The sequence below is a fragment of the Ranitomeya variabilis genome, chromosome 2 (genome assembly GCF_051348905.1).
Source record: "Ranitomeya variabilis isolate aRanVar5 chromosome 2, aRanVar5.hap1, whole genome shotgun sequence".
Lineage (NCBI taxonomy): Eukaryota > Metazoa > Chordata > Amphibia > Anura > Dendrobatidae > Ranitomeya > Ranitomeya variabilis.
In genome coordinates, this window is record NC_135233.1 from 704,055,777 (window position 1) to 704,127,865 (window position 72,089).

Consider the following 72,089-nt stretch of genomic DNA (forward strand, 5'->3'; position numbering starts at 1 on the left):
CTATAGGGCATTTGTATTATCAACTTTGGGCATGTGTATACATAACTGTATGCGAGGGTGCGGTGCATAGGCCTTATTATAGGCTTTGTTGTTACAGGGATATTTTGTTATCCCCTTGTTTTTAATGGTTTTAAATGTTCTGTCTTTTGTAATTGTGTGCAATAAAGCTGTTTATTCATATTATATATTATCGTAGTGGTGACTCCCGTTTTTCAGGCCTACCTTTTTTCTTTTTCTTTTTATATACTATTTCAAAAATCCCAGAACCACACAGAGGGACCTAGTGGATGACCTGCATAGAGCTTGGACCACCGTAACAAAGGCTACCATCAGTAACACACTACTCCACCAGGGACTCATCCTGCAGTGCCAGACGTCTCCCCCTGCTTAAGCCAGTACATATCCAGGCCCGTCTGAAGTTTGCTAGAGAGCATTTGGATTATCCAGAAGAGCATTGGGAGAATGTCATATGGTCTGGTGAAACCAAAGTAGAATTGTTTGGATTCAACTCTGCATTGTCTTCTCCAAACACAATGAGTTTTGTTTCTACCAAAGAACACCATACCTACTGTGAAGCATGGGGGTGACAACATCATGCTTTGGGGCTGTTTCTCTGCAAATGGACCAGGATGACTGATCCGTGTACATGAAAGAATGAATGGGGCCATGTATTGTGAGATTTTGAGTGCAAACCTCCTTCCATCAGCAAGGGCATTGAAGATGAAATGTGGATGGGTCTTTCAGCATGATAATGATCACAAGCACACCACCAGGGCAACGAAGGAGTGGCTTTATAAGAAGCATATGAAGGTCCTGGAGTGGCCTAGCCAGTCTCCTAATCTCAACCCCATATAAAACTTTTGGAGGGTGTTGAAAGTCCATGTTGCCTAGCGACAGGCCCAAACATACCATCAACTGTGTGTCAACCTTGTGAAGACTTACAGAAACCGTTTGACCTCTGTCATTGCCAACAAAGGATATATAACAAAGTATTGAGATGAACTTTCATTAAAGGGAACCTGTCACCCCCCCCCCTCAGGCATTTGTAACTAAAAGAGCCACCTTGTGCAGCACTAATGCTGCATCCTGACAAGGTGGCTTTTAGTTATGCTCCCTGCACACGCTGAAATAAACGCTTATAAAATGTGCCCCCTCATACCGTGAAATCGTCTCAGGGCGGGTCTTTCCCCTTAATCATATAACAATATAGTGCACGTCACTCTGTAATCAGGTGGTGCTCGGAGAGGGATACCACCCCCTTAAACATATAATCAAAAACTCCGGCACTCAAAAAATCGTCGGCAATTAAGATTTATTCAGATGCAATCCAAAATTCATTCATATGACGTTTTGGTCAATAACTTAGACCTTCCTCAGACGGATTGCTGTGAAGGAAAAGGTATCAGCTTACATAGCGCGTGGTGTAGGATAAGCTCCTGTGAGTAATGGCGCCATTACTCACAGGAGCTTATTCTACACCACGCGCTATGTAAGCTGATACTATTTCCCCTTAATCAGACGCAGCACAGCCGTCACTCCGGGCCTGTGTGCGCCGGCTCCTCTTGCTTCATTAGCATTGCCGGCGCCTGCGCTGTATTTTTTTCCGGGCATGTGCAGTTGTGCTGCCCTTTGAACTTACAGCGCAGGCGCCAGGAACGCTGATGAAGCAAGAGGTGGCGGCGCCCGGCACGCACAGGCCCCGAGTGACGGCTGTGCTGCGTCTGATTAAGGGGGAAAGACCCGCCCCCGGGACGATTTCACAGTATGAGGGGGAACATTTTATAAGCGTTTATTTCAGTGTGTGCAGGGAGCATAACTAAAAAAGAGCCACCTTGTCAGAATGCAGCATTAGTTCTGCACAAGGAGGCTCTTTTAGTTACAAACGCCTGAGGGGGGTGACAGGTTCCCTTTAATGACCAAATACTTATTTTCCACCATAATTTGCAAAATAAATCTTGTCAAATCAGACAAGGTGATTTCTGGATTGGTTTTCTCATTTTGACACTCAGTTGTTGTCTACCTATGATGTCAATTACAGGCCCCTCATCTTTTGAAGTGGGAGAACTTGCACAATTGATGGCTGACTAAATACTTTCCCCCCCCACTATATATACACAAGGATAGGGGGATATTAGTACAGAATTGACCACTTTTTTTGCCTCAATTTTTTCTCTAATTTCCTCCTCTAAACCCTAGGTGCGTCTTATGGTCCGATGCTTCTTAGCATAGCCCGAAAAATACAGTATATGGAGGACTACATGACATATTTAGTCTTCTACTGATAAGCTCCTGCTGAGAAAACTTCTCAAAACTATAGCAAACAGCCCAGTAAGTGACATCACTGGAATCAGGGTCTTTGCTCCTACATCCCCTCAGATTAGGAGTCATAAGTCTCATGGCAAATTCTCTTTAAAGGGAACCTGTCACCAGTTTTGTCATACATCAACTAAAACTAGCAACTTAATTAGCATCTGTGCAGCATCCCTTAAATGGTTATGTAACCCTCAGATTCCCCCTATATATTTCCAAATCCTTTTGAAGTTCTCCCGTACTATACGTTAATCCTGTCGGTCCGGTATTTCAGACATCCTTTATGTGCCCTCTTTCCCTCCTACCAGCTGCTGCTTGACATCCTCCTGCGTTATCCACATTGCCGGGTGAAATCTCGCGCCTGCGCACTATGCGTTGCCCTACTTCGGGCAGAGCCGAAAACATAAGTGCACATGAACAGTACTGCAAAACAGTGCCTAGGCCCAAGATTTTGACCCGGCAATGTGGATGATGCGGAAGTCATCCACGTCAATCAAAGCAAGATTTAATTTTTCTTTCAGATGAAGTACAACATTCAGTGGACAGATCCGTTTTTATTTAAGTAAAAGAAGTCACTGCCATGGCATAGCCTCCTTCTGCAAGTAGTGCATTAGCAGATTTACATAAAAGATCGATAATGTACTCTTGAACAGTGAAATTCATTGGTCCCTTGAAACAAAACTATTGTTCAAAGCACACTAAAAGGACAGGCACTTTAGTTCCTAGCTCTCGTTTTCTTGCATGTTCCATAGCCATCTGCTCAGACAGTATATTTTGAGCATTGTGTGCATATACATATGCTCTCCTGCTCTATGGCAAGATGTAGTGATGCTTATAAAAAAAAAATGCTTGGTGCAGTCTTGTAAATGCTTGTGGAAGATGTTACTTTTTCTTGAACACCACGGAGCAGGCCTACATACACAGAAGAAATGGTATAATGGAGCTTAGGGTCTAACTCATAATTAAACAGCAAATGAAAGTCAAATTATGAAACAATTGTTATTTCTTTACTAAAACTAACAGGCTATTGTGCATAAAACAAGATGTAAAATCCCAGTGTCTGAAAATAGCAAAAAAAAACAAGAGAAGAAACAGTACCAAAATGATACTTCAATAAATAGTTCATCATTTTGATGAATATATACAGGTATGTGGTAGCCACTACGTCAGTTGTCCAGCAGAGGCATATCACTGTCCAGGGCTGAAGGGTCAAGTTCACATAAATAAAACAGGGTAGTTTCGCTGGCCTCCGCCTCAGTCAGTGGCTCTAGACGCACCAGTTTACTCTGAGTTGGCTGGGACTCCAGACTAGATTCCAAAACATTGTCCATTTCATGTGTTTTGCTTGCCTGCGTCTCCGAAAGGAAGGTGCCAGGTTCACTGTCCAGGAAAGCCATCAATGGATACGTTGTATACTGTACAAGTTGCTGATCTGCAAACACAAATGCTACATATAAGGAAAAGCCAGAGCAGGAGAACAAGGACATGTATGTAAAAGGATAGTCTGAGCCTTAGGCCGGCCTCACACTAGCGAGTTTTACGGACGTATGAGCGCATAAACTACATCCGTAAAACTCGCAAAATAAACGGCACAATTATTCTCAATGGGGCTGCTCCTATTAGCCGTATATTACGGTTCAGTATTATACGGCTTTCTACGGCCGTACAAAATCGCAGCATGCTGCGTTTGTCACCGTATTGCGCAAAAAAAAAATCGCCAATGAAAGTCTATGGGGGCGAGAAAAATACGGATTCCACACTGACCAGCAGTGTGACTTGCGAGAAATACGCAGCGGTGTTAGTGAAAAGTCGGTAATTCAATTGCCGGCTTTTCATTTCTCCTGCACAAACCCGACAGGATATGAGACATGGTTACATACAGTAAACCATCTCATATCCCCTTTTTTTTTTGCATATTCCACACTACTAATGTTAGTAGTGTGTATGTGCAAAATTTCTGCGCTGTAGCTGCTGAAATAAAGGGTTAAATGGCGGAAAAAATTGGCGTGGGCTCCCGCGCAATTTTCTCCGCCAGAATGGTAAAGCCAGTGACCGAGGGCAGATATTAATAGCCAGGAGAGGGTCCATGGTTATTGCCCCCCCCCGTGGCTAAAAACATCTGCCCCCAGCCACCCCAGAAAAGGCACATCTGGAAGATGCGCCTATTCTGGCACTTGGCCACTCTCTTCCCACTCCCTGTAGCGGTGGGCTATGGGGTAATGAAGGGTTAATGCCACCTTGCTATTGGAAGGTGACATTAAGCCAGATTAATAATGGAGAGGCGTCAATTATGTCACCTATCCATTATTAATCCAATAGTACGAAAGGGTTAAAAAACACACACACATGATTTAAAAGTATTTTAATGAAATAAACACAGCGGTTGTGGTAATAATTTATTGTTCTCTCAATCCATCAGGAACACCCTCGCTTGGAAAAATAATAAACGCACAAGATACATACCCTCTGGTGAACCGTCTCGTCCCACGAAGTAATCCATCTGAAGGGGTTAACTAATATTACAGGCAGGAGCCCTGCTAAATGCAGCTGTGCTCCGTGCTTGTAATTCCCCAGCGAATGAATGAAATGTAGGTCATTGACCTACATTTCCTTCAGTCGCGGTGAGGCGCCCTCTGGTGGATGTTCTCATGAACTGCAGCCTGGGAACTTTTTCCCACACTCCAGGTCATATGAGGACATCCACCAGGGGGCGCATCACCGCGACTGAAGGAAATGTAGGTCAATGACCTACATTTCATTCATTCGCCGGGGATTACAGGCACGGAGCACAGCTGCATTTAGCAGGGCTCCTGCCTGTAATATTAGTTAACCCCTTCAGATGGATTACTTCGTGGGACGAGACGGTTCACCAGAAGGTATGTATCTTGTGCGTTTATTATTTTTCCAAGCGAGGGTGTTCCTGATGGATTGAGAGAACAATAAATTATTACAACAACCGCTGTGTTTATTGCATTAAACTACTTTTAAATCATGTGTGTGTGTGTTTTTTAACCCTTTCCAACAATTGGATTAATAATGGATAGGTGTCATAATTGACGCCTCTCCATTATTAATCTGGCTTAATGTCACCTTACAATAGCAAGGTGGCATTAACCCTTCATTACCCCATATCCCACCGCTACAGGGAGTGGGAAGAGAGTGGCCAAGTGCCAGAACAGGCGCATCTTCCAGATGTGCCTTTTCTGGGGTGGCTGGGGCAGATGTTTTTAGCCACGGGGGGGCCAATAACCATGGACCCTCTCCTGGCTATTAATATCTGCCCTCGGTCACTGGCTTTACCATTCTGGCGGAGAAAATTGCGCGGGAGCCCACGCCAATTTTTTCCGCCATTTAACCCTTTATTTCAGCAGCTACAGCGCTGAAATTTTGCACATACACACTACTAACATTAGTAGTGTGGAATATGCAAAAAAAAAGGGGATATGAGATGGTTTACTGTATGTAAACCATGTCTCATATCCTGTCGGGTTTGTGCAGGAGAAATGAGAAGCCGGCAATTGAATTACCGGCTTTTCACAGATATCGCGCTGTAGTAAATATAAATACAGAATATATATATATGTGTCTCAATGACATATTTTTTATATATATATATATATATATATATATATATATATATATATATATATATATATATATATATATATATATATATATATACACTGTATATATGTTTTAATGAACATTTGAGCACATAAATCCATTAGATGTCGGTTTTGCAAGCCTGCGCGAAAATCTCGCAGTACGGATGCCATACGGATTACATACGGAGGATGCCATGCGCAAAATACGCTGACACACCCTGACTACGGATCAATATTTTGGGAACATTTCTCCGTATTACGGCCGTAGTACGGACGTATAATACGTGGCGTATTGTCTTACGCCCAGTGTGAGGCCGGCCTTAGGGTGTACCACTATTCACTAGGAGATTCACTAAATTGTGTCAAGGGGAAAGTGACAATCTGGTCTTATTCGGGCAATCGTTTTTTCCATGTTATCCAATGTTGCTATTGACAAACATGCAGAGGAGCCATTGGCCGGTCTCTCTAGAACAGTGTTTCTCAACTCCAGTCCTCAAGAACCACCAACAGGTCATGTTTTCAGGATTTCCTTAGTATTGCCTAGGTGATAATTTCATTACCTGCTCAAGCATTAATTCCATTACCTGGGCAATACTATGGAAATCCTGAAAACATGACCTGTTGGTGGGTCTTGAGAACTGGAGTTGAGAAACACTGCTCTAGAATATAGTAACCAGAGTGAAATGCTCTATATCAGTGGTTCTCAACCTTTCTTATATTAACGGCCACATTCCATATTGATGGAGTGTCACCAGCCAAATCCAGCCCCTGCCCTATCTTGAACAGGGACATCCAAGCTCATGCTCTCCCTCACACTATTAACACTCAGAGCCCCTATTAACAGTATAATGACAACCAAAACGTTCCCATAGAAATCACACTGATTCCTAAATGCAGGGAATCCCACCTTTCCTTCCCTTGTATCAGCTTAAAGCACCTCCTCTGTCTAGTATTATTTATTTATATAGCACCATTGATTCCATGGTGCTGTACATGAGAAGGGGTTACATACAAATTACAGATATCACTTACAGTAAGCAAACTAACAATGACAGACTGCTACAGAGGGACGAGGACCCTGCCCTTGCGGGCTTACATTCTATAGGATCCCTGCCCTTGCGGGCTTACATTCTATAGGATGGTGGGGAAGAAGATAATAGGTTGAGGGGGTTGCAGGAGCTCTGGTGTTGGTGAGGCGGTAGCTCCTGTAGTGGTGAGGAGGCAGCAGGGTCAGTGCAGGCTGTAAGCTTTCCTGAAGAGGTGGGTTTTCAGGTTCCGACTGAAGGATCTGAATGTGGTTGTTAGTCAGTTGGGGCAAAGAATTCCAGAGGATGGGGGATATTCGGGAGAAGTCATGAAGGCGGTTGGGTGAGGAGCAAATAAGTGTGGAGGAGAGAAGGAGGTCTTGGGAGGACCAGACATTACGTGAGGGAAGATATCGGGAGATTAGTTCAGAGATATATGGAGGAGACCGATTATGGATGGCTTTGTAGGTTAGTATTAGTAATTTGAACGAGATACGCTGAGGGAATGGAAGCCAGTGAAGAGATTTGCACAGAGGTGAAGCGGAGGAGTAGCGAGGAGAGAGGAATTAGTCGGGCAGCAGAGTTAAGGATGGAATGGAGAGGTGCAAGGGTGTTAGCAGGGAGGCCACAGAAAAGGATGTTGCAGTAGTCAAGGCGGGAGATGATGAGGGCATGCACAAGCATTTTAGTAGATTGACGGTTGAGGAAAGGACGGATTCTGGAGATATTTTTGAGCTGGAGGCGACAGAAGGTGGAAAGAGAGCTTGGATGTGCGGTTTGAAGGACAGGGCAGAGTCAAGGGTTACTCCGAGGCAGCGGACTTCCAGTACGGGGGAACACGTGATGTCGTTAATTGCGATAGATAGGTCAAGTAAGGAAGATCTATGAGATGGAAGAAAGATGATGAGTTCAGATTTGTCCACATTGAGTTTGAGGAAGCGAGAGAAGGAGAATATGGCTGACAAAGACACTCTGGGATTCTGGACAGCAGAGAGGGGACGTCTGGGCCAGAAAGGTAGATCTGAGTCTCATCAGCATAAAGGTGGTACTGGAATCCATGAGACTTTATCAGTTGTCCCAGGCCAAGTGTAGAGATTGAGAAGAGTAGGTGTCCTAGAACAGAGCCTTGGGGGACTCCAACAGTCAGAGGGTGGGATGAGGAGGTAGTGTGGGAGTGGGAGACGCTGAATGTGCGGTTGGTGAGGTATGAGGAGATCCAGGATAGGGCAAGGTCTTTGATGCCAAAGGAGGAGAGGATCTGTAGCAGGAGGCAGTGGTCAACTGTGTCGAAAGCAGAGGACAGGTCTAGAAGGTGGAGTACAGAGTATTGTCCGTTAGCTTTGGCTGTAAGTAGGTCGTTAGTAATATTAGTCAAGGCTGTCTCAGTTGAGTGATGGGGGCGGAAACCAGATTGTAGATTATCAAAGAGCAAGTTAGCTAAAGGTACTGTCACACTCAGTGACGCTGCAGCGTAATAGACAACGAGCAGATCGCTGCAGCGTCGCTGTTTAGGTCGCTGTAGAGATGTCAAACACAGCAGCTGCAGAACGATGCAGAAGCGATCCTGTGACGTAACTGTGACTCATTTATCGTTCTCACAGGTCGTTCGCTCCATGTAAAACATTGCTGGCATCGTTGCTTTTGCTGTCAAACATGACGATACACGCCGATCTGACGACCAAATAAAGTTCTGGACTTCTAGCGCCGACCAGCGATATCACAGCGGGATCCGGATCGCTGCTGCGTGTCAAACACAACGAGATCGCTAACCAGGACGCTGCAGCGTCACGGATCGTTGTCGTTCTCGTTGTAAAGTTGCTGAGTGTGAAGGTACCTTAAGAGGTGGGAGGAAAGTTCAGCGTGGACGTGCTGCTACAGGAGTTTGGAAGCAAACGGGAGCAGCGATATTGGGCGATAGCTGGACATAGCTGTTGGATCGAGGGTTGGCTTTTTAAGGATAGGCGTGATTGTGGCATGTTTGAAAGCAGAAGGGAAGGTGCCAGAAGTTAGTGATAGGTTGAAGAGGTGGGTTAGGGATGGGTTAAGAGTGGTGGTGAGGTTGGGAAGGTGGGATGGGGTCTAGCGCACAGGTGGTAAGGTGTGATTTGGAGAGAAGACAGTTAAGCTCCCCTTCAGTGATGTTGGATAGGGAGGTTATGGGGTTTGGGCATTGATCTGGTATACAAAGGGGATGTGGTGGTTGAACAATGAAGACGTGCCTTGTTTGGTCAATCTTATTTTTAAAGTGTGTGGCAAAGTCCTCATCAGAGATGTGGGAGGTTGGAGGGGGCAGTGGGGGGAGGAGGAGGGGGGAGTTAAAGGTTTTGAACAACTGTTTGGGATTGTAGGATAGGAAAGATATGAGGGTTGTGAAGTAGGCCTGTTTAGCAGAGGTGAGAGCAGAATTAACCCCTTCCTGATGTCGGATGGGATAGTACGTCCGACGTCAGGTCCCCTGCTTTGATGCAGGGCTCCGCGGTGAGCCCGCATCAAAGCCGGGACATGTCAGCTGTTTTGAACAGCTGACATGTGCCCGCAATAGGCGCGGGCAGAATCGCGATCTGCCCGCACCTATTAACTAGTTAAATGCCGCTGTCAAACGCAGACAGCGGCATTTAACTACCGCATCCGGCCGGGCGGCCGGATATGACGTCATCGCTGACCCCCGTCACATGATCGGGGGTCGGCGATGCTTCTGAATGGTAACCATAGAGGTCCTTGAGACCTCTATGGTTACAGATCGCCGGCAGCTGTGAGCGCCACCCTGTGGTCGGCGCTCACAGCACACCTGCAATTCTGCTGTGTAGCAGCGATCTTATGATCGCTGCTACATAGCAGAGCCGATCGGGTTGTGCCTGCTTCTAGCCTCCCATGGAGGCTATTGAAGCATAGCAAAAGTGAAAAAAAAAAAAAAGGTAAAAAAAAAAAAATGTGAAAAAAATAAAAAAAAATAAAAGTTTAAATCACCCCCCTTTCGCCCCAATCAAAATAAATCAATTAAAAAAAAAATCAAACATACACATATTTGGTATCGCCGCATTCAGAATCGCCCGATCTATCAATAAAAAAAAGCATTAACCTGATCGCTAAACGGCGTAACGAGAAAAAAAATCGGAACGCCAGAATTACGTTTTTTTTTGGTCGCCGCGACATTGCATTAAAATGCAATAACGGGCGATCAAAAGAACGTATCTGCACCGAAATGGTATCATTAAAAACACCAGCTCGGCACGCAAAAAATAAGCCCTCAACCGACCCCAGATCATGAAAAATGGAGACGCTACGGGTATTGGAAAATGGCGCAATTTTTTTTTTTTTTTTAGCAAAGTTTGGAATTTTTTTTCACCACTTAGGTAAAAAATAACCTAGTCATGTTAGGTTTCTATGAACTCGTAATGACCTGGAGAATCATAATGGCAGGTCAGTTTTAGCATTTAGTGAACCTAGGAAAATAGACAAGCAAAAAACAAGTGTGGGATTGCACTTTTTTTGCAATTTCACCGCACTTGGAATTTTTTTCCCGTTTTCTAGTACACGACATGGTAAAACCAATGATGTCGTTCAAAAGTACAACTCGTCCCGCAAAAAATAAGCCCTCACATGGCCAAATTAACGGAAAAATAAAAAAGTTATGGCTCTGGGAAGGAGGGGAGTGAAAAACGAAAACGGAAAAACGGAAAATCCCACGGTCATGAAGGGGTTAAAAGTTTTGACTGTTTGAATGCAGTGAAGTCGTCTTGCGAATGTGTTTTCTTCCTGCGCCGCTCTGCAACCCTGGACACTTGCCAGAGCTATTTAGTGGAGTTATTGTGCCAGGATTGTCTATTGATATGTCGTACTCTGCCATGAACGAGAGGGGCAACCGTGTCAATGGCTGATCGAGTGTGGCATTATAGAAAGCAGTGGCACGGTCTGTGTCGTGGAGTGAGGATATGGATGCCAGTGGTAGGATAGAGTCAGAGTGTGTGGGTGTCTAGGTGTGCAAGGATTCTGCGGGGGTGCGCATGTTGCTAGACATGGGTGACCGGGGAGGACAGGGATGAGAAGGTGAGCAGATGGTGGTCGGATAGAGGGTTGGATGGTATCATCCTATATCAAGGCCAGTATTTTCTCATCCAGATTTGCTCTTCTGTGCAGGCCTAATCACAAATGTCACCAATGGAAACCTGCTCTTCATAGCTATTTGCAAGACCTAATGCTAAATATACCAAGCTGACAGACCACCTATAAGCAACCCATCAAGGGCCCGCGAGCCACACATAGCTCCTGAGCCATAGGTTGGAGACCCCTGTGCTCTATATGTTTTGAACTTCATACCAACAAACTTACCAGATTTCCGGCTATCTTCTGTGGAATTTAGAGACTCAGGAAAAGAGTCACCATTTCTAAAAAGCTCCTTTCCTTTGTTCTCCAGCTGTAAAATACAGGAAAATAACCTTCACAACACCATCAGCTTAATGAATGGTCAAGCTAAAGGAATGGTCAATGTTTATTCCAAAAATTACATGAAATGACTGTAGGTTATGATGACAGCTTTTTATCCTTCTTTTACACATTTTCCCTCCCTCACTCCAGTTGATTGACCAGTTTCTTCTGCACATCGGGAGACCTGTGAATCAACTGGAGCTCAGCAGGGAGAAGCAGATTAGTCTTGTCTAAATATAGTCCAGCTCTCCAATCAAAACACCAGAAAGTTTTCAGAGAAGAACATACCTAGTTGCAATCCTACAGCCAGGCTCCAATTCACATTGCATTTGGTTCAGATGGCATGAATGTAGTTGCAGGTTCACTTTAAAATATTTTATTCACAAATCTTAGCTAGCCAAAGTGGAGGCAAATATCGCAAAATATTCTAGTACAGTTTAACCCCTTCAAGAACAGGTATTGTTTCATTTCTCCTTTTTTTTATCCTCTAGAAGAATCAGGACATACTTTTACGTCGCCAGCCATATGATGGCTTGTTTGTTTCACCACTCTGGCGGTAAAATATAAAAGAGGAAATAAAAAAAAAAAAAAGAAAAACCCACACAAACACGCTCTAAAGTGGTGTCACCAATGACCATCCCCTGCCTCTTGTAAAATACTTACCAGCCGCCATCTTCTGCCATTTCCGGCAGTGTTCCGTTCCGCCATTTTGTAACCCAAGCTTCTGACTGACCAGAAGTCTGAGGTAATAATCATAAGCTCTCAGTGTAATACTATGAGAACCTTGTTCTGGCTCAGACGTTCCTGGAAGTAAGTGACAGCTGTCATATCAGCTGACACCCAACGGTGATCGCCCACACACAGCCTCCTGGGCTTGAGCGATCACCATGACGTACAGTACAGACCAAAAGTTTGGACATACCTTCTCATTTAAAGATTATTCTGTATTTTCATGACTATGAAAATTGCACATTCATGACTAAGGGTGCTTGGTCACCAGAAACGCGTTGATATCGCATTTTATTCTCTGTAATTGCTGATGTTTTTATCCTCCACTGAATACATTTTCTAAGTGAATAAAGAAAAGAGTTTTTTCACTATCTCGTTGAGCTGGATTCCTCATCATTTTCCTGATTCTATACTGGACTACACTGCAAATGTCAGGAAGGGGTTAAGGTCAGGACTTGGCCATTTCAAAATTATTATTTAACCGTTCTTTTATAGGTTAACTTAAGTACTTTGTGGATCATGCAGGAAAATTGCTCAAACTCTTCAGATTCAGCTAATGTCATTTTCCATTAGAATTCCATTAGAATTTGCAGATAAAATTCAGAATTCCCTGTTCCATCAATGATGACAATCCGTCCCGGACCAGACGCAGCAAAATAGTCCCAAACCAAGATACCAACATGGTGTTTCACAGATAAAATTAGGTTTTTAATGCTGCAATGCAGTGGGTTTTTTTTCCCTTTCTCTAAACAAAGCTTTTTAGTTTAAATGAGTGTTATTATGGTTTCATCCCTCTATAAAACATCGTTTCAATAGTATTTTGGCTTGTTCAGGTGATCTTTAAAAAAAAAAACTTCCGCAGTTTGCTAATGAGCACTGGCTTTCTCCTTGATTTGCTTCTCTTAATCTACTATTAGAACTTGTCTCAAAATTTGATTTAGTCAGAACAGATAGGAGGCGGTGTGCAGCTATCGACAGAGGCAACTAAATGGAGCAGAGAATGCTGCAGCCAATTCCGGTTATGTGACATATCATCTGGCATTTATCACCTGAGCTCCCTCCACACTTCACTGCAGTGCGGGACGTACCGTTATGCTCAAATATTCCGAATGGGGTAAGGGTTCGTGTTTTCAAGCTCATCACATGGTTTCTCCCTTAATCAAGAGCAGGACTGTGTTATTTGTAAGACTGGAACTTAGAAACCACACAGGGACTAGGGGCCCATAATTATTTGTTTTCTGCTGCAGCACTGCTATAAGTGCCCTGAAGCACTGTTGGTTATCGCATGTATTCAAAAGTTACCATGGGCCACGGGATCAGCAAAAACATTTACAAACTGTATTAAAAAAAAACAACAAGCAACATGTACAACCTCGAGTCAGGATCTTGACGAAAAGAGGAAAGGAAAATTAATTGTGCAGAGGCTAGAATTGGGTGAAAGTGCTGAGAGGTCTTCACATAGCCTAAAATCTGTCCCATTACTATGGGGTAAGGACACTCAGAAGCATGCTGTACATGGTTATGGAGCTGCAATCTCAGCAAGTCCTGTGAAGTGGAAAGAAGACACAAGGCCTGCCAACCAACGCTGCACTCATATGGATGTGATCATCTCTTGGATGATAATTGGCCTCTTTAGCCCACAGCTCCCAATGCAGTGGACATGTCCAGCTGCTCCATCCTATAAGCTGTTATGGCATCTAATAGAATCAGCATATTCTTAAGCAAAAGCTTCACCTGAAAAGCTGGCTGTGTGAACATAACCTAGCAAACCTCATCTACACAGGAAATACTGATATGTAGCAGTCAGTAACGCTTTTTGTGTCGTTCTCTACAGGTAACAAGTCTATGCATGAACCATTATTTGCTTCACCACATGAACCATCAGAGAGGTCGGACACTAGTTTATGGAGGTCTTATCCTATTCATTTAGCGGGATGGATATGCAGTACCTGGACATAGCCACTATAGATATGACAACTATTGTGTTCATCTGCATCCGAGAAGTTCCGGTCACCACCAGCACCTGTAACAGGTGATCTGTGGGGGTTCAACACTCGTCACCCCCTCTGATCAGATATTGATGGCCTTCGATAGAAAAGTAGTGGCCAACCCCTTTACTTCTATAAAAAAAAAAAAAAAAAAAATGTATGATACACAACTTTCTGTACAACTGCTGAAATAGATAAAATGTATAGTCCGGAAAGGAAAATAATGGTTGATCTTTACCAGAAAGACTAACATTTTAGTATGATAGTATAAATAGAAATAAGCCAACAGTTACTACATTGGTTCAGGACCACTGTAATGTCACAATAAGATTGACATTGCAGGAATGGAAAAAAATGGCCATGAGATAAAGTGCCAAAAACAACTGCTATATGATTGTGCTATTTTTCTTTCCACCTCTACCTAGGTTTGAAAAAAAGGGAACCCCATGTGGCTAGGTGCATGTAGTGATGGACGATAAGACTGCCTTGTCCCACTACTACACTGTATCTGGAACAAAAAAACGTGTGGACCTCTAAAATATAATTTTAAATATGAAGTTTAAAACAAATGAACACGCGGGTTCATGTTAAGCAGATACATGTCAGTAACAGAAAACATAAATAAAAGAAAGGGTCTACAGAAAAAAGGGGGCAATAAACCACAATGTGTGTAGTATAATCTGCCCTAGAATTCCCTTGTAAATACCCTGCCTGCCAGTGGAGGTTGGCACCCTAATCTTCTGCAGTATGGCGCCCCCACTCGTCAGTGGCTATCCCTTGAAGACCCCGTAGAGCAAACAAAATCCCATAAACTAATACGTTGGGTGTGGAAAAATCGATATAGACCAAGTGAGAGAAACTTCACAAAGGGGGTGAAATCTAATTAATTAGGTCGCCATACCAGCTAAATATCCTATATGAATGTGGACCAATTATAGTATCAGCCCAAATTCAATAATAAAAAAAAACAAAAAAAAACAACGGAATACACTTGATTTAAAATATAAGACTTTATTCTGGCTGTGTGTTTATTTACAATATAACTATAGGATTAGTAATGGATAGGTGTCTTATAGACCCTACTCCGTTACTAACCTGTGGGCTTGATGTCACCAGACAATACAAAGGTGACATCAACCCCACAAATATGAACCCCACTTGCCACCGCTACAGAGCAAGTTGGGGTTGGAAGAGCATAATAGAGGTGACTTTTCTGGGCAGCTGCAGGCAGCTATTTGCAGACTGGGGGGGGGGGGGGATGGGGGGTAATATCCATGGCCCCTTACCATTCTGAGAATACCAGCCTCCAGCGGTCAGCTTTAGCAAGGCTGGTTGTCCAAAAAGGGAGGGTCTCACTCTTTTTTAAACTTATTTAAAAAAAAAAAAAAAAAAAAAACAGCGTGGGAAGCACTCTATTCATGATAGCCAGCTTTGCCAAGCTGTCAGTTTTGCCTGGTTGGTTATCAAAAATACAGGGATCCCACACTGGATTTTTTTTCTCTCTCTCTATTTATAGCACAAATATGTAGTATATAAAGGGGCGCTCACTGTATCAATGCAAAGCGGTGCTCTGAAGGAAAAGATCACATAGACTTAAAGTAAGAACCTTCGGCACTCAAATAGGAATAATTTATTGTTCAATTTTCAAAAACGAAAAAGAAAGGCAAAACGTCCACCAAATACAAAGAAATAAGCAAAACGTTAGTATGCACAGATATACTTCAGCCGCGAGGTTTCGGCAACAAAATGCCTTTTTCAAATCTGTTTAGGGAGATATTGCGGAGTGGAAACCACCATGGCTGTGAAGCCTGTGAGAATAGTGCGCTACAGCGCGGTAGTGGACGGCTGGGGACCTTCTGCGGGCATCACAAGTGGGATTGCACTTTTTTTGCAATTTCACAGCACTTGGATTTTTTTTCCCGGTTTCCAGTACAAGATATGGTAAAACCAATGGTGTTGTTCAAAAGTACAACTCGGCCCTCAAAAAACAAGCTTTCACATGGCCATATTGATGGAAAAATAAAAGTTATGGCTCTAGGAAGAAGGGGAACGAAATACGAAAATGCAAAACTGAAAACAACTCCAGGGGGTTAAAGTTCCGTTTGAGTCCAAGACTGCCTGCCGTGAACAGGTGATTAAAACAGGAAGAGATGCAAAACCTGCATTCACATAGAGACCAACGACCAGATCCAAATCCCCAACACACAGCAGGACTATAAGATCCCCGGAACATTCACATGTGCCTCTTCCAATGTGGTGTATTTAATTCTATGCAATGTATGTCCTGTGGGGGCCTCAATGTTGGAGAAACAGGACAGAGGCTGAGAGCAAGGATGAGGTCTCATCGCCATACAATTACAGACAAAAAAACCCATTTACCTGTGGCCAAATATTTCTGTGGTCCCAGACACAACATAGACAATATGAAAGTTGTCATTTTGAAAGGCATTTTCAAATTACAGAAACATTGCAGGGTCTGGGAATACAAATTCACTACCATCTTTGATTCTGTTCACACAGGACTCAATTGGACTGAGGAGGATTTATGGTCCACTACCAAATCGGAGCAATTTCCTCAAAAAACAATAAAGGCACCACCAGCCCTTTGATCCCACATGCATATGGGGTCCATGAAATTTTCACACCACTTATCTAATCTTACCTAATTAAGGATTCTTGCTTTAAGCTCAGTGTTAGTTTAAATACCCATGTATCACACCTTGCCTGTGCTCTTTACTGTATATACCATATTTTCTCCTTCGCCTCATTGGGGAACACAGACCATGGGTGTTATGCTGCTTGCCACTAGGAGGACACCAAGTGATACAAAGAAAGTTAGCTCCTCCCCTGCAGTATACACCCTCCTGCTGGCTCTCAGCTAACCAGTTCTTGCTTAGTGTCTGTAGGAGGCACTTCGGGCTGTTTTCAGATCAACATTTTTTACTTTTTGCAAATTTTTATTTTTTAATTAACGGAGTGAAGGGGGCGACTGATTCCTTTCTAGGGTCCGCTCTCCCCCGAACCATCAACAGGCAACCACGGCGAGTATACCTCCCCGTACCTTTCCTGCGACGACTGGAGCACGCCTAATCTACGCTAGGGCGTCGGTTCCTATACGGTCCTGATCTCCCCCCTGTAAGATGGCGAGCACATAGAGTATACCTCTTATACCTCACCTGTTGGCGTCATGTAGTCCCCACAGTAACCGTAAATGCCCTGCGGCAGGCACAGCCGTAAGTCCCCTGCGGCAGGCACATATGAAGATGGACAGAGACTCTCCATCCCCCGGCAAAGGGAGGATCGATTGAGCTTATTCCCTCGCAATAGAGGCTGCATCTCTGCTCGGTGGTGGTGAGTAGTTTCCTTCCTCACGCTGCCTGCGTGGAAGGTGCGGTCCTGGTCCCTGGGGAGAGGTGCCGCTGGCCGGTATGCCAGCGGCAATCATTCGGCGCTACGTCGCAGCCTGCCTACGCGCTGCACCGGCAGGCTCCATAAATTTAGTCCACGGCTTTTTCAGCCAGACTAGGCCGCAGTTGAAATCCCTGCCAACCGCCGGAGCCCCGCCCAGCTCACTTCAGGGGCGACGGTTCCTTCACGGTCCCGATCTCCCCACACCAGCAGCAGGCGACCACATGGAGTGTCGCCTCCATGTATACTCTCCTGGAGCCAGGCCTAATGCTGGACAACTGGCCCTGTTCACCTGGAGACTGAACTCCGTGGATGTACAGAGGCCCCTCTCTATGGCGTCCGAGCAGCCCCCACTGTCCCACCACTGTGAAAGCGGATGGCACAAGGAGGCGGACGGTTCCTCTCCACCTCCCTAACAAAGGGATGATGGATTGAGGTTTAGCCCTCTATCCCTGCACCGTCCACGCTGCAATACCAGACCTGCAGTCATCCGCGGCGGCTCAATGTCGGGACGCGCACCGATGGTGAGTGGATCCTGCCAGCGATAGGCCCCTGCAGCAGGATATTCACGGAGTCTCGGGGCTTCCCTGCGGCCCACCTCCTTGAGGTAACGCTCTGGCCGGCTGCAAAAATTTAGCCCCCTGCTTCGGCCGATGTGTAGGCTGCACCCCGGAAGCGCACTATGGCGCCCTAAGGCGGCTCTGCCCGTTTTCCTGGCGCTTTTCGCCTGGCACGGAAGCGCTCAATTTTCTCGGCCACTGCAACACCCCTCACTTCTACGCTGGCGCCGGCTGCATAAATTTAGGCCCGGCTTGGGTCTATTCATGGAAGTCTTGAGGCTCCGCCCACGTCGTGCCTGTGGCTCCGCCCCCGAATTGGTGCTTCTCGCTCTCTGCGAGATTTTATCTAAAGGCACACGACCAGTATTCCCTGGTCTTAAAGGTACATGACCAATCCGAAGCCAGTCATAAATGAGGAGCCCTCCGCCACTGATCCCAGTTCATCCCGGGTGTAACTAGTTCCCTCAGTGGACTTCGTCACTGCCGCAACCCATGGTTTTTCTGACCAAGAAATTGAATCCCTCCGTGGCTCGGAGTGCTCGCAGGACCGATATACATGGTCCCTCTCCTACATGGGATCCGTCGGCTAGCAGGGGCCACGAGTATTCTAGAAACGTACAGGCGTCTATAAAACGGAAGTTTTCATTTCATGATCTCTCTCCAAGGATTTGCTGAGAACTGAACACGGCTCGGATATTGCCTTGGACCTGGACTAGCAAGAGCTTCAGTAAAGGTGGAACTCGCCTATTTATATCATCTAATCTCTAAACACTGATGAGGACTCCAGTCCTGCTCTAGACTAAAGAGACCAAACTCCCTCGTAACGCATTTGCCATCCAGTCCGGATATGCGATTCACTGGACAGAAGCCTCTATGTGGGATGCCATGCCTGGTCTGATTTTTAAGGGCGACGGGCTCTTTAACCCCTTCACCCCCAAGGGTGGTTTGCACGTTATGGACCGGGCCAATTTTTACAATTCTGACCACTGTCCCTTTATGAGGTTATAACTCTGGAACGCTTCAACGGATCCCGGTGATTCTGACATTGTTTTCTCGTGACATATTGTACTTCATGATAGTGGTAAAATTTCTTTGATATTACCTGCGTTTATTTGTGAAAAAAATGGAAATTTGGCGAAAATTTTGAAAATTTCGCAATTTTCCAACTTTGAATTTTTATGCAATTAAATCACAGTGATATGTCACACAAAATACTTAGTAACTAACATTTCCCACATGTCTACTTTCCATAAGCACAATTTTGGAACCAAAATTTTTTTTTGTTAGGGAGTTATAAGGGTTAAAATTTGACCAGCATTTTCTCATTTTCACAACACCATTTTTTTTAGGGACCACATCTCATTTGAAGTCATTTTGAGGGGTCTATATGATAGAAAATACCCAAGTGTGACACCATTCTAAAAACTGCACCCCTCAAGGTGCTCAAAACCACATTCAAGAAGTTTATTAACCCTTCAGGTGTTTCACATGAATTTTTGGAATGTTTAAATAAAAATGAGCATTTAACTTTTTTTTCACACAAAATTTACTTCAGCTCCAATTTGTTTTATTTTACCAAGGGTAACAGGAGAAAATGGACCCCAAAAGATGTTGTACAATTTGTCCTGAGTACGCCGATACCCCATATGTGGGGGTAAACCACTGTTTGTGCGCATGACAGAGCTCGGAAGCGAAGAAGCGCCGTTTGACTTTTCAATGAAAAAATTGACAGGAATTGAGGTGGGATGCCATGTTGCGTTTGGAGAGCCACTAATGTGCCTAAACATTGAAACCCCCCACAAGTGACACCATTTTGGAAAGTAGACCTAAGGAACTTATCTAGAGGTGTGGTGAGCACTTTGACCCACCAAGTGCTTCACAGAAGTTTATAATGCAGAACCGTAAAAATAAAAAATCATATTTTTTCACAAAAATTATCTTTTCACCCCCAATTTTTTATTTTCCCAAGGGTAAGAGAAGAAATTGGGCGCATGGGAGAGCTCGGAAGGGAAGGAACGCCGTTTGACTTTTCACTGCAAAGTTGACAGGAATTGAGATGGGACGCCATGTTGAGTTTGGAGAGCCACTGATGTGCCTAAACATTGAAACCCCCCCACAAGTGACACCATTTTGGAAAGTAGACCCCCTAAGGAACTTATCTAGAGGTGTAGTGAGCACTTTGACCCACCAACTGCTTCACAAAAGTTTATAATGCAGAGCCGTAAAAATAAAACAAACATTTTTTTCCCACAAAAATTATATTTTAACCCCCAGTTTTGTATTTTGCCGAGGGTAACAGGAGAAATTGGACCCCAAAAGTTGTTGTCCAATTTGTCCTGAGTACGCTGATACCCCATATGTGGGGGGGGACCACCGTTTGGGCGCTTGGGAGGGCTCGGAAGGGAAGGAGCGCCATTTGGAATGCAGACTTAGATGGATTGGTCTGCAGGCATCACGTTGCGTTTGCAGAGGCCCTAATGTACCTAAACAGTAGAAACCCCCCCACTAGTGACACCATTTTGGAAAGTAGACCCCCCAAGGAACTTATCTAGATGTGTTGTGAGAACTTTGAACCCACAATTGTTTCACTACAGTTTATAACGCAGAGCCATGCAAATAAAAAATATTTTTTTTCCACAAAAATTATTTATTCGCCCCCAGTTTTGTATTTTCCCAAGGGTAACAGGAGAAATTGGACCCCAAAAGTTGTTCTCCAATGTGTTCCGAGTACGCTGATACCCCATATGTTGGGGTAAACCCCTGTTTGGGCGCACGGGAGAGCTCGGAAGGGAAGGAGCACTGTTTTACTTTTTCAACGCAGAATTGGCTGAAATTGAGATCGGACGCCATGTCGCGTTTGGAGAGCCCCTGATGTGCCTAAACAGTGGAAACCCCCCAATTATAACTGAAACCCTAATCCAAACACACCCCTAACCCCAATGGTAACCCTAATCCCAATGGTAACCCTAACCACACCTCTAACCCAGACACACCCCTAACCCTAATCCCAACCCTATTCCCAACCGTAGATGTAATCCAAACCCTAACCCTAACTTTAGCCCCAACCCTAACTTTAGCCCCAACCCTAACCCTAGCCCCAACCCTAACCCTAGCCCCAACCCTAACCCCAGCCCCAACCCTAACCCCAACCCTAACCCTAGCCCCAACCCTAACCCTAGCCCCAACCCTAACCCTAGCCCCAACCCTAACCCTAACCCTAACCCTAGCGGTAAAATGGAAATAAATACATTTTTTAAATTTTTTTATTTTTCCCTATCTAAGGGGGTGATGAAGTGGGGTTTGATTTACTTTTATAGCGGGTTTTTTAGCGGATTTTTATGATTGGCAGCTGTCACACACTGAAAGAAGCTTTTTATTGCAAAAAATATTTTTTCCATTACCACATTTTGAGAGCTATAATTTTTTCATATTTGAGTCCACAGAGTCATGTGAGGTCTTGTTTTTTGCGGAACGAGTTGACGTTTTTATTGGTAACATGCTTGGGCACGGGAGATTTTTTGATCGCTTTTTATTCCGATTTTTGTGAGGCAGAATGACCAAAAACCAGCTATTCATGAATTTCTTTTGGGGGAGGCGTTTATACCATTCCGCATTTGGTAAAATTGATAAAGCAGTTTTATTCTTCGGGTCAGTACGATTACAGCGATACCTCATTTATATCCTTTTTTTTTATGTTTTGGCGCTTTTATACGATAAAAACTATTTTATAGAAAAAAATTATTTTGGCATCGCTTTATTCTGAGGACTATAACTTTTTTATTTTTTTGCTGATGATGCTATATGGCAGCTAGTTTTTTGCGGGACAAGATGACATTTGCAGCGATACCATGGTTAATTATATGCGTCTTTTTGATCACGTGTTATTCTAGTTTTTGTTTGGCGGTATGAGAATAAAGCGTTGTTTTTTGCCTCTTTTTTTTTACGGTGTTCACTGAAGGGGTTAACTAGTGATATAGTTTTATAGGTGGGGTCGTTATGGACGCGGCGATACTAAATATGTGTAATTTTGTTTGATTTTTTTTATTTATATAAAGGAATGTATTTATGGGAATAATATATATATTTTTCTTTATTTAGGATTTTTTTTTTTTTTTTTTACACATGTGGGAATTTTTTTTTTTACTTTTTTACTTTGTCCCGGGGGGGGGGGGGGGGGGGGGGGGGGGGGGGGGGGACATTACAGATCGGTGATTGACAGCACTCTGTCAAATCACCGATCTCACTTACAGCCGTGCAGGCTTACCAGCACCTGCACGGCACCCGGAAGTAATCCCTGCAGGACCCGGATGCAGCCCCGCGGCCATTTTGGATCCGGGCCCTGCAGGGATAGGAGGTAGGAGACCCTCGCAGCAACGCGATCACATCGCGTTGCTCCGGGGGTCTCAGGGAAGCCCGCAGGGAGCCCCCTCCCTGCGCGATGCTTCCCTGTACCGCCGGCACACCGCGATCATGTTTGATCGCGGTGTGCCGGGGGTTAATGTGCCGGGGGCGGTCCATGACCGCTCCTGGCACATAGTGCCGGATGTCAGCTGCGATAGGCAGCTGACACCCGGCCGCGCTCCCCCCGTGAGCGCGGCCGATCGTGCTGGACGTACTATTCCGTCCTTGGGAATTAGGGCCCACCCCACATGGACGGAATAGTACGTCCAATGGCAGAAAGGAGTTAAAGGGCACCGATCTCCCCACACCATCAACAGATGGGCACACCGAGTGTCGCCTCCAGGTATTCTCTTCTGCATCCAGGCCTAACGCCAGACAACCTGTCCTGTCCACCCGGAGACCTGAACTCTGGATGTACAGAGGCACCCTTTTCGGGCGTCTGAGCACCCCCCTCTGCATCACCACTATTTAAAAGAAGATGCAAGAAGGCAGATGATCTCTCCCCACTTCCCTGTTAAGAGGATGGTGGATCGAGAGTTCCTAATTTTTAACTCTGCACCGTCAAGAGAGCGGCGACGGCAAGAGACTATGACCTGCTGGAAGCAGCCGCGCATTTTGCCACTTGGCAGATTAACCGGGTACAATCTCCTGTGATTTACCTACCAGTATCCCTGCCCGATGTGTCATCAATTGAAAATGCCACGGTCTGTCAGATAGCAAATCTGGTTCATTCCGTTTTGCAGCTTCGGGTCCAGCCCTCTACCCTCCCTAGCCACATGGATTGCTAGAGCAATGGTCTCCTGGCTGGAGACCTTAACTACTTTGATTCACACCAGTAACCCTTTCCTGAAGACAGTACAGCTGGTCAATCAAATCTTTTGAGCGGGAGACTAACAAAGGATCGTACGTTCCTACAGCCCCGACCAGCAGTGGAAGGGTTGTCCAGGACAGTCTAGATTTAAGGGATCTTGGTTCCAAAAAGGGTAACGAGAAGTAGGACCGATCCTGGACCTCAAAGGTCTAACAACCTTTCACAAGGTTGTTCTTCGAATGGAGTTCCTCCGCTCAGCCATTACTTAACAGAAAAAGGTGCAGTTTCTGGCATCCATCGACATTCGGGATGCTTACCCTCTTCAAAAATTCTTTTGCCTTTCCATTGGTGAGCAGCATTTTCAAGTCACGACATTGTCTTCGGCCTTGCTACCGCACCCAGAGTGTTCGCAAGGCTCATGGTGGCTGTCATGTTCCTTTTGCACCCTAGAGGCGTGGTCGTCTTGCCCTGTTTGGCCGACTGTCTAGCTGCCCTTCCAGGACTACGCTAAGTAGTCTATATCACTTGCGATACCCTCTCATCTGGGCTGGTGGCTAGACTTAGACAACTTCTCATTTCCAGCCCAGCAGATATCCTGTTTGAGGATGATCCGGTACTCTTCCAGAAGGATGGTAATTCTCCCTCCAGACAAGGTCATGGTCCTTCAACAGGGTTCTGAGGAAAAACGGTGATGACAATGGAAGCAATTTCCTTCGCTCCGCTCGTTTTCAGCAAGTCAAACAGACTTTCAGACGATAGTCTCTGAGCTCCTTCTTCATCCAGAGCCTTTCTCCCGGTTCCAGGGTTATTAGTAACTACCAATGCCAGTCCTCTTCTCCCGATCATTGCTCTGGAGATCCGAACGGTAGTCCTACAGTAGGTCCACTGCCTTCTGGCGGGTCAACCAATCTGAATTAAATTGGACAATGCCACGGCTGTGCCATACATCAATCATCTAGCAGGTACCCACGTTCAGGCGCAATGTCCGAGGTACCTCACACTGATGGGCCGAGATCTATCACTCGGTGATCTCGGCAGTACATATCCCAGGAGTAGAACTCTGGGCGGCGAACATATTCAGCCGTCAGGGTTTCGCCTCAAGCGAGTGGGAACTTCACCCGGAAGTCTTCCATCAGACCTGCCTTCACTGGAGCTCTCCAGTTGTAGTTCGGATGGCGTCCAGACTGATCGCTTGTGTACTCGAATTCGTGGTTCGGCCTCGAGATCCAAGAGCCATCGCACTGCATGCTCTGGTTCTTCCATGGTACCAGTTTCCATAACTCCCCTTCCACTACTTCCGAAAGCTTTTCAGAAGCAGAAAGGGCCCCAGAGATCCTCGGAAATCCGCACTGACCACATCACTTTTTTTGCTTGCGGAGCTGGTAGCTTTCGCCTTTCTGCAACAAAACTGCAAGTAGGGACTTTCTCGCAGGAAGTTTTCACACGTAGTTGTTCCCTAACGCATACCGTTAGATCATTGGGACCTTAATGGTTCTAGGAGTATTACAGTAGAGTCTTTTTTTGATCCGGACAGACCTTACTATTAGGGAAGGTTGCCCCTTTTTTTCTCTGCGATATCCTCATCCTGACGAGTCTTCGGTGCTAAAGGGTGCTTTCAGACTTTTTTCCCTTATTTCTTTCAAGGCAAGGTTGTCCCCAGGCCATCCCCGTCCCTTGTTACCAAGGTGGTATTGTATTAACACTGCTATGAGGGCATAGTTCTTCCCTCATCTCTTTCGGCACCAGTCCACAAAATGGAATGAGTTCCCCATATTTCGAACGAAGCGAGTGCTCTGAGTAGGTACGTCTCGAGGACAGCGTCCTTCCGAAGGTTGGACACTGTATCTTGGGCTTCCTGACGGTAAGAGGAAGGCTTCCTGACGTTTACAGGAAGGGTCTTCATCGGCCATTTAGCCTGGTGTATTCCTTTCACCATCCAGGAGTCCTTCCATGTTAGATGTCAGCCTCCCTGTCTATCGTGGGTTCTAGGCACCAGGCGTCGACAAGACACGCCTGCAAGCTTACGGATTAGTCCAGTCCGCATGCATTCTTGAAGCACTATAATTCCCACACTTCCACAGATGGGAGTCTGGGCAGGCGGACTCTGCAGGCCGCGGTGGCGCACTTGTAAGTAGCGGTTACACAGGGCCTGATCTGATGTTGTCCCCTCCCAGGGACTGCTTTGGTACGTCCCACGGTCTGTGTCCCCCAATGAGGCGAAGGAGAAGAGGGATTTTTTTGTGTACTCACCGTAAAATCCTTTTCTCCGAGCCAATCATTGGGGGACACAGCTCCCACCCTGGTATTAGGTTATGCTTGTTTTTATAATCTGATATGCTATACTCTCATATAATATGACATGCTGTAAGCTCATATGTTGTTACTGATGATCTACTGCTTTTACCACGGTTAGCTGAGAGCCAGCAGGAGAGTGTATACTGCAGGGGAGGAGCTAACTTTCTTGGTATCACTTCGTGTCCTCCTAGCGGCGCATGCGCTGATGGTGATCTTGGGATAAAGATTTCGAGAGATCATATTCCCGGAGACCAGCGCACGTGGAACCCTGGAAGTACTGGGGCTCTGACCTGTCGCAAAATATCGCCAGAGCCCCAGGCAGCGCCGGACACCCACGCAGTACCGCTGGGCAACGGAGACACCCGTAGCAACAGCCGGGCACCAGGAGACACACGGCAGCAGCACAAGAACCCCGCGGCAGCAGCACAAGAACCCCGCGGCAGCAGCACAAGAACCCCGCAGCAGCAGCACAAGAACCCCGCAGCAGCAGCACAAGAACCCCGCAGCAGCAGCACAAGAACCCCGCAGCAGCAGCACAAGAACCCCGCAGCAGCGCGCCACACATCAGAGCCTCCACTCATCACGGCCTGCGGCCTGAAGCATCATCCCCACTCCTGCCTCCTCCTGCAACCACCACCCCGGTAAGCAATAAGATGCATGGATTATAAGAAGCACCACCAGATTATTAAAAAATATTTTTTTCTTATTTTTCTCCTCAAAATTTGGGGTGCGTCTTATAATCCAAAGTATCTTATAATACGAAAAATACGGTAATTGGGTTTCCTCAAATATCTTGTTATATCAGCCTGATGAAGAAACATAAGTAGTTTTAAAAGCTTGCTTTGTAACATCATTCACTATATTTTGTTAGCCATGAAAGGGAGAGACCGCTACGTCATCACAGGTCATTTTCGCAATGCATTACTGGGAACAGAAGCATCGCGAGGAGTGGAAGACTGCGAGGGACGCCAGAAGGTGAGAATATCATGATTTTTTTTTTTTTTTTTATTTATTTATTTATTTTAACAATTATATGGTACTCAGGGCCTGGAGGAGAGTCTCCTCTCCTCCACCCTGGGTACCAACCGCACATGATCCGCTTACTTCTCGCATGGTGGGCATAGCCACATGTGGAAAGTAAGCGGATCAATGCATTCCAATGTGTGAACTTGATGCGTTTTTTTCCGGAATGCGATTACGCCGCTGGAAAAAAATGCAACATGTGCACAAAAATTGTGGATTGCATTCTAATAAATAGGATGGTTAATGTATGCATTTTTTTTCGCGGCTTTATCGCGTTTTTATAGCGAAAAAAATGCGAAAAATCCTGAACGTGTGCACACAGCCCTACTGTGGTCTGTGGTCTCCCGGATGAGATTCCTAACACCTTAGGTAGCCAGCCAGTTGCCATTATCCAGATAGAAATATTGGGTTCTGAATCAACTCGATATGCACGAGATATACATTTTTGGCGTCATAAGGCCAGCAGAACCCCTTTCAATTGAATAACGGCTTGGTAGAGGGAGCTACACTTGTCATATTTGTGGGTCTATGCAACTGTAATATTATGAAAAAAAAAAATATGACAAGGTCTAATGCCCGAAACCTTCAGAGACTTAGATTCCTCTTAAGTTGACAATTTCATAAAATCCTGAAGGGCTGAGAACATCCCACAAGATCTCCATCTGCGCATGCGCCGCCCCAAGCCATATTCCCAAAGTCCAGTCCACTGCATAGGAAACCATGTCAATACGGGGCCTCTGGGCTTTCACAAGATGTCGGCAGAGCACCCACAGCACCTGACACCTGCAGCACCCGACACCCGCAGCGGTGCACCGCACATCCGAACACCCCCTCATCCCACCCTGGGACCCCACTTCACCGCAGCCACCACCCCCGGTAAGCAATAAGACACATGGATTATAAGAAGCAACACCAATTTATTAAAAAAAGTGTTTTTATTCCTATTTTTCTCCTCAAAAGTTGGCGTGAGTCTTACAATTCGGTGCGTCTTATAATCCGCAAAATCTAGTAGTGTACAGAAGCGATAGTTAGGTTTTTGACACTGCTCCATCAGAAAAATAGCAACATTTTAACAGCCAGAAACTAAACTCCAAGTCCCCTCCACACATGTGCACCCGAGTGCTGACGTACATGTGCATTATTTTGTGTTAAGGGGTTAAAGACATTTTATTTATATTGCCCCCAAGAATGTTCTGTATTCTGGGCTTATAATAAAATCGTACAATCTAAGAAATATGCAAAAGCGTTCATACATCTACCAGCAGTTCTCGGTCTATGCTGAACTGTCGTCCTGATAGCAGCGCTTTGAAGTCATCTAATGTGCAGTCGATGCTGTCTAGATAATCGATCAGTTCCACTCTGGAAAATGAGAGAAAATAGCTTAAAAGGTGTACATGTAACAGCATCTTATTATTTAGAAGCCTTGTGAAAGCAACTGACCCTATAACCTTGGATCAGCAGCGTTTCTGTACATCACTTTGCTTTCAGACCTTAGTTATAAACGGAGTCGAACACAACATGTTGCATCTTTTTGCGGTCGGTGCAGCGTCAAAACGACGCATGCGGAGGCATCCACATACATCCACATGGCCTGTGTACCCAATATTAAAGATAGGGTACGCAGGACGCATGCAGACATAGGCAGAGCAGAAGGAAGCGGTGCGACAGTGGGCGGGGCTTCACGGAGGAAGAAGGCTACCATCGCAGCCCTGCCGAACGCTAGTGTGAAATTAGCCTAAGCGCTATAGCTTGCCGAATAAGCGGGGACCCGAAGAAATTAGCTCAACTCTATACTCTAATAGGCCAATAAAACGACATTTTTATGTTGTCAAATTAAAAGTTAATCGATTCCTGTGTGGTACTTGTTAAAATAACCATCCTAAAGTGTGCTATATAATTCTACTGTTAGAATCTGAGCACAGATTGCTTATTATTCGGTGTACTGAGGATAGCACTCCAGGGTACTATCATTTGTGGGCAGTTATAGGACCTGTAAAATTTTAACCATGCGGCACTTGTCCCCCACCCCATTTCACCGCAACAATGGCGTCATCAGGAGTTGGGCAATGGATCGAATCCCTTGATGACGCCTTTGGGAAGTAGCAATGATAGAGAAACGACTGGCACATCCAAACTAGTGTGAATAGGTGCATACCAGGAGCAGTTACCTCCATATACAACATTCAAAAAAAGGTTGCACTCGATCGTGCCAAAGCATGTCGAATATGAAATATGAATAGCAAAATGGCTTTTTGAACATTAGGAAAAATATTTATGAAATGTTTTGCACAGAATTTGGCCACCTTGACGATGGTTGATGGGCTCACACAGTCACCCAGGCCTACAGACATTAGCCTTAGGTAAGTGTTCACATTTGGACAGGGAGGTCAGGAACCCATCAGATTAATGAGGCCACCTTGACGATGGTTGATGGGCTCACACTATTTGGCCAAATTCTGTGTAAAGTGTATCAAATATTTTTCCTAATGTTCAAAAAGCAATTTTGCTATTCATATTTCATGTATTTCATATTCGACATGCTTTGGCACGATAGAGTGTAGCCTTTGGGAAGTAGGGGATGAAAGGAAAAAAAAATACAGAAGCAGTTAGTATAGTTAGAGAACGGTAGGGAATTTTTAATGCAAGTATATTAGAAAATGGCTTAGTCTATGATAGAAAATAGATAGGAATTTACAATAAAGTTTACAATAAAGTTTACTTCGACTTCAGAACACCACTAAGTTTTATTGGCCTGTTAGAGAGGGGCCATTTCTAGTGGGGCTTTGCACTCTAGTCCTTTTGCATGCTTTTAGACCTCAGACAATGAAAATTGGGGAAAATGGGGACCTCTATGCTAGGCATTAAGAGTATGAAGACTGGTAGAGGGCCAGGGCAACATCGGAAAAAAACAACAAGAGAAAAATAAGGCCATATTAACCCCTTAACCATTTTTGGTTTCGCATTTTCATTTTTTGCTCCCCTTCTTCCCAAAGCCGTAACTTTTTTTATTTTTTGGTCAAAATGGCCATGTGAGGGCTTATTTTTTGTCGGACGAGTTGTACTTTTGAACAATACCATTGGTTTTACCATATCTTGTACTGTAAAAAGGGAAAAAGAATCCAAGTGCGGTGAAATTGCCAATGGGTGGGATTTCTGGTGCGCTTGCCGGAAGCACGTGGTAAATGCCGCTGTCAGAGTCGAATGCGAATTCACCCGCACCTGTTAGAGGCACATGTCAGCTGTTCAAAACAGCTGACATGTGCCAGAAAAGTAGTGGGCTCTGGCTTTGAGCCCACATCAAATGAAAAGTGTCTGACATTAGTGTATTATTACGCCTGATGTCGGAAAGGGGTTAAAAGAAAGAAAAAAAAAATAAAAAATCGGAGGAGTAAAAAAAGTCAAATAAGGAATCAAGCTATTGGACGCTTTAACACCACTACAGTGACTAACAGATCTATGAGGATTGGGAACACTTACTTTCCAAGGAGATTGATATTTTGGGAAATAACACCACTTTCATTAAGAATAGAATCCATAATGGTGAAGGGGTCTTCTGCGCTAAGTGAAGACTGGTTATTCAGCTGCAGAGGACCAGACATCAACGGGCTTGAAATGTCCTCACGGACTGGGCTCAACGGCCCAATTAGATGTGAGCTGTGGTCTTGAACAACTGGGACCTCTTCATCTTCGCTGTCATCCTCCACTATTACAACTTCATGTGAAAGCTTACCGCTAGTAGGAACAACAAGGATTCAGATTTTATTATTTATTTTTTTTATCTGCCATTAGTCCTTGAACTCTGGATAGCAACAAAAATGCTAAAATTCCAAATATAAGAGGTCTTACTTTAATGTTTCAGGAGAAGGACTGTCTGAATTTTCAGGGGCGGTGGAGGATTCCTCTTGTACTTCCAAGTTGTCTGTTATGTCATAAATTACTATATCATCAGAAATCTCTTCTGTTCTATGTGGGACCTACAAAAATGAGGAAACATTCAAAATTACAGGATTATTATTTTTGTCTCTGGGTCTTTTGTCAAGTCTTTGCTGTCGGTCACTGGGGTCTGACATTTTCTCTTTAGGTCTGAGGTACTGCCCTAAATCATAGGGATAACTTGCTTCTTGCTCCTTTTGCAAGTCCCTTTACCAAGCTCACTACCGATTGATGTCGCCCCTCACTCTCACTGCTGTCTGGATTAGTTATATGCCATAAAAGCTATGGAGGAGTACAGAACAAGTATGTGTACCATCATGGCTGGGTCTGTGTTTCCTTCCTAGGATCTCTAGGAGCGTGGAGGTAGCCATGGGGCAGCAGAGAATAGGAGGGGGAACATCAAACACACAGCGAGTCAGAAGCTTGGTCAGGTGGCTGGGTTGCCTAAAGAGCAAGAAGCAAATCAAGCTCACTGATCTGTGCTGTAAAGACCAAGAATGGAGGCCGAGCATGCAGAAGCATAATTAGTGATATGACACGAGGTCCCACTGTAGTTGTAAAGTCACATGAAGTGCCATAAACAGACAGGCAGAGGGCTAGGAGCCTTTAGTTTGTGACAGAATGTGGCTTGAAATAGATTTGTATTCCCTCTTTGTACCCCTTTAATGACATGTTAAACTTTATTCTCTGAATCTGTAAAATGATGGCAGTAAATTTATATTTTTATGCTTTGCTACTTTTACATGATTAAAACAATATTTTTTTTTACTCTGGCAAATACTGTATACCAAGTCTGTATTGTTTTTGAGGGGGGCAGAAAGGACCATTTTTAATGAAGTAAGTCGTTTAAATTTCCTATACATTTTGTAAATCATTTATTTTTATGTTTTTTACTGGCCTGTTTGACTAGAAAGTGATAACTCTGTACATAAGTCTATTACGCCTGTCAGAACAACACGTGAAAACAGTAACACTGCAGGGATGTCTTGCATGGTGAGGTTAGAAGAGGATTTCTCAGATTGGTTATATCGGCTACATGAAATGCGGCTGTGAGCTTCTAAACCGTAAGATACTTACGTGGCGGTTGTCCGCTCCAGTTTCTTTAACCATTGTCTGTAGAATAGTGGCTTTAGGGGAACTTTTTGTGTTCAGAAGTAGCGGCCTTCAGAGTAGGAATAGAAAACATTAGTATCTGTTTGTTTCTAAGGGCCTAGAATAGACAATGAACAAAATGTTCTTACTGTTTCCTCTTCAGGCTTACTAGTCGGTTATTCTGCACCAAGGTCACAATGAACTGTACAATCTGAAAACAAAGACGGAGGGAGAAAAGCATAAGTCTCACAGCAAACGGCTAAAAACAGGACTAGTCCAGCCTGATCTACCTTCTGTACTAGGTGTCTAGTGACAGGAGCCCAGGAAAAGAACAAATCCAAAACAATGGCACAATAGATGTGGCTACACTGCCATACAGTGAGTGTGGCCTAATATCCGATCATGGAGCTGTGGACTCAATCCTAGGATGTTAAAAGGGAACCGGTCACACCCAAAATCGAGGGTGAGGCAAGCCCACCAGCATCAGGGGCTTATCTACAGCATTCTGGAATACTGTAATAAAGTCACTGGAGGGTGCTTTAAAAAGGCTGTCCACTACTAGGACAACCCCTTCTTGATCTAAATGTTTGGCCCTGACAAAATAAAAAAGGTTTATACTCACCTCGTGTGCCGGCACTTCAAACGAATAGAACATGAAGAGGAAGTCAGGGCTGCAGCTGCTCACTGCCTCTTCATATTCAATTTGTACGAAGGCGGAGACAGTGATGCCAGCGCTGATTGGGTGAAGGGCTCACGGGTGACACCACCACACGAGAGCTCTAGGGCAAGAGTGCCGTCATCTCCAGTACCCAGTGCTGATTCGATTCCGAGTCATGTGATGGCGATTCAGACTACATTTCATTGGCTTGTCTAGTGAGGTAATCACTAGAGGATTAAAATGGCCGCCACCTTGTTTCTCGGACAGAAATCTGTCCTAGGATGTAGGACAGATGCCTGTGAGCGTGTGTAGTAGGAAGATCCGTCCGCCTTCATATCTAAGAGGATGTACCCTACACCAATACTACTAGAGGTACTACAGGTGCCGAGGTAAGAAGAGGCCGCTCACACTGCTGTCCAAAATGGATGCCGAGGTAAATGGACACTGCTCACACTGCTGTCTGCTATAGGTACCGAGGTAAGAGGAGGCCGCTCACACTGCTGTCCACTATGGATGCCGAGGTAAAATGACACTGCTCACAATGCTGTCCACTATAGGTACCAAGTTCAGGAGGCCTTTCACACTGCTGTTCGCTTTGGGTGCCGAGGTAAGAAGACACTGCTCACACTGTCTGCTATAGGTACCAAGGTCAGGAGGCCGCTCACACTGCTGTCCCCTATGGATGCCAAGGCAAGAGGAGGCCACTCACACTGCTGTCCACTATGGGTACTGAGGTAAAAGGAGGCCGCTCACACTGCTGTCCAAAATGGATGCCGAGGTAAAAGGACACTGCTCACACTGCTGTCTGCTATAGGTACCGAGGTAAGAGGAGACCGCTCACACTGCTGTCCACTATGGATGCCGAGGTAAAATGACACTGCTCACAATGCTGTCCACTATAGGTACCAAGTTTGGGAGGCCTCTCACACTGCTGTCTGCTATAGGTACCGAGGTAAGAGGAGGCCGCTCACACTGCTGTCCACTATGGATGCCGAGGTAAAATGACATTGCTCACAATGCTGTCCACTATAGGTACCAAGTTCAGGAGGCCTCTCACACTGCTGTTCGCTATGGGTGCCGAGGTAAGAGGACACTGCTCACACTGTCTGCTATAGGTACCAAGGTCAGGAGGCCACTCACACTGCTGTCCCCTATGGGTGCCGAGGCAAGAGGAGGCCACTCACACTGCTGTCCACTATGGGTACTGAGGTAAGAGGAGGCCGTTCACACTGCTGTCCACTATGGGTACTGAGGTAACAGGAGGCCGCTCGCACTGCTGTCCGTTATGGGTACTGAGGTAAGAGGAGGCCGCTCACACTGCTGTCCATTATCGGTACTGAGGTAACAGGAGGCCGCTCGCACTGCTGTCCGCTATGGGAGCCGAGGTAAGAGGAGGCCAATCACACTGCTGTCCGTTTTGGCTGTCCACTATGGGTGTCAAATTGTGATGAGCGAATGAGCTCTGATAACGCGTCATCCACGCATGCTTGGGTGTTGTCCAAGTATCTAGGGCGTGCTCCAGTGTTATGATCAAGCCTCTGTGGCTGCATGTTTTGTTGCAGTAGACAGCTGCAACACATGCGGGCATTGCCTAAAACAGGCAATTGCTGCATGTGTTGCGACTGTCTACTGCCGCAAATCATGCAGGCGCAGGGGCTCAAACATATTACCTGAGAACACCCAAGATACTTGGATAACACCCAAGCACGCGTGGATGACACTAGTGCCGAAGTAGGAGGAAGACACTCACACTGCTGTACGCTATGGGTGCCAAGGTGAGAGGAGACCACTCACACTGCTGTACGCTATGGGTGCCAAGGTGAGAGGAGGCCACTCACACTGCTGTACGCTATGGGTGCCAAGGTGAGAGGAGGCCACTCACACTGCTGTACGCTATGGGTGCCAAGGTGAGACGAGGCCACTCACACTGCTGTACGCTATGGGTGCCAAGGTGAGAGGAGGCCACTCACACTGCTGTACGCTATGGGTGCCAAGGTGAGACGAGGCCACTCACACTGCTGTACACTATGGGTGCCAAGGTGAGACGAGGCCACTCACACTGCTGTACGCTATGGGTGCCAAGGTGAGACGAGGCCACTCACACTGCTGTACGCTATGGGTGCCAAGGTGAGACGAGGCCACTCACACTGCTGTACGCTATGGGTGCCAAGGTGAGAGGAGGCCACTCACACTGCTGTACGCTATAGGTGCCAAGGTGAGAGGAGACCATTCACACTGCTGTACGCTATGGGTGCCAAGGTGAGAGGAGGCCACTCACACTGCTGTACGCTATAGGTGCCAAGGTGAGAGACCACTTACACTGCTGTACGCTATGGGTGCCAAGGTGAGAGGAGACCATTCACACTGCTGTACGCTATGGGTGCCATGGTGAGAGACCACTCACACTGCTGTACGCTATGGGTGCCATGGTGAGAGGAGACCATTCACACTGCTGTACGCTATGGGTGCCAAGATGAGAGGAGGCCACTCACTTGTGTGTGCTGTCTTTCTGAATAACCATACAAGTATCACAAGCTCACAGGAGCAGAGATTCCTACTGCACATGCTCTCAGACTCCTATCTAAATATTCTAGATTTCTAGGACAGGTCTCCCCATCAGTGTAACAGGACAGTGGCCATTTCAATTCTTTAGTGATCACCTCTACACAAAATATGATTTACTAATTAAACGTATTTAGATATTTATAGATGACATTTCCTTTAGCTCTTGTTTTTTTTTTTCTTGGAGAACCCCATGAGACAAGTATGGAAATAAAAGTAAGCCTTACCTTTCTAATAACTTGCTGCTGTTGAGAGTGTTTTGCACGAAGTTCTGAAATTTCTCTCCATAGTGCTTCATTTTCCCTGCACAGAAGATACACCGATATGAGCACGACAGACGACTTCAACATTACCAACTGGTAATCACAGCCACTCCAGTAATATTCTCAAGGAATATTAAAATGGCCGCATGAAGACACATTACTATGCAGCCACTTAGAATATGCATTTGCTCTTACGTGACAGACAAACGGGACACAAGTCTACAAACTGCATATTGCACTAATCATAAAAAAGGGACAGTCCATGACAAACAGCGAAGCCCCAAAAGGTTATATTTCTGCAATTATGGCCACCGCATCCACGTATATACAAGATACATAAAGGAATTTTGTCATGCAGATACAAGCTCTGTTGCCTCAGAAAGTATAAATTAAGCGAACATTTGTTAGCTGCTTCCACTTGTAGCATTTAGCTCTATTTCTCCTGGTACAAGCAGCCAAGAAGAATGAACGATCTTGCTAGGAAGAACGCACAGGAGTGACCTGTATACAGCTACCACCACCAGGGGGCATCAGAAGGCACATTAGACGGAACTACTCGAGGACATCTATACGAAGGGCTTGTGAGAACAAGGGGACGATTAGGGGAATGGGGAGGAGTACTGCCATGCTCACACGTTTAAGTTAGAACGCATTTTCCCTTAAATTCTACAGTGAAATCGCCAAAACTTGTGGCAGCTTGTGATCATACCAGACCGTCACCTTGCAGCAGGTAATGAATGAATAGGATATTATGACTTTGCGCTTTAGCATTAAACATAATAAAAACCCAGAATTGCAAGTTTATGAAATAACGGAAATGAAGAGGATGAGCAATAACTTTCACATCCCCTGTTGGATTTATAGGCTTTCATTAAGGAGGTTGTCCAATACGACTGGGTCACGCACAAGTGATGCAAGGGATTCTGGAACTTGATGTGACATCAGTGGATGCCAGCGGTGGCATAAGCCGGGATCACATAATGACGAGTGAGCAGTCAGTGATGGCGCCGCTTACTGGTACAGATGGCAACAAAAGCCATTTCCAAAAATACTTCTGTACAAGGTTTAAATCGATGGGGGCACTCCAGAATGTAGTGGACAACCCCTTTAAACATGTGCTTTCACCCAAGGTCACCTATCAGAACAAGTCTACAAAGCTGCCCCTCCAAACAATGAGAAAACTGAACTGCTTTAGCACAAAAGCAACCACCCTCAGTGCTAAATGCAGGTGGAAAACTTAAAGGGCTTGTCCACTTCCAGGAAAGTGGTCCAAAACGCTGAAAAAAAACTAAAACAGAGCAAGCACTAACACTACTGCTGTTCCGGTCCTAGCGTTTTGCCTGCAGCAATGAAATCACGCTGAAGCCAATCATCACCACATGCTGCACAACTATACAATAATTACGCTGAAATGACCCCTTTAAGAGTATGACAGCTGGGAAGAGACAGCTGTAGATGAACATATGTTAACACCAAGATTCAGTGACACTGGGATGACCGAGGCCTAGGAGTGACTACTGGCAGCGAGATCACAGGTATGTCAGTTATCAGTTTGACATCCGCTTAAGATCAGAGAACAAAACATTAACCCCTTCCCAGAAATGGACGATCTAGTTATGTCTGATGGATGACACGGGCTAAGGAGTTGTGCACATGCCATCCGCAACCAGCTGCAATACACCACCAGGCTCCTGCTGCATGTGCCCAGACCAGACAAAACACTGATCTTAGCACTTTAACCCCTCAGATTCCACTGTGAATAGTGACAGTAGCAAGTGAGGAGTTAGACAATGGGATATGGCTCCCTTTGTCTGTCCATAGGCATCGTAGCAGTGCTACCGCAGGGTGTCAACAGGTTACTATGGCAACCAGATTCCTACCGAAGACTACGGAATATGGCAGACATGAAAGCCAATCTGTTCCTGCTGGAGGCTGGGCCTGATACATTAACTGTCCGTCAAGCACTGACAAATTAAATAATGCACTGTACAACTTCAGTTGCACAGTGTAGTAGCAATCGAATGTTCAAGTCCCCTTGATGAACGAGTAAACCATAGAAAAATTTAAAAAAAAAATCCCTAAAACATCTTTAATGACCCAAAAAAAAAAAACCCATACAAAAATAGCATCCCTACCATTTGAAGAGACAGAACCACAGCCATCGCACACAGTTCCACCCATGTATTACAGGACTGAAATGCACCTGCCAACAGGAGAACTGATCTTTCTAAGCGACTCTTCTCCTAAATATCGAGGGGGGCCCACCCATGATATCCACATTGGGTTTACCAAGTCTTTACCGTCTATAGCAGATTACCTTTTCAGGGTGAATAATCGGGAATCAATAGTGTCTTGTTTGACTTGAACTTTAGCTGCGCTGTTCAGGATTTTGGATATATCTTCCTGTCTCACCTTTGCCTCCTCAGGTCGTGCAGAGGATACCTAGCAAAATACAAAACACCCAGATATGACTCTATACATAATATTGGAGAAGAAAAGTAATATCCTTGTATAACACACAGTACATATGCAATCATATGCAAAATCTGCAGTGCTAGACTATGAGAACACTCAGCGATTCATTATCCAGGGATGATCGGTTGGGCTACTGCAGGCTCCAATATCTGGGGTCACCGATAATGCACATCGATGTAAGGGGTTACAATCACTTTAAAAGCTTACATGGTGCTCTTTAATATCCAATCACTTCAATGCTAGGTACAGCACAATCAATCAGATGATCGCAGCCTCAAGTCCCCTAAGGGGACTATTAAATACAGTGGAAACAGAAAATGCTTTAACAAATATGAAAAAAATAAATAAATAAAAACAAATACAATTTTCCATAGAATCTTATGAGAAACAACTGGCATTTCCCATCTCAGTAATGGGAATCTCAGTATTCACGGAAAACAGAATTTACCCGTGTATTGAGGGATTTTGAAAAGGAATGATCAGTCCCGGTGGAGTATGGAGTGTATTTCCATAATAAAATAAATTACAAAGTTTTCACATGTACTATTGAATTATGAAAATAGTCACTCTTTAACCCCTTAGTGACGGAGCCAAATTTTTAAAATCTGACCAGTGTCACTATATGTGGTAATAACTCTGGTACGCTTTGACAAATCCCAGTGATTTTGAGATTGTTTTTTCATGACACATTATACGTTATGATAATTGTAAATTGAGGTCGATATGTTTTGCGTTTATTTAGAAAAAAATATCAGAAATTTGAGAAAAATTTTAAAAAATGTGTGATTTTCAAACTTTGAATGATTATCCCTTTAATCCAGATAGGCATACCATAGCAAAACATTAAGAAATAATATTTCCCACATGTCCGCTTTACATCAGCACCATTTTTAAAATGTTCTTTTATTTTGTTAGCATTTTAGGAGGTTTAAAAGTGTAGCAACTATTTTTCATTTTTTCAAGGAAATTTACAAAATTTATTTTTTTAGGAACCTATCCATGTTTCAAGTGCCTTTAGGGGTCACATATATTGGGAAACCCCAAAAAGTTATACCATTTTAAAAACAGAGCCCTCTGACATATTGAAAACTGCTGTCGGGTAGTTTATTAACCCTTCAGGTGATTTTCAGGAATTAATGCAAAGTGGCATGACAGAAATGAAAATGTGTATTGTCACCACCTAAATGCTGCTAACTTCTGAGCAGGTTATAACAGCCATCAGACTCTAAGGCCGCTATTTGGCCACGAATTGCCATGGCTAACATCAGGACCACACAATCATGATCTGAGGGCACCAACTGGGATAAAGAGGAAGCCCCCACAATCTGTTAATCATTTATATGATATAGTCATTATTGACAGCAGCATCTAAGGGGTTAAACAGATTTGGACAGTGCCAAACTGATCGTGGCTGATGCAGCAAGTTGTCAGCTATAGTGTACAGCTGCCGGATTGTCACCTGTATGGGGATACTATTCTGTAAAGGTACCTTCACACTAAACGATATCGCTAGCGATCCGTGACGTTGCAGATTCCTGGCTAGCGATATCGTTGAGTGTGACACGCAGCAGCGATCAGGATCCCGCTCTGATATCGCTGGTTGGAGCTAGAAGGCCAGCACCTTATTTGGTCGTCAGATCGCCGTGTATCGTTGTGTTTGACAGCAAAAGCAACGATGCCAGCAATGTTTTACAATAGTAACCAGGGTAAATATCGGGTTACTAAGCGCAGGGCCGTGCTTAGTAACCCGATGTTTACCCTGGTTACCAGTGTAAAATGTAAAAAAACCAACAGTACATACTCACCTTCGCGTCGCACTGACTGACTGAGCGCCGGCCGTAAAGTGAAAGTACAGCACAGCGGTGACGTCACCGCTCTGCTGTTGGGGTCGGCGCTCAGTCAGTGCAGGAAGCGGACGCCGGGGGACGCGAAGGTGAGTATGTACTGTTTGTTTTTTTTACATTTTACACTGGTAACCAGGGTAAACATCGGGTTACTAAGCGCAGCTCTTATATCGCAGGTCAGTTAAAAGGCGTATTAAGGGGTTAAAAGGGGTTGTCCACTACTTCTTAATCCCTTTGTGTATAACCCTGGAAAATCACACCTATACCTGAAGCTGGAACTAGTCCTCAAAAATTGCTCAAAGATGTTATCTCACGCGATCACTGCAGCTAATCAGCACTGACTTCACTTTATTCTCCTTCAGAGAAATCGAGTCATCTGGAGGAAGTGAGAGCAGCTGCAGCTCTCACTTCCTCTGTATGTCAATTACATTTATAGGAAGGAAGAGTGAAGCCAGCAGTGTTTGGCTGCAGGGATTGAAAATGTCAAGAGAGCCCTGGAATAGCACTGGAGGCAAGTTTAGCTGTTATTTTACTGGAGGGAAACATGGACTCAGAAGCAGTTGCCCAAGTAGTGGAAAACCCATTTAAGGCTGAATTAGGCCTAATCCTTTCTAAATGTTTTTATACTCCAACCACTTTTGTAATTGGCATTATTACACAATGACCTACACTTTCCCCTATCCAATATCTAAATGTGTTTTTTTTTTTTTTTCACTGCACTCCCTGTGACATTGTTTGAGAGGAGTATAAAGCAGGACATCACAGGAAGCTGGGGCTGCACTCACTCCTCGCAGCGTTCATCACCCCTCCGGGAACAGGATGTCATCAAGGGGCAGCACAGCAATTACTAGAATTTTTGCATGGTCACCCTCTGGAGATGTCCTGATCCGGAGTAATAGATGTTGTGGGAGAGGCAAGGGAAGTACTTGCTCTCAGCTTCAATTTAAGCCACATCTTCTAATTTTGAAACAAGATGTCAGGGGGCAGAGATAGAAGCATTGAGTGACACCAGCCCTTTCTCACACCTTCTGTCACTGGGCTCAAAGAAATCATGAGGGGGGATGCTGTTGTCACTCACTGCTTCCATCATTGTCCCCTGATGACGTCCTGTTCCAGGAGGGATGATAAACACTGCAAAGAATAGAGTGCAGCCCCTATGACTTCTTGTTTGCAACTCCTCTCAAAGAAAACATCCCAGGAAGGAAAGTTTAAACAAAAAACAAACAAAAAATTTAGGGATTAGCTAGCTTGGGAGAAGTGTAGGGTATTATGCAATAAAGCGAATAAAAAAAAAACTAAAGAAAATAGTTTCAAATAAGGTTTATAATAATTAAAAAAAAAAAAAAAAAAAAAAAAAAAAATCAAGAAAACCAACAAAAATAACCTTATATCCTAATGATATTGCAGATAAAATTATACGTTTATTTGTTACTTTAAAACCATGAAACAGCCACAATCAATATATCTGAGCCTCCTGGTGATCCGAATTGAGGCGTGTCTGGACATCATACATGATGAGTATCTTTCCTCACTAACTGGTGTCATTATGACATAATATGTAATACCAGTCTTTAATCAGTGCTGTGCGTTTTTTATTTTCAAAATCGGCTTTTCTTGTACAAATATGGCCATCCGCTTGGAGCTTCTCATATGACATGTTTTCAATATCTGTAGGGTTCCTAAGGGTGAGCCACCGCAGAGTGGGGGCACCATATCCGCTGAACAGTAGGGTGCCAACCCCCACAGCTAAGCAAGTATTTTATATTAGTAAGGAACAGTATAGTGAGGCACTATATGTTTACCAGCACTATTGCACTTTGTGTTTTTCACCCTGTCACATTTATCTAGTATTGCCATCTGCCATTCAACATCCTTTATTGGCAATTCCTAATTTTCTCCATTTTTTCCTGTGGTGTGTAAATGGTGGTCTATATGAGACACCAGTCTAGGGTGCACCCAGGAGATTTAGGGACAGCCACCGAGGAGCGGGGGCACCAGTCTCGTATTGTGTGTTAGGCTGCCAACCTCCGCTGACAGGCAGTATGTATCAGGCTATAGTGGTAGGGTTATTTAGTTAGCACGGTTGTGTTATGTGGATTGTGGCAAAAATGCTAATTACAAAAGTTATTAGGTTGTAAATATAGAAAGTTAGAAAAGACATGGGGCTCTCACATAAACTTGTCATGGCCCCTTTTGGAACCCATAGCCTTTATGGAAGAATCTATATGGGTGATCTTTTACAGCTTCCTCTGGCAATTCCAGCTAATTATCAGGGTATGTGCACACGTTCAGGTTTTTTTGCGTTTTTTTCGTGATAAAAACGCTGTAAAAACTCATTAAAAACGCATACATTATGCATCCTATCATTTAGAATGCATTCTGCATGTTTTGTGCACATGGTGTGTTTTTTTTCCGCAAAAAAAGCAGCATGTTCATTAATTTTGCGTTTTTTCCTGCTATTCTATGCATTGGGGAAAAAAACGCACAAAAATTGCGTCAAAAACGCGGTAAAATCGCAGTAAAACAGCATGCGGATTTCTGGCAGAAATGTCCGGTTTTTGTCAGGAAAATTTCTGCCAGAAATCCTGACGTGTGCACATAGCCTCAGGCGTTCCAGCAGAATGGGAGGTGGGGGTGTTGGAAGCACTGATAAGAAACCGAAGTCTTACCTTCCTCTTTATATTCTCCAATAACTCATCTTGCCCTTGGATGAAGAAAGGATGTTGAAATTCAACTGGTCCATCCCTCTCCTGCTTTACAATCCCAGAGTCCACATGAACCACCTTCCTGAAGCCATCTTTATGGGAGAGAGACATACAGAAGTGAATCGGAGGCACAATGCACAAGTACACAAACTGACAATCTGGTACTGGAAAGATGGTCTTATTCACACCCCTAAACACAACGAGGTGCTCTTCTAGGTCTCATCACGGTCCCCTAATGTTACCTGTCCGTCCCATTCTGCTTGTGCCAGACAATAACCATCATACACTGGGATTTCATCAGACTTACACATATTAAGCTGTCTCACAAAGCTGGCCATGTTATTGTGTTTGAAGTACTTGGGCAGGATCTCCTTTGCAAACCGTTGTTCATCAAGAACCAAAAAACTCTGGCCATTCTGAAAAAAAGACAAAGATCAAAGAAAAATATTAATTGTGAAGATGACAGCATCGCACACGTGTTTTTGTGCACAACCTGTAGAAAAGCATGGGCCTGCTGCCCTCATTACCCACAAGATAAAGTTGCAATTGAGGGTGGGGCACTGGTCTAATATGTCCAGGAACAACCCAAAGTTATAAAGCTCTCAACTTGCCATCCACTATTCCGCCAGCATGATAGGAGCCTTAACTTCCTTTCCAGGATGCAATGGCCTTACCAAGGTCTAGGACTTGGGTGCCTAAAACCGAAACCTCCCGCTTTCCCACTTTTTCTAATTCATCTCAGTCTGCCACTTGTGAACAGCAGTTGAGTAATTTTTTCAGGGGTTGACCATAAAATTAAGTGATGCACTAAATCTGAAAATTCCCCATCAACAGAAATCAAGTCGTCATGTCTATTAAAGGGAACCTGCTACATTGTATATGTGGCCATATGTGTGCCTACCATAATATAGGATGTGTGTTAGAAGACTATGTAAAATTCTGCTCAGCTACTGCTGCCCTATAACATGCACAATAGTCTTCTGGAGGCGCTATACAGTGAACTCTATACACTGTGCTGTAATCAAGCCCACTCTTCATTGATCAACATCCCTCTTGGCATGCCTCCTTTATTATATACAGATGCAGATAGTGGAATCGCAAAGAAATAATACTTTGCTTATGAAAATGAGCTTGAAAGTGCCTCGAGCTCAGTCCAATGCGTGGCAATGGCTCTTCACAGTAAGCCCCGACTAATAATGCATCTCTCATTTTTCACCAGTTTTCTCCTCTGCAGGCTCTGTTTAGTTATCAATTGCCTCTGAGAAAGTGGAAGGAGACTTTTTGCTAAAGTGTCTCCCATACACAAACATTAGGGATTCCTGCTCTCACATTTCTGCTGATAACCTCTGCAGGTTATCAAAATTAAGTGGAAGCCCACACCATTTTTTATTTATTTTTAAACTAATTCTTAATTTTACACACAGTGTTAACCCCTTCATGACCCAGCCTATTTTGGCCTTAATGACCTTGCCGTTTTTTGAAATTCTGACCAGTGTCCCTTTATGAGGTAATAACTCAGGAACGCTTCAACGGATCCTAGCGATTCTGAGATTGTTTTTTCGTGACATATTGGGCTTCATGTTAGTGGTAAATTTAGGTCGATAATTTCTGAGTTTATTTGTGAAAAAAACGGAAATTTGGCAAAAAATTTGAAAATTTCGCAATTTTCACATTTTGAATTTTTATTCTGTTAAACCAGAGAGTTATGTGACACAAAATAGTTAATAAATAACGTTTCCCACATGTCTACTTTACATCAGCACAATTTTGGAAACATTTTTTTTTTTTTGCTAGGAAGTTATAAGGGTTAAAATTTGACCAGTGATTTCTTATTTTTACAACAAAATTTACAAAACCATTTTTTTTAGGGACCACCTCACATTTGAAGTCATTTTGAGGGTTCTATATGGCTGAAAATACCCAAAAGTGACACCATTCTAAAAACTGCACCCGTCAAGGTGCTCAAAACCACATTCAAGAAGTTTATTAACCCTTCAGGTGTTTCACAGCAGCAGAAGCAACATGGAAGTAAAAAATGAACATTTAACTTTTTAGTCACAAAAATGATCTTTTAGCAACAATTTTTTTATTTTCCCAGCGGTAAAAGGAGAAACTGGACCACGGACGTTGTTGTCCAATTTGTCCTGAGTACGCTGATACCTCATATGTGGGGGTAAACCACTGTTTGGGCGCACGGCAGGGCTCGGAAGGGAAGGAGCGCCATTTGACTTTTTGAATGAAAAATTGGCTCCAATCTTTAGCCCACACCATGTCACGTTTGGAGAGCCCCCGTGTGCCTAAACATTGGAGCTCCCCCACAAGTGACCCCATTTTGGAAACTAGACCCCCCAAGGAACTTATCTAGAAGCATAGTGAGCACTTTAAACCCTCAGGTGCTTCACAAATTGATCCGTAAAAATGAAAAAGTACTTTTTTTTCACAAAAAAATTATTTTAGCCTCAATTTTTTCATTTTCACATGGGCAACAGGATAAAATGGATCCTAAATTTTGTTGGGCAATTTCTCCTGAGTACACCAATACCTCACATGTGGGGGTAAACCACTGTTTGGGCACATGGTAAGGCTCGGAAGGGAAGGAGCGCCATTTGACTTTTTGAATGAAAAATTATCTCCATCGTTAGCGGACACCATGTCGCGTTTGGAAAGCCCCTGTGTGCCTAAACATTGGAGCTCCTCCACAAGTGACCCCATTTTGGAAACTAGACCCCCCAAGGAACTCATCTAGAGGCATAGTGAGCACTTTAAACCCCCAGGTGCTTCACAAATTGATCCGCAAAAATGAAAAAGTACTTTTTTTTCACACAAAATTTCTTTTAGCCTCAATTCTTTCATTTTCACATGGGCAACAGGATAAAATGGATCCTAAAATTTGTTGGGCAATTTCTCCTGAGTATGCCGATACCTCATATGTGGGGGTAAACCACTGTTTGGGTGCACGGCAAGGCTCGGAAAGGGAGGCGTGCCATTTGACTTTTTGAATGGAAAATTAGCTCCAATCGTTAGCGGACACCATGTCGCGTTTGGAGAGCCCCTGTGTGCCTAAACATTGGAGCTCCCCTACAAGTGACCCCATTTTTGAAACTAGACCCCCCAAGGAACTTATCTAGATGCATAGTGAGCACTTATAACCTCCAGGTGCTTCACAGAAGTTTATAACGCAGAGCCGTGAAAATAAAAAAATAATTTTTCTTTCCTCAAAAATGATTTTTAGCCCAGAATTTTTTATTTTCCCAAGGGTAATAGGAGAAATTGGGTCCCAAATGTTGTTGTCCAGTTTGTCCTGAGTACGATGATACCCCATATGTGGGGGTAAACCACTGTTTGGGCGCACGGCAGGGCTCGGAAGGGAAGGCACGCCATTTGGCTTTTTGAATGGAAAATTAGCTCCAATCATTAGCGGACACCATGTCGCGTTTGGAGAGCCCCTGTGTGCCTAAACATTGGAGCTCCCGCACAAGTGACCCCATTTTGGAAACTAGACCTCCCAAGGAACTAATCTAGATGTGTGGTGAGCACTTTGAACCCCCAAGTGCTTCACAGAAGTTTATAACGCAGAGCCGTGAAAATAAAAAATGTGTTTCCTTTCCTCAAAAATATTTTTTTAGCCCAGAATTTTTTTATTTTTGCAAGAGTAACAGGAGAAATTGGACCCCAAAAGTTGTTGTCCAGTTTCTCCTGAGTACGCTGATACCCCATATGTGGGGGTAAACCACTGTTTGGGCACATGCCGGGGCTCGGAAGGGAAGTAGTGACGTTTTGGAATGCAGACTTTGATGGAATGGTCTGCGGGCATCATGTTACGTTTGCAGAGCCCCTGATATGCCTAAACAGTAGAAACCCCCCACAAGTGACCCCATTTTGGAAACTAGACCCCCCAAGGAACTTATCTAGATGTGTGGTGAGCACGTTCAACCCCCAAGTGCTTCACAGAAGTTTACAACGCAGAGCCGTGAAAATAAAAAATCATTTTTCTTTCCTCAAAAAAGATGTTTTAGCAAGCAATTTTTTATTTTCACAAGGGTAACAGGAGAATTTGGACCCCAATATTTGTTGCCCAGTTTGTTGTGAGTACGCTGATACCCCATATGTGGGGGTAAACCACTGTTTGGGCGCACGTCAGGGCTCGGAAGGGAAGTAGTGACATTTGAAATGCAGACTTTGATGGAATGGTCTGCGGGCGTCACATTGCATTTGCAGAGCCCCTGATGTGCCTAAACAGTAGAAACACCCCACAAGTGACCCCATTTTGGAAACTAGACCCCCGAAGGAACTTATCTAGATGTGTGGTGAGCACTTTCAACCCCCAAGTGCTTCACAGAAGTTTATAACGCAGAGCCGTGAAAATAAAAAGTAATTGTTCTTTCCTCAAAAATTATGTTTTAGCAAGTAATTTTTTATTTTTGCAAGGGTAACAGGAGAAATTGGACCCCAACAGTTGTTGCCCAGTTTGTCCTGAGTACGCTGGTACCCCAAATGTGGGGGTAAACCACTGTTTGGGCGCACGTCGGGGCTTGGAAGGGCGGGAGCACCATTTGACTTTTTGAACGCAAGATTGGCTGGAATCAATGGTGGCGCCATGTTGCGTTTGGAGACCCCTGATGTGCCTAAACAGTGGAAACCCCTCAATTCTAACTTCAACACTAACCCCAACACACCCCTAATCCTAATCCCAACTGTAGCCATAACCCTAATCACAACCCTAACCCCAACACACCCCTAACCACAACCCTAACCGCAACACACCCGTAACCCTAATTCCAACCCTAATCCTAACCCTAATCCCAACCGTAACCCTAATCCCAACCCTAACCACAACTGTAACCCCAACACACCCCTAACCCTATCCGTAACCCTAACCACAAGCCTAATCTTAACCCTATTTCAAACCCTAGCCCTAATTCCAACCCTAACTCTAATTCCAACCCTAACCCTAAGGCTATGTGCCCACGTTGCGGATTCGTGTGAGATTTTTCCGCACGATTTTTGAAAAATCTGCAGGTAAAAGGCACTGCGTTTTACCTGCGGATTTACAGCAGATTTCCAGTGTTTTTTTGTGCGGATTTCACCTGCGGATTCCTATTGAGGAACAGGTGTAAAACGCTGCGGAATCCGCACAAAGAATTGACATGCTGCGGAAAATACAACGCAGCGTTTCTGCACGGAATTTTCCGCACCATGGGCACAGCGGATTTGGTTTTCCTTAGGTGTACATGGTACTGTAAACCTGATGGAAAACTGCTTCGAATTCGCAGCGGCCAATCCGCTGCGGATCCGCGGCCAATCCGCTGCGGTTCCGCGGCCAATCCGCTGCGGATCCGCGGCCGATCCGCTGCGGATCCGCTGCGGATCCGCTGCGGATCCGCTGCGGATCCGCTGCGGATCCGCTGCCGATCCGCTGCCGATCCGCTGCGGATCCGCTGCCGATCCGCTGCCGATCCGCTGCCGATCCGCTGCCGATCCGCTGCCGATCCGCTGCCGATCCGCTGCCGATCCGCTGCCGATCCGCTGCCGATCCGCTGCGGATCCGCTGCCGATCCGCTGCGGATCCGCTGCCGATCCGCTGCGGATCCGCTGCGGATCCGCTGCCGATCCGCGGCCAATCCGCTGCGGGTCCGCTGCCAATCCGCTGCCGATCCGCGGCCAATCCGCTGCCGATCCGCGGCCAATCCGCTGCCGATCCGCGGCCAATCCGCTGCCGATCCGCGGCCAATCCGCTGCCGATCCGCGGCCAATCCGCTGCCGATCCGCGGCCAATCCGCTGCCGATCCGCGGCCAATCCGCTGCCGATCCGCGGCCAATCCGCTGCGGTTCCGCGGCCGATCCGCTGCGGATCCGCGGCCGATCCGCTGCGGATCCGCTGCGGATCCGCTGCCGATCCGCTGCCGATCCGCTGCCGATCCGCTGCCGATCCGCTGCCGATCCGCTGCCGATCCGCTGCCGATCCGCTGCCGATCCGCTGCCGATCCGCTGCCGATCCGCTGCCGATCCGCTGCCGATCCGCTGCCGATCCGCTGCCGATCCGCTGCCGATCCGCTGCCGATCCGCTGCCGATCCGCTGCCGATCCGCTGCCGATCCGCTGCCGATCCGCTGCCGATCCGCTGCGGATCCGCTGCCGATCCGCGGCCAATCCGCTGCGGGTCCGCTGCCAATCCGCTGCCGATCCGCGGCCAATCCGCTGCCGATCCGCGGCCAATCCGCTGCCGATCCGCGGCCAATCCGCTGCCGATCCGCGGCCAATCCGCTGCCGATCCGCGGCCAATCCGCTGCCGATCCGCGGCCAATCCGCTGCCGATCCGCGGCCAATCCGCTGCCGATCCGCGGCCAATCCGCTGCCGATCCGCGGCCAATCCGCTGCGGATCCGCTGCGGATCCGCGGCCGATCCGCTGCGGATCCGCGGCCGATCCGCTCTGTGTGCACATGCCATAACCCTACCCCTAACCCTACCCGTAACCCTAACCCTACCCCTAGTTCTAACCCTAGTTCTAACCCTAACCCTAGTGGAAAAAAAAAAAAAAAAAAATTCTTTATTTTATTATTGTCCCTATGGGGGTGATAAAGGGGGGGGGGGGTTATTTATTATTTTTTTTATTTTGATCGCTGTGATAGAACCTACCACAGCGATCAAAATGTACCTGTAAGGAATCTGCCGACTGGCAGATTCGGCGGGCGCACTGAGCATGCGCCCGCCATTTTCCAAGATGGCGGCGCCCAGGGAGGAGACGGCCGGACACCGGGAGGATCGGTAAGTATGAAGGGGTGGTGGGGGGGTGGATCGGAGCACAGGGGGGGTGATCGGAGCACAGGGGGGGGGGGGGATCTGAGCAAGGAGGGAGCGGACAGCAGGACGGGGGAGCCGGCAGGCGGACGGAGGGGACCGGAGGACTAACGGAGCACTGGGGGGGCGATCGGTGGGTGTGGGGGGGGGCACTTTAGTATTTCCAGCCATGGCCGATGTTATTGCAGCATCGGCCATGGCTGGATTGTAATATTTCACCAGTTTTTTAGGTGAAATATTACAAATCGCTGATTGGCAGTTTCACTTTCAACAGCCAATCAGAGCGATCGTAGCCACGGGGGGGTGAAGCCACCCCCCCAGGCTGAAGCACCACTCCCCCTCTCCCTGCAGATCGGGTAAAATAGGAGTTAACCCCTTCACCCGATCTGCAGGGACGCGATCATTCCATGACGCATACGCTGCGTCATAGGTCGTTTTGGCACCGACTTTCATGACGCAGCGTATGCGTCAAAGGTCGTTAAGGGGTTAACAGCGGGAAATCGAGGATTCGGAGGTTCGGCCTATTGACTTCACCCCACTGGTTATAAAAGTGATTTTATAAAAAAGCTACAGCAAGCAACTCAATAAGTGACATTGCTGGAATCAGGGTCTGGATCAACATTTTGCTGCTCTCAGATTAGATGGCAGAAAACTTGCTGACAGATTCCTTTTAAGAGATGGTATATCCTAAGTATTACCGGCCAGAAAGAAAATCCTTTAGATCAAGTTCAGATGATGAATATTTGATGCATTTTTTTATGCAAAAAAAAAAAGGGGGATCACTCACTTCAAAATACCACTCAATTGCCAGTGGACCATTCCCAATTATTACAGACCCTCTCATCCCTTGACATCACAGACTTGGCCCTATCCTGGATCTCCTTATACCTAACAGACCGGACATTCAGCGTCTCCCACTCACACACCACCTCCTCACCTCGCCCCTTATCTGTCGGAGTCCCACAAGATTCAGTCCTTGGGCCCCTGCTCTTCTCCATTTACACCTCTGGCCTGGGACAGCTCATAGAATCTCATGGCTTTCAGTATCACCTCTATGCTGATGACACACAGATCTACATCTCTGGACCAGATATCACCTCCCTACTAACCAGAATCCCTCAATGTCTGTCCACTATTTCATCCTTCTTCTCCGCTAGATTTCTGAAACTTAACATGGACAAAACAGAATTCATCATCTTCCCCCATCTCACGCAACCCCCCACCCCCCAACGAACCTAACCGTTACAGTAAATGGCTGCCCACTCTCCCCAGTCCCACAAGCTCGCTGCATTGGGGCAATCCTTGACGCTGATCTCTCCTTCACACCACATATCCAAGCCCTTTCCACTTCAACTCAAAAATATTTCACGAATCCGTACATTCCTCAACCAAGAATCTGCAAAAACCCTAGTCCATGCCCCCATTATCTCTCGCCTTGACTACTGCAACCTCCTGCTCTGTGGCCTCCCCTCTAACACTCTCGGACCCCTCCAATCTATTCTAAACTCTGCTGCCCGACTAATCCACCTGTCCCCCCGCTATTCTCCGGCCTTTCCCCTCTGTCAATCCCTTCACTGGCTCCCCATTACCCAGAGACTCCAGTACAAAACCCTAACCGTGACATACAAAGCCATCCACAACCTGTCTCCTCCATACATCTGTGACCTCGTCTCCCGGTACTTACCTACACGCAACCTCCGATCCTCACAAGATCTCCTCTTCCCACAATCGTATACAAGATTTCTCTCGCGTATCACCCCTACTCTGGAACTCTCAACCACAACATATCAGACTCTCGCCTGCCATCGAAACCTTCAAAAAGAACCTGAAGACCCACCTCCTCCGACAAGCCTACAACCTGCAGTAACCACTGATCAACCAAACCGCTGCATGACCAGCTCTATCCTCACCTACTGTATTATCACCCATCCCTTGTAGATTGTGAGCCTTCGCAGGCAGGGTCCACTCTCCTCCTGTACCAGTTATGACTTGTATTGTTTAATATTGTACATGTTTTTATTATGTATACCCCTCCTCACATGTAAAGCGCCATGGAATAAATAGCGCTATAACAATAAATAATAATAATAATAGCCGACAGAGGGACAAATAACATTACAGTGTGGCTACAGGGAGAATGTTAACTAATTTCCTCCTGAGCGCTGCCGATTTTCAGTCACACACTGACAGTTACTGTCACTGCTCACCATATGCTCCAGCACTGACAGCTGGTTGTGCACAGATTATTCTATTAGACTTGAATGAAATGCAAATAATAATAAAAAAAAAATCTGTATATAGAAAAAGTGCATGCCTTTACAGCATTTATGCAGCAGAATCACAATAAAAAGACACGTAATTCGCACAGGACTTTATCAGTAGTTTTATTAATGCTAAGTAGCTGGAATGACCCAAAGCAGTTATATTTACAAGGTCCTGCCATACCAAAAGGAGACAAAAACCACAGCTGGGGGAAAAAAAATAAAAAAAAATGTAGAATTACAAGTTACTTATTTAAAAATGCAGGCAGAAATGCTGCAGCATAACACGCATCTTAGGAACTTTGCTCTTTCAAGTGAATGATTTTTCTTGAAAAAAAAAATCCAAGTTTTAATTTTTTTTATCAGTATTATTAGAGCTTATTAATCAGATTAATCAGTTTTGTCAGGGACAGTATGTACCATAGGGTGATGCGCACTGTATTGTCAGGAGGACTCTGCACAGAATACGCCTGGAAAAGCTCAGAAAATTTACGGCATAAAATCATGTGCACACGTTCCATCTAGTCTCTTCTGTTAACTGCTTCAGAATAAAAGACACCGATGTCGAAGCCAAGAAGTGACCGCTGGCATTTTCCAGAAGTCGCTTTATCTGGCAAAGCTCCGCTGGTGCCCTCAGCCGGGGCGCCATACGGGAGCGCACACACCCTCAGCCGGGGCGCCATACGGGAGCGCACACACCCTCAGCCGGGGCGCCATACGGGAGCGCACACACCCTCAGCCGGGGCGCCATACGGGAGCGCACACACCCTCAGCCGGGGCGCCATACGGGAGCGCACACACCCTCAGCCGGGGCGCCATACGGGAGCGCACACACCCTCAGCCGGGGCGCCATACGGGAGCGCACACACCCTCAGCCGGGGCGCCATACGGGAGCGCACACACCCTCAGCCGGGGCGCCATACGGGAGCGCACACACCCTCAGCCGGGGCGCCATACGGGAGCGTACACACCCTCAGCTGGGGCGCCATACGGGAGCGCACACACCCTCAGCTGGGGCGCCATACGGGAGCGCACACACCCTCAGCCGGGGCGCCATACGGGAGCGCACACACCCTCAGCTGGGGCGCCATACGGGAGCGCACACACCCTCAGCCGGGGCGCCATACGGGAGCGCACACACCCTCAGCTGGGGCGCCATACGGGAGCGCACACACCCTCAGCCGGGGCGCCATACGGGAGCGTACACACCCTCAGCCGGGGCGCCATACGGGAGCGCACACACCCTCAGCCGGGGCGCCATACGGGAGCGCACACACCCTCAAGCTGGGGCGCCATACGGGAGCGCACACACCTTCAGCCGGGGCGCCATACGGGAGCGTACACACCCTCAGCCGGGGCGCCATACGGGAGCGCACACACCCTCAGCCGGGGCGCCATACGGGAGTGCACACACTCTCAGCCGGGGCGCCATACACAAACATTAGGGATTCCTGCTCTCACATTTCTGCTGATAACCTCTGCAGGTTATCAAAATTAAGTGGAAGCCCACACCATTTTTTATTTATTTTTAAATTAATTCTTAATTTTACACACGGTGTTAACAGCGGGAAATCGAGGATTCGGAGGTTCGGCCTATTGACTTCACCGCACTGGTTATAAAAGTGATTTTATAAAAAAGCTACAGCAAGCAACTCAATAAGTGACATTGCTGGAATCAGGGTCTGGATCAACATTTTGCTGCTCTCAGATTAGATGGCAGAAAACTTGCTGACAGATTCCTTTTAAGAGATGGTATATCCTAAGTATTACCGGCCAGAAAGAAAATCCTTTAGATCAAGTTCAGATGATGAATATTTGATGCATTTTTTTATGCAAAAAAAAAAAGGGGGATCACTCACTTCAAAATACCACTCAATTGCCAGTGGACCATTCCCTATTATTACAGACCCTCAGCCGGAGCGCCATACGGGAGCGCACACACCCTCAGCCGGGGCGCCATAGGGGAGCGCACACACCCTCAGCCGGGGCGCCATACGTGAGCGCACACACCCTCAGCCGGGGCGCCATAGGGGAGCGCACACACCCTCAGCCGGGGCGCCATACGTGAGCGCACACACCCTCAGCCGGGGCGCCATACGGGAGCGCACACACCCTCAGCCGGGGCGCCATACGGGAGCGCACACACCCTCAGCCGGGGCGCCATACGGGAGCGCACACACCCTCAGCCGGGGCGCCATACGGGAGCGCACACACCCTCAGCCGGGGCGCCATACGGGAGCGCACACACCCTCAGCGCCATACGGGAGCGCACACACCCTCAGCGCCATACGGGAGCGCACACACCCTCAGCGCCATACGGGAGCGCACACACCCTCAGCGCCATACGGGAGCGCACACACCCTCAGCGCCATACGGGAGCGCACACACCCTCAGCGCCATACGGGAGCGCACACACCCTCAGCGCCATACGGGAGCGCACACACCCTCAGCGCCATACGGGAGCGCACACACCCTCAGCGCCATACGGGAGCGCACACACCCTCAGCGCCATACGGGAGCGCACACACCCTCAGCGCCATACGGGAGCGCACACACCCTCAGCGCCATACGGGAGCGCACACACCCTCAGCGCCATACGGGAGCGCACACACCCTCAGCCGGGGCGCCATACGGGAGCGCACACACCCTCAGCCGGGGCGCCATACGGGAGCGCACACACCCTCAGCCGGGGCGCCATACGGGAGCGCACACACCCTCAGCCGGGGCGCCATACGGGAGCGCACACACCCTCAGCCGGGGCGCCATACGGGAGCGCACACACCCTCAGCCGGGGCGCCATACGGGAGCGCACACACCCTCAGCCGGGGCGCCATACGGGAGCGCACACACCCTCAGCCGGGGCGCCATATGGGAGCGCACACACCCTCAGCTGGGGTGCCATACAGGAGCGCACACCCTCGTACCCTAACCGTTTGGTCAGTTATCAGTTTTAGCTCGAGGGGAAGGGAGGATGACCAAACAAACAAAGAAAGAAAGAAGAAAAAAAAAAACAGTTACCACACTGATTGGTGAGAATTTAACAGGACAACCCCTTCTAACGTTAAAGGGAACCTGTCACCCCCAAAATGGAAGGTGAGCTAAGCCCACAAGCGTCAGGGGCTTATCTAACGCATTCTGGAATGCTGTAGATAAGCCCCCCGATGTATCCTGAAAGATGAGAAAAAGAGGTTAGATTATACTCACCCAGGGATGGTCCCGCTGCGGTTTTGGCCCGATGGGTGTTGCGGTCCGGCGCCTCCCATCTTCTTACGATGACGTCCTCTTGTCTTCAGCAGGCGTATTTTGTCTGCCAGAGAAAAAGTACTGCAGTGCGCAGGCGCCGGAAAGGTCAGAGAGGCCCAGCGCCGGCGCACTGCAGTACTATGCTCTGCCCTCAACAGGACAGACAAAGTACACCTGCGCCGGAGCCGCGGCGTGAAGACAAGAAGAGGACGTCATTGTAATAAGATGGGAAGCCCCGGACCACGACACCATCGGACCGGACCACCCCTGGGTGAGTATAATCTAACCTCTTTCTCATCTTTCAGGTTACATCGGGGGCTTATCTACAGCATTACAGAATGCTGTAGATAAGCCCCTGATACCGGTGGCCGCAGCTCATCTTCCATTTTGGGGGTGACCATCCACCTCTCGTGTCTCCCCTTTTCCTCATAGTTTGTAAGCTTACGAGCAGGGCCCTCATTCCTCCTGGTATCCATTTTGAACTGTGATTTCTGTTATGCTGTAATGTCTATTGTCTGTACAAGTCCCCTCTATAATTGTAAAGCGCTGCGGAATATGTTGGCGCTATATAAAATTATGATTATTTGTCCCCAACCTGAGGAGATGGGCAGGGGGAACTTCTGAAGAAAGGAGGTTGGCTGTAAAGCAGAACAGGACGGTCCCAAGGGTCAGGCCACTGGGGTGTCACCGGGTCAGGGGGACGGGGCCCTGTGCTCGGCCATAGCCGTGGTGGGGAGCAGCCACATGGAGCAACGAGGGCTCAGCTCACGGCCCTGGCGGCGGGGAGCTCAGCGGCCGACTACAGGCCGGGCCTCCCCGGAGGGCACCACATGACAGCCCCAGGCCGCTGCAGCCACAAGATAGTAGCCGTGCCACCTCCGCACACGCGAGTACCTGGCTCCACGTTATGAACTCGTTGGTGTCGGCGTCCTCCACCAGCGTCCACAGCTTGCTCAGGAACGCCGGCACGTTGGAGTTCTGCTTCATTATCCCGATGTCCGACGAGAAGTAAACACAATGTGGGCCAGAGAATGAGTGAAGTAGAATACGGTTGTGCGCCTGCGCGAACTCTCAACCTCCGAGACCATCCGCCGCCAAGAAACACGCCCATTTGTGATGACGCAACGCCCCGACACTGAGGAGAAAGTCTGTCTGAGAGCTCCGCCTTGTTCAACGAGCACAACCTCACGTGCGGGGACAGGTGGGGGGAGGACTCAGAGCGACAGCTGCAAGTGATTGGACAGCTGGAGTTAAGGCAGGAGTGATGCTGGCCAATCAAATAGCTGGAATTGGGGCGCTAAGGAGCAGGGAAGCCGGAAGTTCAGCTCAGTTGAGTGCGCATGTGCATGTATGCTGTTACTGACTGGCGCTTTGTGCGCGGCAGCCTCACTGGAGTTGCTGGCTAGTAGTCATAGTTACATGAGCTTATAAGGCCGGTTTCACACGTCAGTGTCTCCAGTACGTGAGGTGACAGTTTCCTCAGGTATCGGAGACACTGACACACGTAGACACATTAAAATCAATGCATCTGTGCAGATGTCATTGATTTTTTGCGGACCGTGTCTCCGTGTGCCAAACACGGAGACATGTGAGTGTTCGTGGGAGCGCACGTATTACACGGACCCATTAAAGTTAATGGGTCCGTGTAAAACCCGTACCTCACACGGACGTTCTCCGTGTGCGGTGCAGGAGACAGCGCTCCAGTAAGCACTGTCCCCCCCACATGGTGCTGAAGCCGCGATTCATATCTTCTCTGCAGCAGCGTTTGCTGCATAGAAGATATGAATAAGTGTTTAAAAGAAAGATCTATCTGTCAACCACCCTCCCACTTCCTGTGCGCCCCCCCCCCCCCCCCCGCTGTTCTGAAAATACCCGCCTCCCTCGCAGTGTCCTGTCCTGGCCGCACCTTCTACTGTATGCGGTCACGTGGGGCCGCCGATTACAGTTATGAATATGGGGCTCCACCTCTCATAGGGGTGGAGCCGCCTATTCATGACTGTAAATGAGCGGCCCCACGTGACCGCGTACAGTAGAAGGTGCGGCCAGGACAGGACACTGCTATGCGTCGTTTTGTAGAAAAAACGCATCCTGCAAAAGTGCTTGCAGGATGCGTTTTTTCTCCATTGACTTGCATTAGCGACGCATTGTCACACCTCGCAACCGTCGTGCGACGGTTGTGTCGGACCGTCGCCACCAAAAAACGTTGCTTGTAACATTTTTTGGTGCGTTGTGCCCGCCTCCCCGCACCTCACAATGGGGCAGCGGATGCATTGAAAAACAGCATCCACTGCCCCCATTATGCGGCGCATTCACTGCTAGCGTCACAACGACGCAATTCGTCGTGCGTCGTCCAACACTAGTGTGAAAGTAGCCTAACAGAACTCCCAACTTTGGAGAACAGAGAGAGGGACATATGCAAATGTTGGTCACAGCCCAATCCACACGTGTTTACTATTTCTTTCTCCCTGACAGTAGCAGTTGTCAGAGGGGCGCTGGCAGTGAGTGACATTCGGCAGACGCCTGAGATTGCAGGGCATAGACCCAAATCCAGGACTGTCCATAGTATCCGGGACGTTGTGACTGGAGCGGAGATTCCTGGGTCAGTGGTTCTTGGCGGCTGGGCGGGAGGTCGCGACCTCTAACCTTCCCGCGTCCCCGGTGCGGCATGTGATCACCCAGGGCGGGTGCGACGTCATTTGTGCGTCCTGCTCATCTCTAGCTGGAACCTGTGGATTATATTTGTTCCTTTACTCACAACCGGAGCCACCAGAACTTTATCATCCTTATGTAGCTTCGCTATGTAACATCAGGCTTTTTTCTGTCTGTAGGGCCGTGTTCACATGTTGCATAAATAATTTGTCTTGCTTGCTGCAGCATCGGCACCAAACTACTCAATAACAATCTTCTCCCCCTTATTTGATGCGTTTTTAGTGCAGATGTGAAGCTGCGTTTTTAAATGTGATTTTTATAGCACAGAAAACCTTTGATTCTGCACTTAATAAAGTAACCAGGGCTGTGGAGTCGGTAAGCCACAGTTGCGACTCCGACTCCTGGATTTTATCAGGTTCCGACTCCGACTCCTTCATAAATGGCCAATTCGTAACAATAAATTTACTGTTGTAAAATATTAACATCGTGCTTATTCAGTTTCTCACCATCATATAAGTAATCAGACCACTTAGAGCAAAAACTATATTTATTAGAATACAATTAGAATGTAGCAAATAACTTTTATAAACTTTTCTAAACTCTTGTAAGTAAATATGCAATAAACACTGTTATGCAGTTAATAAGAAGAAATCTATAAATTTGTCCTCAGAAAAAGTATTGCCTCTGTCAGATCCTCCTTCATGGATGCCCTCAAATCTGATCTAATTATTTTGAGAGCAGAGAACAACCTCTCTACACTAACTTGGGTTGGTGGCAAAGCAGTAACCACTCGGGCAACATCTCTGACAATGTCAGGATACAGAGGAATCGCTTGTTGCACTGTTATTTTTGATGAACGGTCAAATTTCTCAATTTCTTGTAGTGCACATGAAAAATTCTGCTGAAATGTACTGGCTGTGTTCTTTGATGGGGATGACTCTTCTTCTATGCGGGAACACTTTGCACGACGGTCCTTGTGATCCAAATATTTTTCGAAATTAAATTCTTCATCAGTTGATGAGGGTGAAGATGTGGCAGGACGACCAAATTCTTCTTGTTCCTCCTGACTGTTCTGCAACCCTTTCATCCTTACTGCTATTTTAAACAGAGCCTCTTTTCCTTTAGTTAGCTGTTGATCATCTAGAAGAATCTGATGCATTGGGTCTACATAAACAGCTGCCAAAAGAATGTTATTTTGTAATAGTAGCTCCTCTCTCCGTTTCACTGATGTAGCAATGCCACTTGCAATTAACCCTCCTCTTTGGGACAGGCGAAACATCAGGTTCTTCCACTCCTTTAAGAAAATACCTGGAGTTAAGTCCTCTGCTTGTAATTTTTTAGTCACTAAATGGGTGCTCTAGCAATTTTTCCAGCTCAGTCACCGGATTCCACTGACTTTCATTTAGCGTCAGTTGAGGGTTAGCCATGTCTACAAGAAAGGTTTTCAGTTCAACCAAGCGCTGGATCATTAAGTAAGTACTGCCCCATCGTGTGGCTTGATCAATAATTGCCCCTTTTCCAGCACGTCTCTTCAAAATTGAGTCAACTTTAGGGGTTCTGGCAACAGTAGCCAATTTTCTCACCTTGCCAATCAGTGCAGCAGCATGTCCTTCTTGCAGACTGTCTCTTATAGCCAGCTGTAGTGTATGCACAACACAGCGCATGTGATGAATGAAAGAACGTATTGACACAGTTTCAACAAGATCATCTAAACTATCATGTTGCTGTTCATCTGAACCAACTTCAGTTTGCTTCTCAGTTACAATACTGTGTTCCTCTATTTCAAACATTTCTGTGTCTGTGGACCCAGAATGTTCTTCTAGCTGCTGGTCACCATCATTACTCTCATTCATTAGCTTAATAGTACTTATCATATTTGAAGCATTGTCAGTTACGACAGAAAGAACTTGCTCTTTTTAAGTTCATAGTCTTGCAGAACCTTTTCCACCAAGACCTGGAGAAACTCGTGTGATGAGCTTTGGTGTCTTTTACTGCCAATGTCTTGGTAACTATTTCATTTTTGTCACAAACAAATCGGACATGGATGGCAAAATAGTTCACTCTGTGACGTGTGCAGGCATCCATTTTAAGAAACAAAGCGTCCCTTGAGAGTTTTTTTAAGTTCTTCCTTTTTAAAAGATTTTTAGATTACTAATTTTCTAATACTCTCTCTCTCTCCAGAGAAACACCAAGCTTGGGGGCCATTTTCCCATTCAGACACATAAAATCTGGTCGTGAAAATAATGAAATAGGCACACTATCCTTTACAACAAGCTCTATGATCTGTTTTTTAAATGTATCTACTGTCATTGTCACAGTAACTTTGTCACTGACAAAATACCTTGCAACTGATGGCTGCAAAGTTCTCTTCTCCTTTGTTTGGCTGTAAGAGCTGGGCACTGGTTCATTGGTTTGGATGCAGTCTTTCTCGTCCACTGCTTTCAGTACTTCTGGATGAAAGCGCTGTAAATGTCTCTTTAGATTAGAAGCTCTGGTAGGAGCATTTTTATCTTTGCCTGAATATGCACTGATCTTGGCTTCACAGCATTTGTTTTCGTCTGGATCATTTGTCATACACTGACAGACATAATGTTTTCTATCTTGAGTGATGGTGAAATGTTCAAATACAGCTGATTTAATGTGACGCTTCTTTGACATTCTCAGGTTTTTAATTCTGCATTCACAATCCAAATGACAATTGTTTTTCCTAAAAACAATTGTACAAAATTATTGCCAGGTCGTACAACTGATATAGTGGTCAGTACTGTTATTCCTCATGTACTCACAGTTAACTGATGCAAAGTTTGTTGAAAGGATAATACTTCTTACAGTCTTCCTCTTCTGAGTAGCAGCTGTGAGATGCTTGGAAGATGCACACCTAGTAAACATCTAGTCTAGAGGAGGAGCTTTACTACTAAGAATTTGCAACACATTTTCACTTTCCGTTTCATACATTGTAAGTAGGGGGGTTGGGGCACCATGAGGTTAACCAAGTATAAGATTAGATAAGGGCAGTGGAGAACAGTGACACACAAGAAGTAAGAAATGTCTCTATCTCCAGCAGAACTGCTTATCACTGTTGTTCATAGTTTGATAGAACATATGTATTTGAGTAACATAAAATTCATATGAAGGTTCAATTATGAAATATTAATAATTTTTTTTAAAGCTGGAGTCGGTTCATTTCTACCGACTCCGACTCCAACCAAAACTAACTCCGACTCCACGACTCCGACTCCACAGCCCTGAAAGTAACTGCAGCTTTTTACATGCTTTTTTTAGGCTCCATATAGAAGGTGAGAGGAAAACGAAACAGTTCAGCAGCATCCTTGTGCGAAGAGCGAGCATATTTTTTGTAAAGTAATTTTTGTTAAGAATTATTTACATAAATGGGGTAAGAAAAAGGGGGGATACATAAATACATAGTAATATGGATGCAAACAAGAAAAAAATAAAAAAGAAAATTTAAAGGAATGAAAGATATAGGCAAAATGAAGGGGGAAGGATTAGAAGGCTTATTAACCCCTTTACCTCCAAGGGTAGTTTGCACATTAATGACCAGGCCCATTTTTACAATTCTGACCACTATCCCTTTATGAGGTTATGACTCTGGAACGCTTCAACGGATCCCAGTGATTTTGACAATGTTTTCTCGTGACATATTGTACTTCATGTTAGTGGTAAAATTTATTTGATATTACCTGTGTATATTTGTGAAAAAAAACAAATTTGGCAAAAATTTAGAAAATTTTGCAATTTTCCAACTTTGAATTTTTATGCCCTTAAATCACAGAGATATGTCACACAAAATACTTAAAAAGTAACATTTCCCACATGTCTACTTTACATCAGCACGATTTTGGAACCAACATTTTTTGTTAGGGAGTTATAAGGGTTAAAAGTTGACCAGCAATTTCTCATTTTTACAACACCATTTTTTTTTTAGGGACTACATCACATTTGAAGTCACTTTGAGGGGTCTATATGATAGAAAATACAAAAAAGTGACACCATTCTAAAAACTGCACCCCACAAGGTGCTCAAAACCACATTCAAGAAGTTTATTAACCCTTCAAGTGTTTCACAGGAATTTTTGGAATGTTTAAAAAAAATGAACATTTAACTTTTTTTCACAAAAAATGTACTTCAGCTCCAATTTGTTTTATTTTACCAAGGGTAACAGGAGAAAATGGACCCCAAAAGTTGTTGTACAATTTGTTCTGAGTATGCTGATACCCCAAATGTGTGGATAAACTACTGTTTGGGCACATGGCAGAGCTCGGAAGGGAAGGAGCGCCGTTCGACTTTCCAATGCAAAATTGACTGGAATTGAGATGGGAAGTCATGTCGCATTTGGAGAGCCCCTGATGTGCCTTAACATTGAAACCCCCACAAATGACACCATTTTGGAAAGTAGACCCCCTAAGGAGCTTATCTAGATGTGTGGTGAGCACTTTGAACCCCGAAGTGTTTCACTGCAGTTTATAATGCAGAGTCGTGAAAAGTTAAAAAAAAAATTACCACAAAAATTATTTTTTAGCCCCAGTTTTGTATTTTCCCAAGGGTAACAGGAAAAATTGGACCCCAAAAGTTGTTTTCCAATTTGTCCCGAGTACACTGATCCCCCATATGTGGGAGAAAACTACTGTTTGGGCGCATGGCAGAGCTCACAAGGGAAGGAGCGCCATATGACTTTTCAATGCCGCATTGACTGGAATTGAAATGGGATGCCATGTCGCGTTTGGAGAGCCCCTGATGTGCGTAAACATTTAAACCCCAACAAGTGACACCATTTTGGAAAGTAGACCCCCTAAGGAACTTATCTAGATGTGTGGTGAGCACTTTGACCCAACAAGTGCTTCACAGAAGTTGATAATGTAGAGCTGTAAAAATAAAAAATCATATCTCTTCACAAAAATGATCTTTTCGCCCCCAATTTTTTATTTTCCCAAGGGTAACAGAAGAAATTGGACCCCAAAAGTTGTGCCATTTGTCCTGAGTACGCTGATACCCCATATGTGGGGGTAAACCACTGTTAGGGCACATGGCGGAGCTCGGAAGGGAAGGAGCGCTGTTTGACTTTTCAATGCAAGATTGACTGCAATTGAGATGGGACGCAATGTCGCGTTTGGAGAGCCTCTGATGTGCCTAAACATTGAAACCCCCCACAAGTGACACCATTTTGGAAAGAAGACCCCCTAAGGAACTTATCTAGATGTGTGGTGAGCACTTTGACCCACCAAGTGCTTTACAGAAGTTTATAATGTAGAGCTGTAAAAATAAAAAATCATATTTTTTCACAGAAATGATCTTTTCGCCCCCAATTTTTTATTTTCCCACGGGTAACATATGAAATTGGACCCCAAAAGTTGTGGAATTTGTCCTGAGTATGGTGATACCCCATACGTGGGGGTAAACCACTGTTTGGGCGCATAACAGAGCTCAGAAGGGAAGGAGCGCCGTTCGACTTTCCAATGCAAAATTGACTGGAATTGAGATGGGAAGTCATGTCGCATTTGGAGAGCCCCTGATGTGCCTTAACATTGAAACCCCCCACAAGTAAAGGAAAGTAGACCCCCTAAGGAACTTATCTAGATGTGTGGTGAGCACTTTGACCCCAAAGTGTTTCACTGCACTTTACAACGCAGAGCCGTGAAAATTCAAAAAAAAAATTTTCCACAAAAATTATTTTTTAGCCCCAGTTTTGTATTTTTTCAAGGGTAACAGGAAAAATTGGACCCCAAAAGTTGTTGTCCAATTTGTCCTGAGTACGCTGATGCCCCATATGTGGGAGAAAACTACTGTTTGGGCGCATGGAAGAGCTTGGAAGGGAAGGAGCGCCGTATGGAATGCAGACTTAGATGGAATGGTCTGTGTTATGCTGTAAGAATCAGGCTGCACTCAGATGTCACCCGAGTGCAGTCCTATTTAAGTGTGATGATTCAAAGAGGGAAAACGGAGAGTGGACCCTCTAGACCGCGACGACGAACCCCTCACGGACGAGCTGACCAGATAGACCGCCCCCTATACAGGGAGAGTTAGGGGCAGGCCCGTGAGGGACTATCGCCACGGAAGCTGGAGGACCAGGACGGGAGAAGACCAAGAAGAGGCGGAGATAGGACCACAGGATAGGTGAGTACTGCAGAGAAACAGGACTGATGGGTAAAACAGGACTGATGGGTAAAACAGGACTGATGGGTAAACTGCAGCAGTACAGGGACTGGCGGAGGAACTGAGGAAACGCAGAGGCTAGCAGGATACAGGAAAGACAGGATAAACTCAAATTCAGAGGGAAAACGAACTTCACAGAGACTAAGAGCGGCCAGGAACACCTGAAAGAACAAATGATAACCAGGCACAGAGGGACGGCAGGAAGCAGTTTAAATACCTAAAGGCAGGGTAGCACTTCCGGGTAACAGACCTCCAGAACCTTAGAGAGGACAATAAGGAGGACCGACTTCCAGTTACTAGTCCTCCAGGACCATAGAGGAGATGAAGAGGAGAGCCAACAGAAGATCAGAAGTGCACACGCGCAGCACTGAACCTGGTATGCGCGCGAGCACGAGAAGCAGAGGCCGGGAGTGAGCGAGGAGGCAGCAGCAGCGGTATGATAGTACCCTCGTCTTTACATCCCTCCCTCCTCTTTAGGCCAGAAAGAAACTTAGCTAAAATTCGGGGAGCCTGAATATTCTCCTGAGGCTCCCAGGATCTCTCCTCAGGACCGAAACCCTTCCAGTCGACCAAAAAACAAAGTTCTACCTCTAATTTTTTTCATGGCCAAAATGTCCTTAACCTCAAAAACATTGTCTGCGGAAACAGGCGAAGGTGAAGAAAGAGTCGAAGTATGAAACCGATTAAAAACTACAGGCTTAAGGAGAGATACATGAAAGGAATTAGGGATACGAAGAGAGGCAGGTAACTTAAATTTGTAAGAAACATTGTTAATACGTGCCAAAACCTCGAAAGGACCAATATAACGGGAACCCAGTTTATGTGAAGGGATTTTAAGGCGAATAAATCTAGAAGAAAGCCAGACCTTATCCCCAGGTTGGAACACAGGAGAATCGAGACGCCTTTTATCTGCATGCCTCTTCATCCTATGCTGAGCTAGTTCGAGAGCAGACTTGGTCTCCTGCCAAACTGTGGAGAATTCTCTAGACAGAAGATCTGCCGCCGGCACAGTAGAGACAGAAGGAACTGGTAGAAGAAGACCAGGGTGTTGTCCGTAGATGACAAAAAATGGAGATTTGGTAGAAGCTTCGCTGGTGTGGTTATTATAAGAAAACTCGGCCCATGGTAGTAAGTCAGACCAATCATTTTGATGAGCGTTGGAGAAATGCCAGAGATAAGTAACCAGGATCTGATTGGTACGCTCCACTTGGCCGTTGGACTGTGGATGATAGGGCGAAGAAAAATCAAGCGAAATGTTCAATGACTTACAGAGAGATCTCCAGAAACGAGCGGTGAACTGAACTCCCCGGTCAGAAACAATGTGTTGTGGAAGACCATGAATGCGAAAAATATGTTGAACAAAAATCTTCGCCAGTTCAGGAGCCGAAGGCAGACCAGGAAGAGCAATGAAATGCACCATTTTAGAAAAACGGTCGACAACCACGAGGATGACAGTACAACCACATGAACGAGGCAGATCAGTTAAGAAATCCATTGCGATATGTTGCCACGGAGCGGTAGGCACTGGAAGAGAAAGAAGAAGCCCGGAAGGAAGCAGCCTGGGTACTTTGTTCTTGGCACAGGAAGGACAAGAGACCACAAAAGCTTGGACATCCTTCAAAAGAGTCGACCACCAGTAGTAACGAGATATTAGATCAAGAGTTTTCTTGAAACCGACATGTCCCGCTAGCTTGGAAGCATGTCCCCAGAGTAACACACGTCTCCTGTTCCTCTCAGAAACGAAAGTCTTACTCGGAGGTAAAGAGGTCATAGATACTGGAGCAAGTGTGATGATTTTAGCAAGGTCAATGATGTGCGAGGACTCCTCAGTGTCCACCGACAAGAAGGACCTGGATAGAGCGTCAGCTTTGAAGTTCTTTTCTCCAGGTAGGAAGCGAAGTTCCAAGTCAAATCGGGCAAAGAACAAGGCCCACCTGGCCTGTCGGGGATTCAGTCGGTGCGCTGAACGGATGTATGCCAAATTCTTATGATCCGTAAAGATGACAAAGGGATGTAAGGCTGCTTCCAACAGATATCTCCACTCCTCTAAAGCCAATTTAATGGCCAAAAGTTCTCTGTCGCCAATGGAATAATTTCTTTCAGAAGAAGAGAAAGTCTTGGAGAAGAAACCACAGGGCACAAGACGACCAGTAGAAGACTTCTAAGAAAGCACAGCTCCGGCACCGACAGCAGAGGCGTCAACCTCTAGGAAGAAGGGTTTATTAGCTTCAGGGTGATGGAGTTAAGGAGCGGAGGCGAATGCTTCTTTGAGAGAATGAAAAGCCTTTTCAGCCTCTGCTGGCCAAAGACCAGGATTGGCACTCTTCTTTATCAAAGAAGAGATGGAAGCTGACAAGGAGGAGAAATGAGGAATAAATTGCCGATAGTAATTCGCGAATCCTAGAAAACGCTGAATCGCCTTAACCCCAAGCGGACGTGGCCAGTTGAGTACGGCAGAAACTTTAGCCGGATCCATACACAGACCAGAATCAGAGATGATGAAGCCCCGGAACGGTAGGGATGACTGTTCGAAGGCACACTTCTCAAGTTTAGCATACAGACGATTCTCCCTCAGACGGAGAAGAACTTGCCGCACATGTCTCCTATGAGAAAGCAGATCCGGTGAAAACACAAGGATGTCGTCCAAGTATACCACTACACAGGTGTAAAGTAGGTCCCGAAAAACATCATTCACCAACTCTTGAAAAACTGCAGGAGCATTACATAAGCCGAAAGGCATCACCAAATACTCATAATGACCGTCTCTGGTGTTCCATTCATCTCCCGAACGAATTCGGATCAAGTTGTAAGCTCCTCTGAGATCCAGTTTAGTGAAGATTCGTGCTCCACGCAGACGATCAAAAAGTTCTGGGATGAGAGGAAGTGGATACTTGTTTTTAATGGTGATGTTATTGAGGCCACGGTAATCAATGCAGGGAAGAAGGGAACCATCCTTCTTCTTGACGAAGAAAAAAACAGCGCCTGCAGGTGAGGAGGACTTCCGTATAAAGCCTCTGGCCAGATTCTCTTGAATGTACTCAGACATGGCTTGAGTCTCGGAGGGTGACAGAGTATAAATACGACCTCTAGGAGGAGTAGAGCCGGATACAAGATCTATCGGACAATCGTATGGGCGATGCGGAGGTAAGACCTCTGCTTCCTTTTTGTTGAAAACATCTGAAAAAGAGTGATAAGCTGAGGGTAGATTCGCTAGTTCCGGAGCCGAGGGAGGGAGACTAGCAGGCTTGACGGGAAGCAGGCATCTGTTTTGACAAAACTGTCCCCAAGATAGGAAGTCCCCAGTACGCCAATTCAGAGTAGGTTCATGGTTTCTTAGCCAGGGGAGTCCTAAAAGAAATGCATGGGATAAAGATGGTAAAACATAAAACGCCAACTTTTCTCGATGTAAAGCTCCAATTTGAATCTCAATCTCCTCTGTGACAGAAGAAACGACCTCCCACAAAGGCTGACCGTCGACAGAAGCTATTTGCCAAGGAACCTCCAAGGATCTGACAGGAATCCCAAGCCTCTCGACCAGCTCAAGTTGAACAAAATTCCCAGCCGCACCAGAATCTACATAAGCCTCAAGAGAGAAGCGACTGGAACCCATGTGTAAAATGACAGGCAAAATCAAAGGTGGAGAGGAATCATGGCTACCTAGGGAGGCCTCTCTTACCTGACCTAGGCGGAGGCGTTTCCCGGCTTCTGGGGACAAGAAAGCAGAAGATGAGAAGTGCTGCCACAATAAAAGCATAAGCCCTGTGCAAGTCTCTCCTTTCGGCGTTGTTCGGCAGGCTTGAGGCGATCAACCTGCATAGGCTCAGGGGAAGAAGAGGAAGAAACTGCAGTGGTTTGTGAAAGAGAAGTACCACGTGTAACGGAGGATAAACGAGGAGGTCTCTCTCTGACAACCTCACGAGAACGCTCCTGGAACCGCAAATCAATGCGAGTCGCCAAAGAGATAAGGTCATCTAAAGCAGAAGGAGTATCCCGCCCTGCCAGCTCATCCTTAATGCGGGAAGACAAACCTCGCCAAAATGCTCCCACCAAAGCCTCATTATTCCAACCTAAATCAGAGGACAGCGTCCGGAAACGGATGGCATATTGAGCTACTGAAAGGGTCCCCTGACTAAGGTTGAAAAGGGACTCGGTAGTCGATACCAGATGACCAGGGTTCATCAAACACCTTGCGCAAGGTGTCTAAAAAGAGAGTAAGTTGAGAAACCACAGGATAATCTCGCTCCCAAAGAGGGTTCACCCAAGCCAAAGCCTCGCCATCCAAATGGGACACCACAAAAGCCACCTTAGCTCGGTCAGTTGGGTACAGTAGTGGGGATAATTCAAAGTGTAGTTGACACTGGTTGAGAAACCCGCGACATAATTTAGGATCCCCACCATACCGAGGTGGCCTGGCAAGACAGGGCGAGGGCTGTGGAACGGACGCCTGTACAGGAGCAGAAGCGGCAGTCTGAAGAGAGAGAAGTCGATTATCGACAGAGGCCATAAAATTCAAAATATGGGACTGAGTGTCCCGTTGTTGACTTAACTCTTGCTGAAGAGACGCCAACTGAGTAGCGTTACCAGGGTCGGTAGACTGTAACATCGCGAGACGAGACTCCATGTTCTTGAGAAAGGACATGATTCTAGTCTGGTTCTCCCGCAAAAAAAGTAACTCCTTTTGAGTGGAAGAGACAGAAGCGGGGTCCATGGCCTGGTTATACTGTTATGCTGTAAGAATCAGGCTGCACTCAGATGTCACTCGAGTGCAGTCCTATTTAAGTGTGACGATTCAAAGAGGGAAAACGGAGAGTGGACCCTCTAGACCGCGACGACGAACCCCTCATGGACGAGCTGAACAGATAGACCGCCCACTATACAGGGAGAGTTAGGGGCAGGCCCGTGAGGGACTATCGCCATGGAACCTGGAGGACCAGGACGAGAGAAGACCAAGAAGAGGCAGAGATAGTAGGACCACAGGATAGGTGAGTACTGCAGAGAAACAGGACTGAAGGGGAAAACAGGACTGATGGGTAAAACAGGACTGATGGGTAAACTGCAGCAGTACAGGGACTGGCGGAGGAACTGAGGAAACGCAGAGGCTAGCAGGATACAGGAAAGACAGGATAAACCCAAAGTCAGAGGGAAAACGAACTTCACAGAGACTAAGAGCGGCCAGGAACACCTGAAGGAACAAATGATAACCAGGCACAGAGGGACGTCAGGAAGCAGTTTAAATACCTAAAGGCAGGGTAGCACTTCCGGGTAACAGACCTCCAGAACCATAGAGAGGACAATAAGGAGGACCGACTTCCAGGTACTAGTCCTCCAGGACCATAGAGGAGACGAAGAGGAGCGCCAACAGAAGATCAGAAGTGCACACGCGCAGCACTGAACCTGGTATGCGCGCGCACAGGAGAAGCAGAGGCCGGGAGCGAGCGAGGAGGCGGTAGCAGCGGTATGATAGTCTGCAGGCGTCACATCGCGTTTGCAGAGCCCCTGATGTACCTAAACAGTAGAAACTCCCCACAAGTGACCCCATATTGGAAACTAGACCCCGAAAGGAACTTATCTAGATGTGTTGTGAGAACTTTGAACCCCCAAGTGTTTCACTACAGTTTATAACGCAGAGCCGTGAAAATAAAAAAATCATTTTTTTCCCACAAAAATGATTTTTTAGCCCCCAAAATTTTTATTTTCCCAAGGTTAACTAGAGAAATTTAACCCCAAAAGTTGTCCAATTTGTCAGGAGTACGCTGATACCCCATATATTGGGGTAAACCCAATGTTTTAGTTTTTTAACGCAGAATTGGCTGGAATTGAGATCGGACACCATGTTGCGTTTGGAGAGCCCCTGATGTGCCTAAACAGTAGAAACTGCCCAATTCTAACTGAAACCCTAACCCAAACACACCCCTAACCCGGACATGCCCCTAACCCTAATCCAAACCACATCCCTAACCCCAACACACCCCTAATCCCAACCCTAACCACACCCCTAACCCTAATCCCAACCATAACCCTAACCACACCCCTAACTTTGACACACCCCTAATCCCAACCGTAAATGTAATCCTAACCCTAACTTTAGCCCCAACCCTAACTTTAGTCCCAACGCTAACCCTTACTTTAGCCCCAACCCTAACTTTAGCCCCAACCCTAACTTTAGCACCAACCCTAACTGTAGCCCCAACACTAACCTTAACTTTAGCCCTAACTTTAGCCCCAACCCTAACTTTAGCCCCAACCCTAACTGCAGCCCTAACCTTAACTTTAGCCCTAACCTTAACTTTAGCCCTAACCCTAACCGTTGCCCCAACCCTAACCCTAACTGTAGCCCCAACTTTAGCCCCAACCCTAACTTTAGCCGCAACCCTAACCATAATGGGAAAATTGAAATAAATACATTTTTTTAAAGTTTATTCTATTTCCCTAACTAAGGGGGTGATGAAGAAGGTTTGATTTACTTTTATAGTGGATTTTTATGATTGGCAGCTGTCACACACTAAAAGACACTTTATTGCAAAAAATAGTTTTTGTGTCTCCACATTTTGAGAGCTATAATTTTTCCATATTGTGGTCCACAGAATCATGTGCGGTCTTGTTTTTTGCGGGACGAGTTGACGTTTTTACTGGTACCATATTCAGGAACGTGACATTTTTTGATCGCTTTTTAATTCGGTTTTTGTGAGGCAGAATGAACAAAAACCAGCAATTCGTGAATTTCCTTGGGTGGGGGCGTTTATACCGTTCCACGTTTGATAAAATTGATAAAGCAGTTTTATTCTTCGGGTCAGTACGATTACAACGATACCTCATTTACATTTTTTTATGTTTTGGCGCTTTTATACGATAAAATCTATTTTATATAAAAAATAATTAATTTTGCATTGCTTTATTCTGAGAACTATAACTTTTTTATTTTTTTGCTGATGATGCTGTATGGTGGCTTGTTTTTTGCGGGACAAGATGCCGTTTTCAGCGGTACCATGTTTTTTATATCCCTCTTTTTGATCGTGTGTTATTCCACTTTTTGTTCGGCGGTATGATAATAAAGCGTTGTTTTTTGCCTCGTTTTTTTTTGCTTACGGTGATCACTGAAGGGGTTAACTAGTGGGACAGTTTTATAGGGCGGGTCGTTATGGACGCGACGATACTAAATATGTGTACTATTATTGTTTTTTTTATTTAGACAAAGAAATGTATTTATTAGAACAATATTTATTTTTTCTTTATTTAGGATTTTCTTTTTTTTTTTTTTCACACGTGTAAATAGTCAGCTGACACCCGTCCCCGATTTGTGATGACGTACTATCCCCTCGGTGGTCATACGGGCCCATACCACCTCGACCGGATAGTACGTCATATGTCAGGGGTTAAGGAAAATGGGAAAAAATTTAAGTGAAAGAAGGAAAATGAAAAAGATTGGTGTGTACATGGTGGGCAAGGGAAAGGGGTTACCATATGCATATAAGATACCTTATATACAACATATAAGGCCTCTTTCCGATGTCCATGTCTCCCTGACGTGTGGTGACAGTTTTCACACGTAGAGGAGACACACATAGACCCATTCAAGTGAATGGATCTGTGCACATGTCGGTGTGTCTCCACGGACTGTGTCCATGGGAATACGCTGACGTTCATATTTTAACCCCTTTCTGTCATTGGACATACTATTCCGTCCATTTGGGGTGGGCCATACTTCCCAAGGACGGAATAGTACGTCCAGCGCGATCAGCCGCGCTCACGGGGGGAGAGCGGCCGATCGCGGCCGGGTGTCAGTTGACTATCGCAGCTGACATGCGGCACTATGTGCCAGGAGCGTTCACGGACCGCCCCCGGCACATTAACCCCCGGCACACTGCGATCAAACATGATCGCAGTGTTCCGGCGGTACAGGGAAGGGCTCCATGCATGTTTCCCTGAGACGATCGGTACAAGGCGATGTGCTCACCTTGTACCGAGCGTCTCCTCCCTGCAGTCCCCAGATCCAAAATGGCCGCGGGGCTACATCCGGGTCCTGCAGGGAGGGGTCTTCACAGCGCCTGCTCAGAGCAGGCGCCGGGAAGCCTCCCTGTTGTGCACGTCAGATTGCCGATCTGACACAGCGCACAGCAAAGTGTCAGATCGGCGATCTGTCACTTTACTGTGATGCGCCCCCCCTTGGGCAAAGTAAAAATGTAAAAAAAAAAAATTTACACCTGTAAAAAAAAAAAAAAAAATTCCTAAATAAATAATAAAAACAAATATTGTTCCAATAAATACATTCCTTTAGCTAAAAAAACCCAAAACAATAAAAGTACACATATTTACTATCGCCGGGTCCGTAACGACCCGTCCTATAAAACTGTCCCACTAGTTAACTCCTTCAGTGAACATCGTAAAAAAAAGAGGCAAAAAACAACGCTTTATTATCATACCGCCGAACAAAAAGTGGAATAACATGCGATCAAAAAGACAAAAATAAATAACCGTGGTACCGCTGAAAACGACACCTTGTCCCGCAAAAAACGAGCAGCCAAACAGCATCATCAACGAAAAAATAAAAAAGTTATAGTCCTCAGAATAAAGCGATGCAAAAATAATTATTTTTTCTATAAAATAGTTTTTATCGTATAAAAGCGCCAAAACATAAAAAAAGATATAAATGAGGTATCGCTGTAATCGTACTGACCTGAAAAATAAAGCTGCTTTATCCATTTTACCAAACGTGGAATGGTATAGACGCCCCCCCCAAAAAGAAATTCATAAATAGCTGGTTTTTGGTCAATCTGCCTCACAAAAAATCGGAATAAAAAGCGATCAAAAAATGTCACGTGCCCGAAAATGTTACCAATAAAAATGTCAACTCGTCC

The 72,089-nt window shown here is 45.9% G+C and overlaps 1 protein-coding gene across 1 annotated transcript; it reads right to left on the minus strand.

The window, feature by feature from the left end:
* Nucleotides 1–2,844: 2,844 nt before the first annotated feature.
* Nucleotides 2,845–55,688, minus strand: HSF2 (heat shock transcription factor 2). The gene is made up of 12 exons (XM_077289456.1): nucleotides 55,309–55,688; nucleotides 42,420–42,528; nucleotides 42,077–42,204; nucleotides 37,406–37,530; nucleotides 35,053–35,128; nucleotides 31,755–31,816; nucleotides 31,591–31,675; nucleotides 30,427–30,554; nucleotides 30,058–30,312; nucleotides 27,834–27,939; nucleotides 11,270–11,354; nucleotides 2,845–3,742 (listed from the first exon to the last, which is right to left on the minus strand). Exons 1-12 carry the CDS (start codon nucleotides 55,399–55,401, stop codon nucleotides 3,477–3,479), a joined length of 1,518 nt encoding a protein of 505 aa, XP_077145571.1. The 5' UTR covers nucleotides 55,402–55,688; the 3' UTR covers nucleotides 2,845–3,476.
* Nucleotides 55,689–72,089: the final 16,401 nt, after the last annotated feature.

Excerpts from the sequence above, each read along its gene's own strand:
- HSF2 (XM_077289456.1), bottom strand. The coding sequence starts at position 55,401 with ATGAAGCAGAACTCCAACGTGCCGGCGTTCCTGAGCAAGCTGTGGACG. Across the intron at positions 42,529-55,308 it reads AGTTCATAACGTGGAGCCAG|AATGGCCAGAGTTTTTTGGT; the intron begins GTACTCGCGTGT and ends TCTTTTTTTCAG. Across the intron at positions 3,743-11,269 it reads AGAAGATAGCCGGAAATCTG|ATCAGCAACTTGTACAGTAT; the intron begins GTAAGTTTGTTG and ends TTGTGTTTGCAG.